The sequence below is a fragment of the Dreissena polymorpha genome, chromosome 2, assembly GCF_020536995.1.
Source record: "Dreissena polymorpha isolate Duluth1 chromosome 2, UMN_Dpol_1.0, whole genome shotgun sequence".
Classification (NCBI taxonomy): Eukaryota; Metazoa; Mollusca; class Bivalvia; order Myida; family Dreissenidae; genus Dreissena; species Dreissena polymorpha.
In genome coordinates this window covers 116,458,048-116,516,987 of record NC_068356.1, presented here as the reverse complement: position 1 = coordinate 116,516,987, position 58,940 = coordinate 116,458,048, and the positions used below count along the sequence as shown (strand labels likewise).

Sequence of the window (58,940 nt, the reverse complement as noted above, 5' to 3'; positions counted from 1 at the left end):
ATTTGAACAAACTTAGAAGAGGACAATCGCGGGTGATCACAAACTAAATATTTTACACCGAACCCTCTCGGTTTAAGAATATGATTTTTCATGGTACTTACTGTACGAGTGTATTAAAATTCTGTGACTTCTTGGGCATGAACAGTTTTGATTCCAGGGGCATCACTTGAACCATCTCAGTAAAACAAGAAGTTAACATGCCAAATGCCTCAACCTTGCAGTGTAAGAGATTTTCCAAGTTTTAAATATCCACACATAACAAAACAAGAGGGCCATGATGGCCCTGAATCGCTCACCTGACTTACCTTGCTACATCAACTTAAATTCTATCAGACCCATATACAATCCCAAGCCAGATTTCATTAATTAATACATTCTGAAAAAATTTCATTAAGACGTGATGAAAACTGTCACTTCTTTCATCTACACAAGGTTTTACTAGAATTGGCTCTGTGACCTAATTTTTGACCCCAGATGACCCATATACGATCCAAAATCAGATATTATCAAGATAAACATTCTGACCATATTTCATTAAGATCAGATGAAAACTTTGTCTACACAAGGTTTTTCTATGATTTGACCTAGTGACCTAGTTTTTGACCCCAGATGACCCAAATACAATCCCAACCCAGATTTCATCAATATTGACATTCTGGCCAAATTTTATTAAGTTTGGATGAAAACTGTGACCTCTACTGTGTACAAAAGTTGTTTTTTAAACTTTGACCTAGTGACCTAGTGTTTGACCCTAGATGACCCATATTCAATTCCAACCCAGATTTTAACAAGACAAACATTCTGACCATATTTCATTAAGATCTGGTGAAAACTGTGACCTCTATCGTCTACACAAGGTTTTTCTATGATTTGACATAGTGACATAGTTTCTGACCCAAGATGACCCAAATACAATCCCAATCAAGATTTTATCAAGATAACCATTCTGACCAAATTTCATAAACATTGGATGAAAACTGTGACCTCTATTGTCTACACAAGGTTTTTCTATTATTTGACCTAGTGACAAAGTTTTTAACCCCAGATGACCTATATACAATCCGTACCCAGATTTAATCAAGATATACATTCTGACCAAATTTCATAAAAATTGGATGAAAACTGTAACCTCTATTGTCTACATAAGGTTTTTCTATTATTTGACCTAGTGACCTAGTTTTTGACCCCAGATGACCCAAATATGATTCCAACCCAGATTTTATCAAGATAAACATTCTGACCAAATTTCATAAAGATTGGATGAAAACTGTGACCTCTATTGTCTACACAAGGTTTTTCTATTATTTGACTTAGTGACAAAGTGTTTAACCCCAGATGACCCATATACAATCCTAACCCAGATTTCATCAAGATAAACATTCTGACCAAATTTCATAAAGATTGGATGAAAACATTGACCTCTATTGTATACACAAGGTTTTCTATTATTTGACCCAGTGACCTAGTTTTTGACATCAGATGACCCAAATACAATCTCAACCCAGATTTCATCAAGATAAACATTCTGACCAAATTTCATAAAGATTGGATGAAAACTGTGACCTCTATTGTCTACACAAGATTTTTCTATTATTTGACCTAGTGACCTAGTTTTTGACCCCAGATGACCAAAATACAATCCCAACCCAGATTTCATCAAGAAAAACATTCTGACCAAATTTCATAAAGATTGGATTAAAACTGTGACCTCTATTGTCTACACAAGGTTTTTCTATTATTTGACCCAGTGACCTAGTTTTTGACAGCAGATGACCCAAATACAATCCCAACCCAGATTTCAGCAAGATTAACATCCTGACCAAATTTCATTAAGATTGGATGAAAACTGTGACCTCTATTGTCTACACAAGGTTTATCTGTTATTTGACCTATTGGCCTAGTTTTTGAACCCAGATGACCCAAATACAATCCCAACCCAGATATCATCAAGATAACCATTCTGACCAAATTTCATAAAGATTGGATGAAAACTGTGACCTCTATTGTCTACACAAGGTTTTTCTATTATTTGACCTAGTGACAAAGTTTTTAACCCCAGATGACCTATATACAATCCGCACCCAGATTTAATCAAGATATACATTCTGACCAAATTTCATAAAAATTGGATGAAAACTGTAACCTCTATTGTCTACATAAGGTTTTTCTATTATTTGACCTAGTGACCTAGTTTTTGACCCCAGATGACCCAAATATGATTCCAACCCAGATTTTATCAAGATAAACATTCTGACCAAATTTTATAAAGATTGGATGAAAACTGTGACCTCTATTGTCTACACAAGGTTTTTCTATTATTTGACTTAGTGACAAAGTGTTTAACCCCAGATGACCCATATACAATCCTAACCCAGATTTCATCAAGATAAACATTCTGACCAAATTTCATAAAGATTGGATGAAAACATTGACCTCTATTGTATACACAAGGTTTTCTATTATTTGACCCAGTGACCTAGTTTTTGACACCAGATGACCCAAATATAATCTCAACCCAGATTTCATCAAGATAAACATTCTGACCAAATTTCATAAAGATTGGATGAAAACTGTGACCTCTATTGTCTACACAAGATTTTTCTATTATTTGACCTAGTGACCTAGTTTTTGACCCCAGATGACCAAAATACAATCCCAACCCAGATTTCATCAAGAAAAACATTCTGACCAAATTTCATAAAGATTGGATTAAAACTGTGACCTCTATTGTCTACACAAGGTTTTTCTATAATTTGACCCAGTGACCTAGTTTTTGACAGCAGATGACCCAAATACAATCCCAACCCAGATTTCAGCAAGATTAACATCCTGACCAAATTTCATTAAGATTGGATGAAAACTGTGACCTCTATTGTCTACACAAGGTTTATCTGTTATTTGACCTATTGGCCTAGTTTTTGAACCCAGATGACCCAAATACAATCCCAACCCAGATATCATCAAGATAACCATTCTGACCAAATTTCATAAAGATTGGATGAAAACTGTGACCTCTATTGTCTACACAAGATTTTTTCTATTATTTGACCTAGTTTTTGACCCCAGATGACCCAAATACCATCCCAAACCAGATTTCATCAAGATAAACATTCTGACCAAATTTCATAAAGATTGGATGAAAACTGTGACCTCTATTGTCTACACAAGGTTTTTCTATTATTTGACCTAATGACCTAGTTTTTGACCCCAGATGACCCAAATACATTCCCAACCCAGATTTCATCAAGATAAACATTCTGACCAAATTTCATTAAGATTGGATGAAAACTATGACCTCTACTGTCTACACAAACAAATTGTTGATAGACGCATGCACAACGGACGCCGGACATCACACGGTCACATAATTAACCCCTCAGGAGGATGATTTTAACAAACCACAAAAGGACCATGATACAATCCATCACACAAAATATTAAAGCCCTTATATGTGGTTTCTTTAATGAAGCTTTTTTTAACTGTTCACTAAACACACATGAGGAAAAAAGTAAGCCCCAGGGCCCAGCTAATTGTGTACCCAGGGACATGGTTTGAACAAACTACAACAGGACCACCATATGATGTTACACACCAAATATTAAAGCCCTGATACTGGCTGTTTTATAAAAAGAATTAAAAAGTGATTAACTATACAAGTCTCTATGAATCATGTGACCACTAGGGCCTGGGCAGTTTTGACCCCCAAGGGATTTTTTCGAACAAACCAATAAGAACATAAGACGATGTTACACACCAAATATTTAACACTTGACATTTGTGGTTTTAGAAAAAGTTTATGTAAAGTTTCATTTAAATCTGCCAAGCGGTTGAGGAGAAGTGGACACGGACTGAAGTGCAACGGACAATAAGAACACTCATTTCACATTTTTTGCCCAATTATCTTGAAACTTTCGCAGAACAATTGTTGTACAATGTACATGTAATGATTTGTCAGCTTAGTATGAACATTCTTGAAGTCATAACATTTGTTTTCATGATGTATGGAGCAAGTTCGACAATGGATCTGGTCCATCAAAAAACATGGCAGCCAGAGAGGGATGCAGTTTTCCTTATGTGGCCTTTGTGAAACCTTGAACTCTAGTTAAAAGTCATATTCCTGGTCTAGCTATCACATTACTACATAAACACGTTACAATATAATTATTGCAGAATTCTACTTTACTACCTTCATCATTTATGTTAAAGTCCATGCTATTCTAATCAGCAAAATGTTGGCTTCAACGGCATGGTCTGGTGAAGGTAACATTACACACCTCCAGTTCATGCTTCCTACTATAGGTATTCTGTTGAAATTTCACAAATTCATAATGTGAGGTCACTGACCAAGTTCAATAGCCGTGACCAGCTGTTTATCATGAGTATGCCCCTTTTTGTACTCATGGAAGTCCAGTTTAGCAATGCTTGCAAGTTGACGTTAGGTTGAAGTTTACATATCTCTATAACTACAACAGATATTCAATTCAAACTGCAAACGTGGGTTTGTGATCATCATGAACTGTCACTGACCAAGGACCATATCTCTGCTCTGCAATATATGCCAGAGTTGTTATAAGAAAATTCAGGTTTGTTCTGAGAAAATTCAGGTTAATGTTTGTGTGCAAAAACTCCGTATCTCTATGTTGACAATGGACATTGAAATAATACTTCTTCATAAATTGTCAGTGAACAAAGACATATAAAAACAAGATGTGTTTGTGAAACACAATGTCCCCCTATATGTCGTTTGACCTTGAAGGATGACCTTGACCTTGACCCTTCAAAATGTGCAGCTCCATGAGATACACATGCATTTCAAATATAAAATTGCTAACTTCAATATTGCAGAAGTGACATTACATGAGCAATTTTGACCCATATATTTGATCTTGAACGATGACCTTGACCTTTCACCACTCAAAATGTGCAGCTCCATGAGATACACATGCATGCCAAATATCAAGTTGCTATCTTCAATATTGCAAAAGTATTCATTAAATAAGTGATTTTGGCCACATATATTTGACCTCTGACCTTGAAGGATGACCTTGACCTTTCACCACTAAAAATGTGCAGCTCCATGAGATACACATGCATGCCAAATATGAAGTTGCTATCTTCAATATTGCAAAAGTATTCATAAAATAAACGATTTGGGCCACATATATTTGACCTCTGACCTTAAAGGATGACCTTGACCTTTCACCACTCAAAAAGTGCAGCTCCATGAGATACACATGCATGCCAAATATCAAGTTGCTATCTTCAATATTGCAAAAGTATTCATAAAATGAGCGATTTTGGCCACATATATTTGACCTCTGACCTTGAAGGATGAAATTGACCTTGACCTTTCACCACTCAAAATGTGCAGCTCCATGAGATACACATGCATGCCAAATATCAAGTTGCTATATTCAATATAGCAAAAGTTATTGCAAAATGTTAAAGTTGGCGCAAACAGACCAACCAACCAACAGACCAACCAACCAACAGACAGGGCAAAAACAATATGTCCCCCACTACTATAGTGGGGGACATAAAAATACCAGCCATTTAGCATGAGCATGCCCCCTTTTGTACTTTAAGTCAGGTGAAATTTAAATTTAATTCCTAGTTGACAGTTTCTAAGGTTATAAGGTTAAATTGCACCTATCAGGAACAAAGTAGGAGAAATGCATATAAAGCTTGAACAGCGAGTTTATTTCAATACTTCCACCACTAACATACCTGCTCAAAATAATGTTAAAGATTGCCATGATGAATAAGTTAAATTTTTCATTGCAGATTCATTGCAGAAAACGCATCTTTCGATCAATTTTACCATGTACAAACATAAACAAATTAAATTCATATTGCCCATGTACATATTCTAAAATACGAGAAATTATCAACAACGAATAAGACCAATACCAAAGCTTAATACATATAGACCAAATTACTGCAAAAACAAATAAAGCCAAGCCGTTAACAAAAAAAAACAAAAACACTGCATATGTTGACAAATGCAATACATCTGCTATCTTTACAAAAGGTTTTGTGTCAAAAATTATTTATCATAATGGAAGGTTTATGCATTCTGAACGTTCTAGAGACAACACTTGTGTGTATATTTCTTAACATCTTATTATTGAATGTTCTACAGGTATTTTCACTAACAAATTAACAAATCACATCAAGAAGGCACATAACAAACCACTCGTCCACCAAATGTCATCGTTCCTGCACAGTGATGATGCTATTTCCTACTGCTGAATTGTTCAAACATAGTACATGTGTACATATAATGTTATTTTATAAAATCATGGCTATTGCTGAAAAACTAGCAAGTGAAATAAAATATTTAAAATTTTACATCGCTTTTATACATCGTATAATAGATTAAATTTAAAAGCACATCAATACAAAGTTATAGTATTAATATATTAGGCCAATAATGATTTAGTAAATACGATATTTACCATTGTATTGCATTTAAACCATGTTCATATGTAATACAAGTTAATCATGTATCAAAAATACATGGAATATTAAAACAATGTTTACACCAATACAAACTACATACATAGTAAAGTAATGGAATATTTTCAATATTCTTTATGCAAAATAAACACTGAAGAAAACAACAAGATGGCATTTACTTGTACAGCAGTCACATAATTATACAACTACCACCTGGCTTTTGCGTGACAACATATAAATAAATTGGAAAAGTGAGACTATAATGACTATGATGATTAAAACTCTGAATGCATGCCTTTAAATGTTGATAATGCTATAGCAGAACATGAAATTTGGAACTGAAAGATATTTGTTACAATGAAACAGTAAGATGTTAAAATGAGTGGTCCTACATCCTCCTTATGAACACAATTAAGTTCTAAAATCAAGAATTTGTTTTGTTGTTGTGTTAATACTTTGTTCATTCAGAGCAAAAATTAACATAAGGGAAACCCTATGTAATATGACAATTAAATTGAAGATTATTGCATTGATTATCAATTATTTTGTTTAACGCTTGCAATGATCATTACTTTTAAATGTTCATATAAAATTTACGAGGAATCAGTGCTGACTAAGAACACCTTAGTAAATGCACACATGAAATGAAGTTAAAATGCAAGAGCAATAAATTTACAAAATACACAACTTCAAAACAACTGAACATGCCCAACAGCACGACTTAAGTTAAAGCATGTCCATTCTTCGGTCCAATCAAGACCTTACAAATACGGTTAAGGTCATCCACAAAGGTCAAGGTCAAGCGGCGACCTCCTCATGGCCATTGTGAAGCTCTACTGTGATGGTTTTCTGTTTCTCAAGCGCTGGGTCATCACTATCCTGCTTGTTGAAGATCTTCACTTCTTCGAGCTTTACCGTTATCTTTTCAGTCTGTGAGGATAAAAGAAATAACATGAACACAATCTACAACAAGGGCTGTTTGTAAAACATGCATGCCCCCCATATGGGCTGTCCATTGTAGAGGCAGCCATTGTGTGAGCACGATTTTTGTCACTGTGACCTTGACCTTTGACCTAGTGACCTGAAAATCAATAGGGGTAATCTGCGAGTCACGATCAATGTACCTATGAAGTGTCATGATCCTAGGCAAAAGCGTTCTTGAGTTATCATCCGAAAATCATTTTACTATTTCGGGTCACCGTAACCTTGACCTTTGACCTTGTGACCTCAAAATCAATAGTGGTCATCTGCGAGTCATGATCAATCTACCTATCAAGTTTCATGATCCTAGGCGTATGCGTTCTTGAGTTATCATTCGGAAACCATTTTACTATTTCGGGTCACCATGACCTTGACCTTTGACCTAGTGACCCCAAAATTGATAGGGGTCATCTGCGAGTCATGATCAATCTACCCATGAAGTTTCATGATCCTAGGCGTATGCGTTCTTGAGTTATCATCCGGAAACCATTTTACTATTTCGGGTCACCGTGACCTTGACCTTTGACCTAGTGACCTCAAAATTAATAGGGGTCATCTGCGAGTCATGATCAATCTACCCATGAAGTTTCATGATCCTAGGCGTATGCGTTCTTTAGTTATCATCCGGAAACCATTTTACTATTTCGGGTCACCGTGACCTTGACCTTTGACCTAGTGACCTCAAAATCAATAGGGGTCATCTGCGAGTCATGATCAATCTACCCATGAAGTTTCATGATCCTAAGCATATGCGTTCTTGAGTTATCATCCAAAAACCATTTTACTATTTCGGGTCACCGTGACCTTGACCTTTGACCTAGTGACCTCAAAATCAATAGGGGTCATGTGCGAGTCATGATCAATCTACCTATCAAGTTTCATGATCCTAGGCGTATGCGTTCTTGAGTTATCATACGACAACCACCTGGTGGACGGACCGACCGACCGACCGACCGACATGAGCAAAGCAATATACCCCCTCTTCTTCGAAGGGGGGCATAACTATATAATTACTTGTCTGCATAAAGAGTTGAACAAAGTCAGGATTTCTCTTAATTACATTTCCATGTCTAAATATATAGGCGATAAAAAAAAACATGCAGATATGCGTGCATTATTGTGAGTATTTCAACATACTGCACTGTCTGTGAATATGAAAACCATGCAAACATGCATATATTGTGATAAAAACATACAAGAAGAAAGATGAACATAACTGAATGACAGAAATGTAGAAACAACTATTTGCATGATGGATGATATGAAAACAAGCAACCACCAACCAACATGTAGCAGTTATAAATGAGCTCCAAGTCATGTGTTACTAGTCTGTTTATATGATGAAATAAGAATACTGGAATTTGGTATACTAAATTAGATGTTTTTACTTCACAACCATACAGATTTGTATAATCTTGGTTAGGTATACACGAGTTAGTAGACATCAAATAAAGCAAAAAACATTCAAAACCTCTTAGCAAAATATTTGACTTAAGCTTAATTTCAGCAATCCTTCCTCTATTTGGATAGGCTTAAATACATGTAACATTTAATAATTTGTACAAAACAATACATTAGTATTGCTATTATATGAATTATGTTGCTTAAAATGCAATTATAAATATAATTATTGTTGATCTAACAGATGTGTTAATATTGCTTTCGCAGTTTAATAACAACAAGAGATGTGTTTGTCAGAAACACAATGCCCCCTATTGCGCCGCTTTGAAATAAAATTTCAATATATCATTTGTCAGGTTTAGAAATTATCTCCCTTTTAAAGCTTATTACTTCCCTTGGATTGTATTTTTTGACTTTTGACCTTGAAGGATGACCTTGACCTGTCACCACTCAAAAGGTGCAGCTTCATGAGATACACATGAATGCCAAATAGCAAGTAGCTATCTTCAATATTGCAAAAGTTATGGCCAATGTTAAAGTTTTCGGACAGACACACAGACAGACAAACGGACTGACAGTACAACTGCTTTATGCCACCCTACAGGGGGCAAAAAAAGTCTTTATTTAAAGTTATAGTGCTGGCCAGTTATAATGCTTCTACAGTATATTTTATAACAAAGAAAACAGCTGTCATTTGCTTATAATAGAACAAATGCTACGACTAACCAGGAACTACTTGAATTAAGTTTAAGATTCGCAATCTTACCATGACAACTTACGACACAGAACTTCTAAAATGCAAAACTGGGTGGACCCTGTTACAATATTTAAAATCCATCTAAAACCAGACAACATGTAGATTAGGGCAAATGGACAAAGGGGCGTAACTCTCACCTCGACCGTTGTTTGCTCCCCTTTTGTGTCATCTGTTGTGTTTACTGCTGGGCCATCTATATCAAAGAGAGCAGGATACAACACACACTTAGCAAAGAAAGAAAATGATCCACACAAAGAACTGCTCAAATAAAAACACATCACACTCCTCAGGTTGTAGGAGATAGAAGCTTTTGGTTTGGCATAAAGAACAAATGTCTGTGAAATACCAAACGTCAAGTTGACATGTTTTGTATGAAAACTCGTAAGAATATGTAATGTAACAGAAGGTTTACATTTATTCAAGAATGATTGCCTGGATATTTTACCGCATTGGTTTATTTAATATGTACACAGTCATTATAATTCTGCCACATAGTCGCCAAACTACAATTATGCTTTTACAGAAAACCACACCACAATATTTCTATAATTTGATATGTCATCCATCAATTTCATACAAACTTTTATTCCAAAGAAATAAAAAGAAAGCTAAACAGCTTACTAAATTAAACTACATAAATGTGCTTTTCTTTTTCTCTAAGGATATTCATGTGGGAAGTGCCCTACGCATAAATACAGCAGCAACAATGTGCAGGCTAGTTTTCTAAATGGTTTATATTGATCAATTTCCAGTATCCTTAATTCAGAGCTGAAATGGGCACCACAAGTTTACAATGGCAGCAAGAGCATATTAGAGATGAAATGTGACTGTTAGATGTGACTACAACATGGTTACAGTGCAATGCATGATGAAATGAACTGTGAAATCATATTGAATGCATAAGATCAAACAAACATGACTAACAAGAAATGGCAAAAAGAATATAAATACCACCAATGGGACACATAAGTAAAAATATTCTAAAAAATCCAACCTTTCAAGATAATAAGTAAACAGTGCCTAAGATTATACGTAAATGTACATATTTACAAGAGATGTTTGTCAGAAACACAATGCCCCCTAATGCGCCCCTTTTTTTTTACCTTTGACCTTGAAGGATGACCTTGACCTTTCACCACTCAAAATGTGCAGCTCCATGAGATACACATGCATGCCAAATATCAAGTTGCTATGTTCAATATTTCAAAAGTTATTGCAAAACTTTAATGTTAGGTTAAAGTTTTTTGGGTTTTTTTACCTTTGACCTGGAAGGATGACCTTGACCTTTCACCACTCAAAATGTGCAGCTCCATGAGATACACATGCATGCCAAATATCAAGTTGCTATGTTCAATATTTCAAAAGTTATTGCAAAACTTTAATGTAAGGTTAAAGTTTTGATGACAGAATGACACACAGACAGGCCAAAAACAATATACCTCCGATCTTTCGATCCGGGGGCATAAAAAGCCATTCAAGCTTTTTCAAAGCTTTTAATTTTTTTATTAAATGTGCTTTCTTGAAAAGGGGTATCATATTTGAACATACAAACACATTAAACTACATATCTGTGAACTAAAGCACAAGTCTGCTCAATTCAGACTTCCATATTTTTCCTAGAACTTCCAAAAATATTATTATTTCCTCACAAATGTCTGGACATTGTTACTCTTGGATGTATTACCTCCTCCTGCTGTCGGCTGAGTAGTGGTAGAGGGTGTTGCTGGTGTGGTTTCTTGTACAGGCGTCTCGGATATGTTGCTAATTACACTCGTATCACCCATGTGAGCAATTCTGGTTAGGGATGGAGGAAAGGTCTTGGATATACATGATGATACATATGGATTGGGGGTGTGCCATTAATGACATGTTAGTTTGTAGCTCAACAAAGGCTAATTAGAGCTAAAAAACACTTTATGGCAGTTTTTAACCAAAAGGAAAAAACTGGTGCTAATTAGATATCACTAGTAATAATCAATCACAGAATTTATGTGTACTAAAAGAAACTAAAAGAGCTTGATTTAGTTTCTTCTGATTTAACAGTCCTTAAGATAACTCAGTTGTTAGGTGTTAAACAAATAAATTGCAAAGCATTTTATAGAAAGTCATCAAGCTTTTAATATAATTATAATTGCTTCACTTTGTCTTTTAAAACACTTGTAATAATGGCACACCCCTTCAATGCAAGTTGGAATTTATTGGTACATGTGAAAGCAAAGAGATGGCTAATGAACGACATCTATAGTTTATGCACACACACTTTTAAAATCTATGCCTAAAAGTTAAAAACTTAAAATGGAACAAGAAACATCTATCTTCAATATGTTTGTCAGTATAAATGTTAACACATGCCTTACATCCTTTGTTATTTTAAATATAGAATTGATAATATTTAATTCATAGAAACATTTGCATTTAAGTGACTATAATGAAGCAGCTCGCCACTTAGCAATGCACATTATGTTAACAAGTACTGTAAAATCATTAAAGTTCGTGTGGTACTAATTTTCGTGGATTTCGTGGTTCCGCCGAACCACGAATTCAAGTACCAATGATTTTTGATACATTTTAATCCGAAATCGGTCTTTTTTGAATGGCATTTCCGCCATTTTCTTTTGTTGTCGGTTGTCCGAGATATTTGTTTTTTGTAATAGTAACTTCACTTCAGTAGGTCACATTACACTTTAATCTCGACTAATTAAAATATTTCAAAATTGTAAATGTTGTTGTTATTTTCCACGAATTTGTTGTAAATTAAATATGTTTGAACTAAGATGTTTATGATTACTTAGTATGATAAGAACTACGATGTTAATGATTAATCAGTATGAATAACAAGTAGTGTGTTTATATAAAATATCAATTTGTTCGCCATCCAGTGCATTAATAAAACACTAAAGTCGTGCGAGTTTTTCTTTTTTATTCATCATTGTAAATATACGTTTTATTCATCATGGTTAATAAACGTAACGCGCAATTTTTGCCCTGGTTTCGTCACAGTAAGAAGCGTACTCCCCACGCTTCCGTTTACGTCCAATGACCATTTCTTCTACTGCATCGTTAGCGGTCTGTGTAAATAAAGCTTCAGTCGTAGACAGAGCCTTTGCAGGGTCTGGCAATCCTGCCATAGTAGGAAAACGTGTCGGTTCTGTTCCCGTTTTCAACCATTTTGAAAGAGACATTGTTTGAACGCAAGTTAATGCGATATGTTGTTTTATTGATAAGTGTTTGGTTGATAATGCTTTTATAATCAAGCACGGTATATAAACTGTACATCAACGACTATCCTCTTTTACGGGACATTTATCACATATGTCAATTAATGCCAATTAAACTTAAAAGAGACATTGCAGTTTTCACACCTGTATTTTGGGGACCTTATTACTCAATTGTTACGACTAGGGGACCTATTGCGCTGTGATTTACAAATATTGTTAAAACAACATTGATGGCAATTAGCGAGTGAAGACCCACAAGTGCGCCGCTTTATCGCTCTTATCGACAATTATCGGAAACACTTTCACGCTTCAGTGCACATTAACCTCGAGTCTTGCTGTCAACACAGATAAGCAGATTATGCTTCGTTATTACTCTGGTTGTTTTATTAAAACTTTAATAATTATGACGGTAAGTTGTTTTTTATTTGAAATCCACGAAATTACGTGTCAACGAATTAGTTTTTTTTTGAAATCCACGAAATTACGTGTCAACGAATTAGTTGTTTTTTATTAAACCACGAAATTTCATACCGACGAATTTCTATACGTTTACAGTATTTCAATAAAACTGATCGATGAAAAATCAATTGACCAGAACAACGAGATAATGCAAACAAGGTTCACGTAATTTGGAGCATTAGTGATGGAAGGAAGGGCAGGTGGACTAAAATACAGTAACTTAATATTATCAGGGAAATCCGTTTCAAATCCTTTCAAAATCTATTTCATCAAAATCAGATTTCGACTTTTGGACAAAGCATAAATATATGCTCCCCTTTTCAGGATCATATCTATACATTTTAGCACACACCAAAAACTAAAAGACCATTTCTGAGATGCATGTATAAATTAATATGCACAGATCTGGGAGTTTTATTCGAGTTAAACTCCTTGATAATAAAGGTTCATGTATGACCACCATGGTTTAACCTTACTACAATATTCAGCTGTGCGTGTGCTTACATTGCCACACTGTCTTGAGTGATCTCCATAGTTGTGTCTGCACGCGAGTCATTAGCGGTATCGTTCAAACCCTCCGCTATGTCATTATTGCTGTAGCCTTCTGTGATAGCCTCACTGAAAATAAAGAAATTATTGAGTCACTCTTCACTTTCAAATAGAACTTGTATAACATGCATTGCTCATTGAACAAACTCAGTTTTCAAGGATTAAAACTTGTGCTTCTGTTAATTTCTATATAGAACTAGAGCTTTGTCACAGACATGATGAATAGCCCCACATGCCGCATTGACACAGAAAATTTTGCATGTTGTCACACCATGTTCAATGTTTAAAACGGACTAAGAGACCCCGTGACCTAGTTTTTGACCCAGAATGGCCCATGTTCGAACCTGACCTATACATCATCTAGATACAACTTCTGACCAAGTTTGGTGAAGCTCTGATGAAAACTACTTGAATTAGTGAGCAGACACCATGCTCAATATTTAAAACGCACTTAGTGTCCCCGTGACCTAGTTTTTGACCCGGCATGACCCACATTCGAACTTGACCTAGATATAGAGAGCGGACACTTAATACGGACCGACCGACAGACAGACAAGCTCACTCCTATATACCCCCCTAAACTTTGTTTGTGGGGGTATAATAATGGTACAGTTCTTATCTTATATCATATGTTTAGAAGCTAAACTTGTTTCATAACACCAAACTACATGGTAAAATTAAGAGATAAAATTATATGTTTCTTCATACTTGTTTTAGAAAATGGACGTATAAGTATTGACTTTGATTACCAAAATGTTCTGCATGCAAACACTTGGTATACAAGAATTTTTAGAAAAGCTAGGAGCAATTAAAAAAAAGTATATGAAAAGTGGTTGTGCAGAAAAGCTTGCAGTTATGAAAACAGACAGCCTGACATACAGACTGACATGACAGACATAGAGTTAATGTCTGGTGAAACCCTAAGAGGACTACTAAACTAAGTTCACTGCCTACCCCTGATTCTGTTCCTCCACTGGCCGTTCAGGCCTCATTCCCTCAGCCAGCTGCAGCGTGCACTTAGGCTCGCCCTGGTATCGGGCAGACAGTGTCACCCTCTGGTACTCAGAGGATGAGAACAAGTAGAAACCCTGGCCAAACTTGGTGAACAGGAATGAGGTGATCCCACTGAAAAAGTGTAGTGTACACCCTGTTTGAGTAGGGAATTATATCATTACATTTATCGATTATGAGAAGTTTATGTGAAAAAAATGAGTTTAACTGAGTTTTGGGTGTTGCTTTCTCATCTTTTGAGGCTTGTTTTCCATTAACATCCTCATCAATAAGGATGTCAACCTACTACAGATATCCGGATATTTGGGTAAGTATTCCTATAGCAATTTAATATCCTAATATTTGTTTAAAAATTATCTGAAAAGCTTAAACACAATAACTCTTATTTATAATGCCTGCTAATGCCATGTTGTTCACTTGCATGTACAGTTGATTAAATGTATTATTTGTTAATGACCTTTTCCAAAAGATAAACAAATATGGCTCCATATTTCAATAATAAACAAGCATGACTATTAATTAAAACTATATTTTAAAGCTCAAATGTACCTTTTCTTCTTATTATCATCTGTTTATAACTACTTAATGCTAAAAAGATAATCTATTAGATATCTAAATTGTCATTTGATTTTTACCTAAAACATACAAATTACGTTTTCTCCTAACATATGTAAAAACAAGAATTCAGTATTTCCTACTTGATATCCTCTCTCTTGATTGCGGATGCCTGCATCTGTTGTCGCAGTGTTGCCATGGAATACACACTGAGCTCTCCCAGGTTGCTAAGGCAGGCCACATCGTTCTCCAGGTAGTTGTCATCACTACGGCTACGGAAGTTGACAAACGCCACCTTCCTGATGCGTGAACCATCAGCAGCTGTAAGCTTAAACTTCCACCTGGCTTTCAACTGGGGAAGTGTGAAGATCTGCACAAATAAATAATAGCACTATTGAAACATATTTGTAAATCATACAGGCAGAACTTTACAATATACCGTCAATATAATTGCTTTAACAAACATTTAACTGATAAAATAATGGGAAAACCAAGAATAAAATTTAAACAAGAGCACCGCATAAAGAGTGCCAACGCTTGGCTGCCGGTGCATTTTTGAATAAATGAAAGCTTGTCAAAAGTGACCTTGACCTTTGACCTAGTGACCCCAAAATGGGTGTGGCATGTGAAACTCATCAAGGTGCATCTACATATGAAGTTTCAAAGATGTATGTGGAAGCACTTTGATTTTGGAGATTATGTTAAGGTTTTAGCATGACACCGCGGCAGACGCCGGACGGCGAGCTTGTTATGACAATAACTCGGGTTTTCTCCGAAAACAGCAGAGCTAAAAATCACATTATCCCATTTGAGTAAATTAACACCAACACTATTATCATTTTTAAGATGACACTGTTTCAAACCAGATCAGCATTAGACACTAGACACATCAGCTGTACATTCTTACCTTCAACTGTTCCTCTGAGCAGATGATAACATGATGGTGAGATGACATGTCGGGAGCCTTGGCACGCTCGTGTTGTACTTCCAGGGAATCAGGCAGAACACGGTTCTTGCCATCTACAACTCCAATAGAGATCACAGGTGCAGCATGCCGTAATCGGATCTCCTTTGCAAGAACACATGCCACTGTTTCCTCGTTGCGTTTCTCTGCACTAGGGAGCGTGATGTTGTAAACAAATACGTGTCCACCATTGGTGCCAACCCACAGAGATGGATTGTGTGTATGACCTGAAAATAGAACAATAACATTAGCAAAAACATTTACCAACAAGATCACTGGAAAACAAGACTATTGACAAGCAATAAGTCCCCTACCGGTTGTCAGAAATTCCACCATTGTCGGAATATTTTTTATAAATATTTTTTTCCATAGCAACCAGAATTTTTGACATAGGAACAAAATGAAATGACATGCATAATGTCCATATTGCCATCTATCCATGTTTCAAGTTTCATGAAAAAATAATAGAACTTTAAAATTTATCGCAGGATCCAGAAAACCACCATTTTCAGCAGTATTTCTAGTCTATTTGTTGCCATTGCAACAAGAATTTTTCCGTAGGAACAAAATGAAATGACGTGCATAATGTTCATATTGCCGTCTATCCATGTTTCAAGTTTCATGAAAAAATATTAAGAACTTTTAAAGTTATCGCAGGATCCAGAAAAGTGTGACGGACAGACGGAGCACAAACCATAAGTCCCCTCCAGTGAAACCGGTAGGGGACTAATAAGCAAGCCTGCATATAAATCTTAGAAATAATTAGTTTACAACCTGCTTGTTGAAAGCCTGATTTAATCATAAGTTCAAAGCGTATGAAACTAGTGGTCAAATATGGTTTCAGATAAAAAATGTATTTATAATTTCTAGTTGAGGCACAACTTCTTTTGAATTACCACCTTATTGTTTAAATAAAAACAATAAATTTTCATCCATCATCATCAGACTGGGACAATAAACTGCATTTATTATACCAAGTATGGGCTTGTTCAGTTCTTTTGTAGAATACAAAAAAATTACCATTAATTTTTTACCATTGAATTCTGACAGTCAACTCCCTAGTTTCTGTAGTGAAGCACTAAATAATTTAGTTGAAAGATCATACTATTAAAACTCCTTGATAAATTTCACTCACTATTAACAATGAAGGTATCTGCAAAGTACAGGCAGCGGACCATGGAGGCCATTGAGTCCTCTGTGTTCCTGAATTCTACACTTCTCTCCACTGGTTTGGTATCTGGGGTGCCGGGTGTAGCCTCAATACCTGCTGAGGTGGAGGGTCCTGGCTGGGGAGTACCCGGAGGCTCCTCACTGTGAAACAAGAAAGGGCACAAACACTGCATATCTACAGTTGGTTACCACACATCATGACATGAAAATGGTATGACATTATTTTTATTGACACTTCCGCTTGGTTATATCACACAAAACTTCCATGGTTTTGTCATCCTTGTGACAAGTCAAAATAACTAAGTTAAACTTTATTTTTGCCAGTTAAAGATGGTTTGTAAACCTCACATCATTGAATTGAAAATGTTCAATATTTTCATTAATTGTACCTTTCTGAATAATAATTTATTGCAATATTGATGATAATTAAAGCAAACTGATTAAATCACAATATTTTTAAAGCAACAAAACAGGTCAATTATGCTCATAATTACTATCTCTTACATTTTCTTGTCTGCCTTAGTGTCTTCCTTTGACTTGGCCCTTCTCTCTGACCTGCGCCTCCTTAGTCGACGAAATGATTCACGAAGTGACTTCTTAAGGGACTTCCTTCGAGACATCTGAGTCTCAGATGTGCCTGTAAGGTCTGCAAAGAACCATGGGAGCATGAAGGAGGCAATAAAGGCATTTTAATTACCTTAAATGAAAATATATATTATTTATTTATGCCATTCTCATATCTAATAATTTATGTAAAGTCTAAGTAAAAAAAACGTTTAATAGCACAACTACATTCATATAAATTAAGTGACCAGCTTGTTAATTTCAATTGTTCAAGTGTGCATTAAGTGACACAAGGTGACCATTTGTTCTTACCATGTGGGTTAAGGGTGCATTTGCTTATGACCTCCTTCTTCTGCACATAATCAATGAGTCCAAACCCATGGGCTGTGCCGGCACTCACCCTGCAAGATCACATCACAAACTTTACATCAAATCTCCCTTCAAAACTTATGGGAATATACCAGCAATCTTTATCCAACCTTCTGTCTTTCAAGACAGATTAGACACTTCATTTTGAGAATGGGTTTGACACTGCATATGTTTATTGGGTATATATGCATTTGACCAAGTGGATTAAAAACAAGAGATGTGTTTGTCAGAAACACAATGCCCCCTATCGCGCCGTTTTGAAGCCATATATTTGATCTTTGACCTTGAAGGATGACCTTGAACTTTCACCACTCAAAATGTGCAGCTCCATGAGATACACATGCATGCCAAATATCAAGTTGCTATCTTCAATAATGCAAAAGTGATTGCAAAACTTTAACCAAGGTTAAAGTTTTGGGACACACACAATGAATAAATGAATGACAGACAGGCAGACAGGCCAAAAACAATAATTATTTTTTTTAGAGGTCACAGTAACCTTGACCTTTGACCTAGTGACCCAACAAGAGATGTATCTGTCAGAAACACAATGCCCCCTACTGCGCCACTTTGAAATAAAATTTCTATTTAGCATTTGGCAGGTATAGAAATCATCTCCCTTTAAAGCTTATTACTTCCCTTGGATTTTGTCCAATCGAACCAGGAGGGGGGGGGGGTCTGTAGACAGTCAAAAATGAGACATCACTGACAACCAAGGCCTGTGGTTTATCAAAGAGATCTTAGCCAGAGTTCATCATGTATCTATGGACATAAGTCCACAGGTATGTAATGAACACTACCAGTGTCCGACAAATTTCTTATTTTTCAGGTAGCCCACTGGGCTACCAATAAAAATATTTGGTAGCCCATAAAATTTTCCTACAAAATGATAAGAGGCAGGTTTTCATCTTTATTTTATTTTTTCATTTACATATACATAAAATGTATACATACATATACATAAAACAGCAGGTAGTCTGATGTACACAGTCAATATCGTAAATTAATGTTACAGTACAGGCACCGTGTACTTAAATGTAAATGTACTAAAGAAAAGCATATACTACATGTAGATATTACATGTATGTGCACATGTATGTGTACTTAAATTCGGACAGCACGTTAAGTCGTAAACGTAAATAAAGCGTTTAGATGATCAATACGATCGACTCGTATGGTGTTAATCAATGCAATTGCCCTTTTTAACAACAAAAACCGAGTTTCAAGAAATCAAGAGTATTAAATCATTTATTTACTTGTGTCCGACTTTAAGTACTGTCCGAATTTACGTATTGCATCCGTATGTTATGACACTTGTGTGCAGTCAGTATACAATACAATAATTGTTTCAATAATGAAGGAACTGATACAGCGTAACGGTAACGATACAGCGTGCTTACATGATATTTTATTAAGAGAAAATGTCAATGCCAAATAATTCGCGAGATACCCCGGTACTTTAGTTGAAATTCACAACGAAACTTTTAATGGAAATTAAATGATCTCAATGTTGTATACGCTACGAAAATTTTATTTACAAATACATACACCCACGCCAATTTTCGCGCGCTTTTTATCAGGACAAAGAAATTCATTTTTTAAATGTAGAATTTTGTAACCTAAAATAGCTGTACACAACGCGTGCAAACCGTGGCAGGTTATTTACGCATGTTGCAATACAACGGTCCTGATTGGGAGCTTATTTCATCATATCTTTAAATAGAACCATATGCCGAAATTCATTTGACACTTTAGAAAATTTCAAACATTTGTGTTTATGACTCTTATCGTCTATATTACCCACCCATAATTTGGTTTAAAAAATATAAATCGGGCATATATGGGATTATTGATTAACAGTCGATTAATCCAATTATTAATTGACAATGCAAACTAATTAGCAGGTGTTAACCGCGTTTACAAAGTTGTCATTAATATTGATTTTCAGTTTCGTTACCGTTTTGAAGAATCCGCTATTGTTTTGATTTATTTAATGTTTGGCGTCCTTGGATATTTAACGACATCAAAAACGTTGTCGCTATTACTCATTGTTTCGGTTAACAAAGAACTCCCAACTGCGAAATGATGTTGCATCATGTGCGCCAACTATCCAACCGGCTCTCATTATATTATTAGCAGACGACAAATGTTGATTCTGATTGGATGATTAAAATACACTGTTACTGTTTAAGACATTACCGCAAGTGATCGGTGACTGATTAGATAATTGATTGCACTTTGTTATCGGATTATAAGCAATACACAGTGTACAAACACATGGTCAGCGTGTTTATCTCCGTATGTCTGTCAATAAACCGGGCTACCGCTCATATAGATTTATAGTAGCCCGGCGGGCGTCAGCTGGAAAATTTCAGTAGCCCGATGAAAAATTTTGGTAGCCCCCGGGCTCCGGGCAATGGATTTGTCGGACACTGACACTACTATTAACAACTAAATACACGAAAGAAATGATAATTATATCATTTAAAAAAAACTTTGACAAATAAATCATTTGAGTTATAAATAATCAAAATAATAAATCTGTACAGTAACTGTGAAAAGAACTTCAATTCTTGGAAAGGAAATATATAATATGAGATTTATAATTATATAAATTACTTCCCTTGAAAACCATTGTCTCTAACAAATCTCTATTTTTAGTAGCAAATAATTCTAAGCCACTACCGTGACTGTAGATTCACCACTCAAAATGTGCAGCTCCATGAGATACACAAGCATGCCAAATATATAAAGTGGATATGTTCAATATTGAATAATTATCTTCCTTTAAAGCTTAGTACTTCCCTTAAATGTGTATTTTTTACCATAGACCTTGAAGGATGACCTTGACATTGACCTTTTACCCCAATGTGTTTGTCAGAAACACAATCCCGCCTACAGCGCCGCTTTGATTTATTTAACAAAAATATATGCGTGGGCAGGTCAGATAACTATGTCCATTTAAAGCTTATTACTTCCCTTGAGCTCCATGAGATACACATGCATGTCAAATATCAAGTTGCTATCTTCAATATTTAAAAAGTTATGGCCGATGTTAAGGTTTTAGCACGATGCCTACTGCGGACGGCAGACGACGAGCTGGCAATGACAATAGCTCGGGTTTTCTCCGAAAACAGCAGAGCTAATAAAAAAGAATTTTACAAAGCATGACAAAATAAAATCACAATACAGTTGCATGTTATTAAACCCTATATGGAGTATAGGCAACTTACAATTGCCACTCCGAGTGGAATGAGAGGGCTGTACATGCGGCCGGGGGATATAGCTGCATGATGCACGTAGGCTGGAAACCTGCTGCGTATTTTACATCCCCTTCCCGTGAGGGCATTGCCTCGTGACCCTTCCAGACAAAGTTGTCACGGTCACCGACAATGTTCACTTGAACTTGCTTCACCTCCTGTAGGAGAAACACAGATGAATAAATAAAAACTGGGATAATACAACATTTGAGTAACAAGGGACAAAATTGTCACAAAACCAGGTTTTCATTGTGAAAAAAAATCTGATAAAGGGAGAAAACTCAAACTGAACTTTTGAAATGAACAAACAAAATTAACCCCCTTTGTAAGTTTGTTTTTAAAAAAAATCTATTTTTAGTCGTGGCGACCTTGACATTGGAGATATTGACGTGATTCTTTCGTGCGACACACCGTCCCATGATGGTGAACAAATGTGCCAAATGATTTTAAAATCTCACAATGAATGACATAGTTATGGCCAGGACAAGCTCATTTATGGCCATTTTTGACCTTTGAACTCAAAGTGTGACCTTGACCTTGGAGATATCGACGTAATTATTTCGCGCGACACACCGTCCAATGATGGTGAACAAATGTGCCAAATGATTTTAAAATCTGACAATGAACGACATAGTTATGGCCCAGACAAGCTTGTTCCGCCCGCCCGCCAGCCAGCCAGCCAGCCAGCCAGCCAGCCCGCCCGCATTCGCCAATCTAATAACCAGTTTTTTCCTTTGGAAAACCTGGTTAAATATTCCAGCATTCACAACATTCAGAATTATACCATGTTATATATAATTAAATTAAAATGTATTTTAGGTATCCAGATAAAATAATTTCTTCAGAGAAATATGCAAATATATAAAATCATCAGACAATTATATCTGTTTAATACTACAATAAACCAGTACATGAGAAAAAAAATCAACAATGGACAATATTGTTATATACTTTAATTTGATATATGAAATGCAGTTATAGATCATTGGGGATTTAACATCTATCCTCCTGATTGAAAGGTGGATATCATTTCACACCACAACCATATACAATCTTACTCTCGAATCTGCTAGTTTTTGAAAAACCCACGCCATATCAACTTTGAACCAACATTGATATCATACATACAATATGTTATTGTTCTTTGTTTGGATATGATGAGTTTTTTCTTCATTGGGGAGCCCTGGATGATAAGTATTCATAAATCAAAACTGTTGTTCCCAATTGGAGCATGCAAAGGTCCTGCAGAAAGTGCCGTCCCTGATGAGCCTGTGTGGACTGTACAGGCTATTCTGTGACAACACTTCACGCACATTACCAACCTGTTGCCTCTCCTCCCGTTCCATCTGCAGCACAACCACCTGGCCTGCTGTACCTGCCACCACCAGGGTCTCACTGAGCGGGCACATCGCTATCTTCTGGATACCCAGGCGTGGGTCATCACTATACGGGTCAAACGTGCCCACCTGTCAACATAGAAACAGTAAGGTGTTTTGTTTACTGTGTTTGTACTTTATTGTATACGAAATAAGTTTTTAAGACTCTTGAAGAGGCATAATTTGTGGAAAACAATCCAATAGACGAAAAAGTTTACAAGAGCCAAGAGGCTTTAATTCAACAGTCACTACAAATTGCAATCTAACACTAGTTACAGTCACGATTCAATATTCATATGCCATGATATGTGAGTACCTGCATTACAGATTTTAGTTAATGAAAGGAAACAGACTTTTTCATACAAAACACATTTGAGAGGGTCATTCTTCAAATTAATTAACCCTTTCCCACTCTGAAGCAAAGTGAAAATGGCTATGTGCAAACAGCATAAAACCAGAACAGCCTGCAAGTAACTCGCAGTCTGTTTAGGTTTTATGCTGTTTGCTGCTCATCAGTATCTAAGGATTGGAAATGAAGCCTTTAAAACTTGAATATACCGGTAGTAAGAAAGTTCTTCAATTAAATTTCATTTCTTAGGGACTACAAACGCGTCAAAATACGTATCAAAGTGGTTAAGTGTTAAACAATCATTGAATTTGAAATGTAAATTTTTTCAGACACTAAAGCATACCTTTCTGAAAGGTGGCCATTCCTCCTCCATCTCCCCATTGGTGTCAGGGGAGTGGACCTCCACTTGGAAGATACTGGACGTGCTCAGCTTGTACAGGAAACTCAGACATGAGCCTGATACATCCCAGAACCGCACTGAGCCGTCCTCATGTCTGGAATTACAACACAGCAGGCATGGTACTAGTACTCACAAAGTTTGTGAATGTTATTGCAATCAGATGTTCCCTCTAGTTTTTACTAAGAATTTCATCTTAAGACTTTTCAGGAGAGGCGAGGTTTGAAATAAAGTCTACTGTTAAGTCAAATCCCAGAGTTAAGGTAAAGTTGGAAAAATGTCAAACCCTGAAAGAAGGTCATGATAAAGATATCAACTTACCCAGTCAAAAGGAGATCTCTGGTAAAGCCATTAACATTCTCAGATGTACCTCCAGTGATGGGCCAAGCCTTTAACAAAACACATTTCCTACATCATTATGGAACAAGAATAACAAAACACATTTCCTACAGGCTTCATCATTATGGAACTAAAATATCTATCAACTGCAATTGCTCTTTCGTTCAAGAATAAATATTGTTATTACTTATGAATTTTTTAAACAATATACTTATCTGGCAAAGTGACATTTGAATATGAAAGTACTGTATCAGCTACAGAACAGGCAAGTAAATACAAAAGCTTCACACTTGATCATCATCATTCCAAAATCAGAAAAAATCACACATCCAATTGTCAACATTCACCAATTAAATAAATCCTGTCAAAAGACTATACACCACACACGAACCTACCCTCTTAGAATAGCCAGCCAGCTGACTGTTGCCAATGTCAACAATCTTGGTCCAGAGCTGCTCAGGGACATTGCTGATGTGTTGAGAGCAGGTGATGGCTGAGGAGTGGAGACTGTTCAGATAGGGGAGCGGGAAACTGGGCCACTTGTCCATGTCAAGGTCAATGGCTACCAGCTCCTCCTCCGCCAGCACTATCAGCGTATGCGGCTCATCGTTCTCTGTCAATTTATGCATATGGGCTTATGAAAAACTTATGAGAATTATTACTACTTATATATGTATCAACATGTTCCTTTAAATAATTTTTTTAACAGCTTACAATCTAAATTGTCAACTTAAAAGTTTAAGTTTTTTATGTTTATTGCATACATGAAAGCTTATGAAACTTTTTTATGCACTTTCATTCATACTAAATTTTAAGAAAAATTAAACACTTATTCATTTAAAAAAATGCTTAAGATTATTGTGCTATTAATCATATAAGCTTATGTATAAAGAAGTATATAAACATTAAGTAGAATATTTTCAAAACTAAGATTTAAATTTAGCACATAGAATTTAGCCATTTATTGAATGGTAGCTAAGAACTTATGACACATTTTATTACATGTATAAATGCTCAAAATTATTCTTTTTTTATTATTTTTGACAATTTCCCTGAAAACAATGTTAGCAGGCACATTAAACCTGCAGTAGAAATAAAATCATTATGTTAAAAGTGTACAAGGCAGGGCTGTTTGCATTGTTTGAATAAAAACCTTTAAAGGAAATACAGTTGCAATGCCTATTTAAACACCTAACTTATTTCTGAAGACACTATATCATTGAACAGAAAATATGATTTTCATAACATTTCAAATAAACATAAGCATCAAACATGAAAGCAAGCTGTTCAAAGATAACGCTTACCAGCACGCTCTTCTAAAGTGTCCTGTTCATCAGCCCGCGTGATTGTGAAGAAGTCGATGACTTTGGAGGTGAAGTCCAAGACCACATGGTTCTCTCCCTGCATGATGCTAACAGTGTGCTTGTCTCCATAGCTGGCACGAGGCATACCGCCAGAAAATATTATGAATGGATCACTGAATATGAGAAAATTACATATGGTTAATACTGATCTATATAAATTAAATACCAAGCAATCTTCTAGCTTTTAAAGATTTTCTCTTAGATAAAAAATTGATTAAAAACAAACACAATCTCTGCTTTCATATCTTTAACTTTCTAAATTGCAATAAAATGCTCCAAGAAAAGATGTATTGTTGTAAGTCAGGGTCAATGTATGAAATTAAAATATACTTTTCTAAATTGTATCGAAAATTCATCATACAATTTTTTCAACTACTTACGCCTTTGCAGTTCTCCACTCAACCTTTCCAATAGCTTTGCATGGAAATGGACCTAACAAGGAAACACAAATACAAGTTGAATTCAAAGTCAAACATCTGAATAATATGAACATTTATGACATTTGTGGAGATATCCATTTTCTCTCATGTAAAGCTATAAATATTTAAAAATCGAAGTTGTGATTGGAAAACTCTGTCTTACAAAATTTATCAGAGATGGATTTAGGGCTTGACTCATCAAATTATTTTGTTGGACTTAAACAACATAAAAAACTTATGAAACTATTTTGTTTGTCAAAGAATTGTAATTGTTACTTATTTGGTATTTTTATTTCACAAGAACAAACTTGAGTTCTTTGTGACATTGCTAATCTGAACATCTGCAAACAATGAATTGCATTTTATTTAACTCTAAGAATGTGTTTGTAAATACAGATACTGATTATAATGATAGTGCATCAAGAGAGGTCCACAAATCATAGGGTGTAAACCTCACTATGGGAAAACTATTGCATGTGCACAAAGTGCATGAAGTCTCATCCTAGATAAGCACTAATGCATGTGCACAAAGTGCATGAAGTCTCCTCCTAGATAAGCACTAATACACGTGCACACAAAGTGCATGAAGTCTCATCCTAGATAAGCACTAATGCATGTGCACAAAGTGCATGAAGTCTCATCCTAGATAAGCACTAATACACGTGCACACAAAGTGCATGAAGTCTCATCCTAGATTAGCACTAATGCATGTGCACAAAGTGCATGAAGTCTCATCCTAGATAAGCACTAATACACGTGCACAAAGTGCATGAAGTCTCATCCTAGATAAGCACTAATACACGTGCACACAAAGTGCATGAAGTCTCATCCTAGATAAGCACTAATGCATGTGCACAAAGTGCATGAAGTCTCATCCTAGATAAGCACTAATACACGTGCACACAAAGTGCATGAAGTCTCCTCCTAGATAAGCACTAATACATGTGCACACAAAGTGCATGAAGTCTCATCCTAGATAAGCACTAATGCATGTGCACACAAAGTGCATGAAGTCTCATCCTAGATAAGCACTAATGCATGCACACAAAGTGCATGAAGTCTCATCCTAGATAAGCACTAATGCATGTGCACAAAGGGCATGAAGTCTCATCCTAGATAAGCACTAATACATGTGCACAAAGTGCATGAAGTCTCATCCTAGATAAGCACTAATGCATGTGCACACAAAGTGCATGAAGTCTCCTCCTAGATAAGCACTAATACACGTGCACACAAAGTGCATGAAGTCTCATCCTAGATAAGCACTAATGCATGCACACAAAGTGCATGAAGTCTCCTCCTAGATAAGCACTAATGCATGTGCACACAAAGTGCATGAAGTCTCATCCTAGATAAGCACTAATGCATGCACACAAAGTGCATGAAGTCTCATCCTAGATAAGCACTAATACACGTGCACAAAGTGCATGAAGTCTCATCCTAGATAAGCCTGTGAAGTCTGGAGAGGCTTATCAGGGATGCCATTTCTGCCCCATATTGGATTTTCACTCAGAAGAGAATTCCTTTAAACTAAAAATACCACAAAAACGAAACACGTCGTCCCTGATTAGCCTGTGCAGACTGCAAGGCTAATCTGGGACAACCTTTTTGCACATGCATAGCTTCACTGACCATAGGGTGTGAGGGAGGGTTCCTTGGGATTGGAGGAGTCAGCCACTGTCCAAGTCATGTAGCTGCCGTCAGCGTGGGAGCTCATAAACTCCTCGCCATTCCTGGCCCAGCACAGCGACTCCAGTTGCTGCAATACAATACAATTGGGAGGCACGGCTTAAATGTCATATTATCTTTTGTTGGTCAATCTTGGTGAAAAAAATTTTTTTGTTTGTTAAACATAATAAGGTTCCTGTTTAATCCTTTCGTTCAGACACAAGTATAGCAGCAATCAACAAGAAGATCAAGTACAAAAAAGCCATGCAATAATTCAGTTACTTTGAAATCACTTTGTTTTGGGCATTACATTTAAAATATTGACTTACAAATGTTGTTGTTTAGTGTGTGTGTGTGTTTAAAATAAATCAAGAAGATAATAAAATATGAAAACTTATGTGATAAGTTTTGTTTTTTTGCCAATCATACTAATAATGCATACAATAAAATACTAAGAGTTCTCCTTACGGTTGGTCTGTTTACCTGCGTGGAGTTGTAGGTCTGCTCAGAGTTACTGGCCTTGATGTCCCACAGCACAATCAGACCTCGGTTGTACCCAATCAGAAACTGCAATCAGAAACATCTGACACAATCACACAATTATTTTTTAAAAGGCACTATTTTTGCACACATAATTCAACATAAGTGAGCTGTGATGTGGGAAAACAGTGCTTAATGCACTTGCATAGAGCGTTGGCATTTATAAGCAGTGAGTTACCTGTGCAGTCTGCAACGGCTTTTATGAGATAACATGTTTTGCTTTCAGGGACTTATTCATTCTAGGGACTGCACAGCTTAGCTTATCTGTGAAGATATTTTATGCACATGCACTGTTTTCCATGAGCACTGTTCAATTATCTTTTAACAAATTTTGGTTTATCAACTTCTTATGACCTGAGTTTGGATCGAATAAAAAAAATGCAAACTCTCAAATTTCTGACTGAAACCTAGTTAAATGTAGTACTTGTTAAAATAGCAGATTTAGTAATCAGACAATGTAAGGATCAAAGTTGTTAAGATGCTAAAATATTAAATTATTTGGGAAATTACTTTTATATATTGAATCCTAAGTATCCATATGCCCATACATTTTTTGAATTGCCAGATTAATAACATGTAACAAACCATTATTTCTTAATTGAAAATTAGGGCTGTACATTGATTTGAGAGCACACAAAAAATTCATAAGCCATGGTAACTTATATCATTTCTTTCCTTCAAGATACTGGCAGATTTATTACAGTTTATCCACTTTATTCACTTTAGTAAATATACTGCCTTATTTCAATGTTAAATATAGTGCTATGATTAACTCTTGGTTTCTGACAAGTGTTTTTTTTCCAAAGAATTATGAATAATTAAATAATAACAAAGTAGCATTTATTAATGAAGAATAATTATTGAAAGACATGCACAAATTCTGCCTTGGCTGTGTTTACGCACATCAACTAACTAAACTCTAGTTTAATGCCATTAACCTTAGTTGCTCTATCAATGGCATGCACCGATTTACTGAGGTTAAATAAGGTGATCTAGACGTAGTTACATGTAACTTTAAAAAGAGATGTTATCAAGCAACTAAGTAACAAAGAGTTATCTATGGTGTTACAGTTGTTTAGTGAACAAAGCAATTGGTTAATGGGTACGTTGTATTGCTTCATTAAACTGTGACCTTCTAACCTCAGAATGGAATGTATTTACCATATAATGAAAACAAAGTTATTCTTTAATTCTTACCTTTTTAAATTATGTATTTTGTTTGTACATTTTTGTAATTAACTCAAATTTGAATGTGAAATTTCAATTTTTGTTTTGCATTAGAGTCCAAATTTCTCTTCAGTTTCTTTTTTCAACCATTGGCATTGATGACAACTAATTGAACTAATGACTACCTTATCAGGATCTTTGTGGTGGACTGCTATGGACTCCACTGCACCTGGGTTTACTTTAAAGTCATCAGGTACACTGAAAGAAAACATTACAATACAACTTTGAGGCAACCCCCAAAAAGTAGTTCCTGGCCAATTAGGTAACAATTAAATAATCAGTCTGTGTTTTCTTAAGACTAGAAAAACACTCATAGTAGTTTCAGCATTGTGTTTAGCGTTTGAGAAGCCTACACAAAACATTTTGCTCTTTATTATGTAATCTGATTACTGTCAAAGTCAAGTGACCTGTTTAAATGTATTTGAAAATTAATTGCCTGGCACTCTGTGTTTATAAATTGTTAGAACAAAGGCTGTCTTATCAATTATATTATTACAAGTGCTAATTTTCACCTTATCCCTTCTATCAATATTTGCACATGCTTCTATTTGCACTGATCTCTTTATTTCTAGACTAAGTAATGTTCATGGCTAATCCTCTAATAATGATGCCTAAGACTGTAGCATTTTTCTAACAGATTACATATAACATTATTAACTGCAACACTTACTGGACCCCATTTTTTCAAAATAAATGCTCACACAAAAGTATGCATACATACCTGCAGACTTTAGATCTACAGGGCATGTTATTATTAATATGCGTCTTACTATTTACAGCAATCTGGCAGGCTTAAACCAACATATGAATATGAACAAGAATGTTATATAAAATTAATTAACATGCATTATATGGTAACTTCAATATTGTTTACTTCAATGAAATTTATATGCCATTGAATACAACTATATTTTCATCTTTTTACTGATACTACTCTTCTGAACATTTATTTAGTTCTGAGAAAATAAAATTGTATATACTCACTTTAAATGTCTGGTTGAAGAATTACTTGATTTCTTATCAAATTACCATTTACAATGAAATGCTAAAGATTGAAACAACTAACAACTACATTTTACACGATCTATATATCTATATGTAACAACTTTTGTAGGGTACTATAAATATCATGAAAATCAGATCGGAATCAGTACAAAAGAACAGTACATAATATATGCATTTTAATTTTTTTTATTTAATATTATAAAGACAAAAGCCTGATGTGCTAAGAAACTTTAAGTGGCTGGGTACTATGTAGCAAGGCCTGGACTCACTTTTGCATAACCACATCCTGATAGATGATCTGATCCAGCAAGGAGAAAGACTTCACATCGAGAATGAGAATGTTGCCACCCTCTGTCCCTAGCAACAGCTGCTCATGGTTGGTTGTAAGACAGCAGGCAGACACTGTCTTCATCTTACTGGAAATACAGAAGATCACTATTATTTTGAACACCTTAAATATAAAATCCTTGTTTTATTTGTCCCCATTTCTTAACTGATAATTTAAAATTTAAATAAAATTAGATCATGTTTAATGCAAATTTCATTTTTGCATAATTTAGAGAGCATGATAAATAAGGAGTGAATATGTACAAGCACATTTTAAAGGTATGATTATTTTGACCTTGGTTCTGAAATTGCAACACATGTCGAACATGACAATCGAGCCACGCTCTGTGAAAAAAAGGTTTTAACGAATGTGCGTAAAGTGCCTTCCCAAATTAGCACTTGTCAATCAGGGATGACACTTTCCAATTTTTATTTCATGATATTTTGTGTAATAAATTAGCTTTTCAGCAAAAATCCAGTCCAGGTGGAAAGTTTCGTCCTTAATAAGCCTGTGGAAACTGCACAGGTTAATCTGGGACGACACTGTATCAAATGTATCAAATGCATTAAACCCCATTTTCACAGAGCTCAGCTCAATCGTATGACATACTTGTTCTCAATGGAGAGGCTGTGCACCTCATCCAGCGTGGAGTTTGTGTCAGACTTGTCATTGTTGATCTCCCACAGGTGAAGGCTATTGTCTGAGCACAGTGAAATCAGGCGACCCTGAAACACAATGTATATGACCATTAATGAACACAAATGTGGACAAGAAAGACCCTAAAGAAAATGGTTTTGGCATGGTTATTTTATTCACAGTATGCACAATGTTGGAACAGTGATTTGTTGACAATAACACCCAAGATAAAATTGAATGTTTTGTAACTTGACTACAACTATGTTAAATTACATAGATAAAATCTTTTATTACAGTATCCAATATTACCAGTATGTGATGCTGATGTTATTTAGTACATCCCCAAGTACCAGTATGTGATGCAAAAGTTTTTAAGTATATCCCCTATATAATATCTATTTCAGTCACAGAGCAAGCGAACAATATTGCTTTGCAAATTATCTAAAACGCACATCAAAATGACAGCTGTGTTAAATACTGAACTTTTTTGGAGCAACTAACAATAAAAATATCATATTAAATATCAATTTTATGCTACTGCATATAATCTAGAGGCGTCCATGATAGTTACCGGTATACTTGGGGGCAAGTAGGTATTTGTGAAGCGAATATCTCATGTGAATATCACACAACATAAACACAGTGTGTCTGTGATCTATTGGATGAGTATATGGCATATTTTTAAATTATTCTCAATTAACTAGTCCTGCATTTTTCACCAGCCATCTGTTACCAAGAGAACTACTCAATCAATCTGGAACATGGCAACATAATTGAAGGCCAGCTATGTCTAGCAAAAATTTCAAGTACCAGTATAAAACTTGGTTTTTAATGGCGAAAACATCACCAGTCACTGCGATAATTGGGGTCAGTGGTGAATGCATGGCAGATTTGTCTTTATTTCTGTCAGCCAACTGGCATAGACATAACAAAGTAAACATTTTCTCCACACAGATAGATCAAATATCAAATGGAATCTTAAATATTTTTGCTGACAGTGCAACATGAGTCCACCATTTATTACAAGTAGTAAATAGTCATGTTCTGATATGATGTCTAAACATATCAAACCCAAACGAGTATATTACAGATATTAAGTGACATCAAATTGTACAGGGTAAATGGACAGAAGGGAGCCTATAAATGTCCACAAATTATCATGGGTTAAATGTACAAGCTACAATTCAAACCCTTGATTAATCCCTTTTTGTCACTTTCAAACACTTTTGGACTAATCTTGACCAGAGATCAGGACTTAAATCAACAATAGAGACCCCAGGGTATGAATTAACATTCCTGAGCAAATGGCCATATGCCCCCATTGTCAAGATAGCTCTTAATGACTTCAACAAGCTGTCAATTAGCATTGTATAATTGGAATCATAGACTATCAATAACCCCGCTCTATTTGCAATTTGCTCAATTATAGCAATCCATTAATCATAAGGTAAGTAAATAATGCTTTTTACCATAACAAACAAGTTAACAGACCATATGATAAATACATGAAATAATGATTCATTGGTCTCACATGTTAATGTTTCCCATACTTCATAAGACAGGTGTGTCAATTGTCTCAAATCTAAACTTCTATAACACCATCAAAAGTATAACATTTAAATTCAAATGTTTGGAAAGAGTGACACCAGAAAAAGATTACAATGCAAAAAGACATAAAAAGGCCATTATTTAGCTTTGCAGTTTTCAATGAAACATTTTGCTTGAGTATCACCCTGCCCCAGTCAAGTGCAGGTCACAACAGTTGGTGAAGAATATCAGCACTTCCCCCACTATGACAACAAGAGAGATGGTAATGAGACCGACTTGTCAAACTGGAACAAACACCAGAGGACTAGACTGTTATCATGGCCTGTACCCTAGTTGTAGGGACAATTAGACCTCATGTCCCACTGTTGCTGTATAATAATATTGTTGAGATGAGAAGAAGAAAATGTGTCTTCTTATATTCAACACTGTGTAACATCCAGGGGTTTTCTGAATCATGCAAGAAAATATGTTTTTCCCATGTGTTTTTTTATCAGTTCACAGCTTTTCATCTGAACTGTTTAACTTTAAAGATAAATTTAACAAGGGCTGTTTGTAAAACATGCATGCCCTCCATACGAGCTCTCCGTTGTAGTGACAGCCATTGAGTGAATGTGTTTTTTGTCACTGTGACCTTTACCTTTGACCTAGTGACCTGAAAATCAATAGGGGTCATCTGCCAGTCATGATCAATGTACCTATGAAGTTTCATGATCCTAGCCATAAGCGTTCTTGAGTTATCATCCGGAAACCATTTTACTATTTCGGGTCACCGTGACCTTGACCTAGTGACCTGAAAATCAATAGGGGTCATCTGCAAGTCATGATCAATCTACCTATCAAGTTTCATGATCCTAGGAATAAGCGTTCTTCAGTTATCATCCGGAAACCATTTTACTATTTCGGGACACCGTGAACTTGACCTTTGACCTAGTGACCTCAAAATCAATAGGGGTCATCTGCGAGTCATGATCAATGTACCTATGAAGTTTCATGATCCTAGGCATAAGCATTCTTGAGTTATCATTCGGAAACCATTTTACTATTTCGGGTCACCATGACCTTGACCTTTGACCTAGTGACCTCAAAATCAATAGGGGTCATCTGCGAGTCATGATCAATGTACCTATGAAGTTTAATGATCGTAGCCATTAGCGTTCTTGAGTTATCATCTGGAAACCATTTTACTATTTCAGGTCACTGTGACCTTGACCTTTGATATAGTGACTTGAAAATCTGTAGGGGTCAACTGCGAGTCATGATCAATCTACCTATCAAGTTTCATGATCCTAGGCATAAGCGTTCTAGAGTTATCATCCGGAAACCATTTTACTATTTCGAGTCACCGTGACCTTGACCTTTGACCTTGTGACCTGAAAATCAATAGGGGTCATCTGCAAGTCATGATCAATGTACCTATGAAGTTTCATGATCCTAGGCATAAGCCTTCTTGAGTTATCATACGGAAACCATTTTACAATTTTGGGTCACCGTGACCTTGACCTTTGACCTAGTGACCTCAAAATCAATAGGGGTCATCTGCGAGTCATGATCAATGTACCTATAAAGTTTCATGATCCTAGGCCCAAGCGTTCTTGAGTTATCATCCGGAAACCACCTGGTGGACGGACCGACAGACAGACCGACATGTGCAAAGCAATATAACCCCTCTTCTTCGAATGGGGGCATAACTATACGGAATGCTTGCATAAACATAAATCTTCCTGTTCGTGGTCAAAATACAACCTTTAGCAAGAAACATTGCAACATTACAGAAACCAGGTTTTCCATTTGTTTCAAATGCAGTTATATGAGTGCAGACATTTCACAGCAAACATGTCACTTTGACCAATACTTTAATGAGTAAGTTAAGAGAACATTAAAATACCAACTTCCTGGTTTGCAGATTTGTGTGGTAGAACACACTTAACACCTGGCCCCTTAAGCCACAAACAACCTCAAGCCATACTGAAATCTTTGCTTATTAGGTTCTTAGTTAAGGCTAATGCCTAGGTCAAAGTCCTGCCAAAGTATCATTAAAGATGGGACAAATGCCTCACAGCTCATGAAGACTAAGGGAATATTTATTTATTTTTTGGAGACACAAAATATTAATATTATTTTGAAATGAAAACTTTTCCACTTAAAATGTTGCTAGTAACTTTGTTTCTATCTCAACTAAGAAACATCATACCAACTCTATTACAACTAAGAAACATCATACCAACTCTATAACAACTAAGAAACATCATACCAACTCTATTACAACTAAGAAACATCATACCAACTCTATTACAACTAGAAATGGCGCGGCAGAGGCCGACGCGTATCCCCACGCCGAATGTTTGACCTAGGTGTGCCCCAGGGTTGGTAATGGGGCCATGCATAGCTGAGATTGACCGTATTGTCATAAGAGAAGTTCATCATCAATTAGAAGTGAATTGGTGTATAAATGAAGAAGTTATAGTAAAAGGCAATTTTGGGTGGGTGTGACATATGTGGGCAGGGCGCCCCAGGGTTGGTAATTGTGTCATGCATAGTTGAGATTGACCGTATTGTCATAAGAGAAGTTCAGTATCAATTTGAAGTGAATCGGTGTAGAAATGAAGAAATTATAGTAAAAGGCAATTTTGGGCGGGTGTGGTCTATGTGGGCGGGGCCCCAGGGTTGGTAATGGGGCCATGCATAGTTGAGATTGACCGTATTGTCATAAGAGAGGTTCAGTATCAATTTGAAGTGAATCGGTGTAGAAATGAAGAAATTATAGTAAAAGGCAATTTTGGGTGGGTGTGGTCTATGTGGGCGGGGCGCCCCAGGGTTGGTAATGGGGCCATGCATAGTTGAGATTGACTGTATTGTCATAAGAGAAGTTCAATATCAATTTGAAGTGAATCGGTGTAGAAATGAAGAAATTATAGTAAAGGCAATTTTGGGTGGGTGTGGTCTATGTGGGCGGGGCCCCAGGGTTGGTTATGGGGCCATGCATAGTTGAGATTGACCCTAATGTCATAAGAGAAGTTCAGTATCAATTTGAAGTGAATCCGTGTAGAAATGAAAAAATTATAGTAAATGGAATTTTTTGGTGGGTGTGGCCTATGTGGGCGGGCGCCCCAGGGTTGGGATTGGGGCCATGCATAGTTGAGATTGACCCTAATGTCATAACAAAAGTTCGGTATCAATTTGAAGTGAATCCGTGTAGAAATGAAAAAATTATAGTAAATGGAAATTTTTGGTGGGTGTGGCCTATGTGGGCGGGGCGCCCCAGGGATGGGAATGGGGCCATGCATGGTTGAGATTGACCGTATTGTCATAAGAGAGGTCCAGTATCAATTTGAAGTGAATCGGTGTAGAAATAAAGAAGTAAATGTAAAATAACCTAAAAAAATGAGTGATAATTTCTGACGCGGCCCCACCCCAACCGCTATAACTTTTGACCCAGGGGTCAGATCAAAATTCCAAATAGTGCAGGGTCGCACATATGCTCATAGCTACCATGTGTGTAAGTTTCAAGGTTCTAGTGCTTTAAGTGTAGGAGGAGATAGTGGCCAGGACGGACAGACAGACAGACGGACGGACGGACGGCGGAGATAACCACAATATCCCCACCTTTTTTTCAAAAAGCGGGGGGATAACTAAGAAACATCATACCAACTCTATTACAACTAAGAAACATCATACCAACTCTATTACAACTAAGAAACATCATACCAACTCTATTACAATCATAAAAAAAGCAAACTGTGCCATTTGACATTAAATTTTAATCAATATTGTCAAACTTTTTTATTGATAAAATTCGAGACACTGAGAGTTGATTGACAATAAATCAAACCATTTCGAATTCAGTATTTTACTCCTTGACAGAGATGCGTTAAAAAACATTATACACTGCAACGCCGATATATCGCGGTTGTTGGGGTCCAAAGATCGCGAGCGCGATATATCCGGCGCGCGATATAACTCGAGAAATGTCTAACTAAATTGTATTGCGGTTAATTTGTCAAATTTCCCCAATGTTTTCATTTTATATATGGCGCTACTACATATTTGTATAGTGATAATTGCAAACCAATTCTACAATAAACATTTTTCATAACTACATAATGTATCTTTATTTATCATAAAAACCAAAATGTAAATTATATTTTTCATTTTCATGTACGATCGCTCGCGAAACAGTTCAAAACAAGAATTCTTGCCGTAAAAAAAATGTATAAAATATAAATGTGCATGTATTCGAATTTACGCTTATAAATAGTCCTAATGAAGGAACTGAAACAGCGTAACGGTAATGATACAGCGTGTTTGAATTATTTTATTAAGAGGAAATGTCAATGCCACATAATTCACGAGATACCGCGGTACTTTAGTTGAAATTTACAACTAAACTTTTAATGGAAATAAAATTATCTCAATGTTGTACCCGCTACGAAACTTTTATTTAGAAATAAATACACCCACGCCAATTTTCGCGCGCTTTTTATCAGAACAAAGAAATTCATGACCAGTACCGAAATTTAACGATTCATATACCAGTAAACTGCCATTATTACCTTTGAAATGACACTAATTGTTTATTTGTTAAGTGTTAAAAACAACCCCAGCCGTGTGTACACAACACTGTCACTTATCGACTGTTTTTCACGCTTCACGGCGTGCCATAGTAAGCCACGACATATAGGGTGTTAATACTAGCTAGAACCGGTTATTTGCTTAAGTTAGCGAATTCTCAGATTAAAACATGTAATTTAGTGATCATGCTCGTCGGATTTTTGGGAGCCATAACCAAAGCGCGATATATTGGACAGCGCGATATAACGGTCCGTGATATATCGGCGTTGCAGTGTATATGCTTCCGTTAAATGGTTTCAGCCAAGACTGCTGGAGTAGTGGATGTTATGACCGATGTTTATATCAGTCAAGAGAACTCACCTGTTCTGGCAGGAAGTAGAGCTGCGCCACCTGTACATCCTCCTTGTGTTGACCAGTCCATTCCACACCTGGTGCTCCAAATCTGAACACATCGTGTTAAGGAAACCACTAACATTCTATTGGAAAGTATATGCATAACAGCAGCAGAACTCCAGCTAGGATTTGAACAAGACGGGGGATACATGTATTTTGTCATAAGAGCACTCTTGAGCGCACACTTTTTTCTCAAAAGAGCCGTTGGGACATTCTGTTGCATATTATTATATAGTTGTTATAATATATAATTTCCTTTATTATTGAACATTGTGTATAAAATATCTGCAATAAGGAATAAATCAATAACCATGCAACAATATATCAATAACTTATTATTTGTAAATGTTATTGTGCCATGTATACAATTTAATTTAAAAAATTGTTTATAAATATAAATTATTATTTATTTATTTTTAAAGGACAGATTTAAAGGGCAGGACAGGGCCTCAGAACAGCAAGGCGCTGCTTTAAACAAACAAGACGACACGCCCTTACATTCAGGCCTAGCTAGAGCACTGAGCAGGTTGTATGGTATAATCTGTTTTGGTCATTGAGGCAATGAAATGTATTGATGCCTTGATAAAAGTTGTTGGGTGTATAAAGTAATAAGTTGGTACTCGATTGCTTGGGTGACCATTCATAAAAGGACTCAAAACATAATACATTATAAAACAAGAGATGTGTTTGTCAGAAACACAATGCCCCCTACTGCGCCGCTTTGATTTTTTTTTTATTATATCCCTTTAATAAAATTATTTTCCTTGTAAAAATGATCTGTACCTGCCAAATGATAAATAGAAATTATCTCCCTCAAAGCTTCTTACTTCCCTTGGATTTGTTTTCTTGACCTCTGACCTTGAAGGATGACCTTGACCTTTCCCCACTCAAAATGTGCAGCTCAATGAGATGCGCTGCGCCCTCAAAATAACGCAGAAAAAAACATGTATCGCAATGAGTTCTCCACCCAGTAATAATAAGAGTGTCTCATGATATTGACTTAAAACACTGTTTGATAAGCGTCTAATCAATGAGTGCTCAAGGGAAATAACAAAGTAGTTTTGAATAAGCGTCTATATGAATCTATTTAGGACTTGTTTCTCAGTTCGGACACTAAAAAATGCACTCAACCGATCAGGCTACCAGCTTGGAAATTTCACTCGATCGACGGTCGAGTGGGTTACGTCCAAGACTGTATATGTCACCCTACCGGGGGGGGGGGGGGGAGGAAGGAGGGAATGGGGGAGGGAGGGATAACAATTGTTTAATAATAAAATAACCTTCGAAGTTTCAAAGAAATATTTGACAAGTATTATAAAAACATGTTGACATGTTAAAATCATTCAAGATATATCCCAGTACATTGCCCATGTTATTGTTTGAAATAACAGTCCTGAATAAAGGTAAACAAGCACAGTTGAATAAATTCAATATAGTAAATACATGGATACCCTGTCAATAAAGTTTAAAATACCTATGGTATAGATTCTCTTTGCCTTGGCTGTGTTTGCAGACAGATAACCCTATCTGAGGTACAACAATGAAGACTGTGGAGGATAATTAATATTAACCAAACATTGATGACACCTGATTTTTTACAACTACATATCTACAGAGCATATGATATTATTATTTTATCATGAATGTTGTCATCCCCTTAATATTTGTTTTCATGGGATAGTTTATGTATTTACTTTCATGCAATAGTTTATGTACAAGTCAGAAAAATGGACATAGTTCAACAATATCATTGGTTGTAAAGTATTGTTTGTTGTTTGTTATGTACCATTATATTTAATGCATTTCCCTGTAAAAGGCACAACAAGAATAGGATATATCCACCTTTGGATAAGTTTTATAGTAAGAATGATAAAACATGTAAAAAGAGCACCAATTGATATGCATATTAGGTCAAACAAATAACCCTCAGACTATAAATTAACAATTAAATTTTATTTAAATAAATTTGATTGTATGAAAACATATGCTGCTATTGAAGTGAAATGATTTTAAAATACTATCTTCCGTTGGAAAGGTTACCATAACAAAGCAGTAATAATAAATTATGAAAGATTATAAGCAACCAAAACCATAAACATCAACAGTGAGTGTTCCATATACAACCTTATGACCCAAATTATATTTAAAATCAAAACTTGATGCTTTAACATGTTCAACAATTAAAACCATGAATATAATTGTTTGTTTTATTTTGTGAGCATTTTATCATTTTAAAGACGCCTTTCACATTTTGGTAAATTGACAAAAAAATGTTTCAGATTCACAAATTTTTGTTGTATTTGTGATAATTGTGGAGAAACAGTAATACTGAACATTTACCATGCTTTAAAATATCCATTATATGCATCTTTTGACTTTAAAACCTGAAAATTATAAAGCTTTCCAACGCGAAACGACTGAATAATTTGAAGCGTTCTGTTGTTGTCGCTATATTTTGTGACACTACGAGGATTGCTTATATAAAGTATAAAATACATCACTCATTGTACGAGGATGGATGGCCTAGCGGTCTAAGCTATAGACTTTTTTGTATGAGCCTGGATGACCCAGTGGTCTAAGCTATAGACTTTTTTGTATGAGCCTGGATGACCTAGCGGTCTAAGCTATAGACTTTTTTGTACGAGCCTGGATGACCTAGCGGTCTAAGCTATAGACTTTTTTGTATGAGCCTGGATGACCTAGCGGTCTAAGCTATAGACTTTTTTGTATGAGCCTGGATGACCTAGTGGTCTAAGCTATAGACTTTTTTGTATGAGCCTGGATGACCTAGTGGTCTAAGCTATAGACTTTTTTGTATGAGCCTGGATGACCAAGTGGTCTAAGCTATAGACTTTTTTGTATGAGCCTGGATGACCTAGTGGTCTAAGCTATAGACTTTTTTGGTATGAGCCTGGATGACCTAGTGGTCTAAGCTATAGACTTTTACTCCAGGGGTCAGTGGTTCGAGCCCAGTTGAGCGTAACTTTTATTTTCTTTCTTTAACTTTATTATTGATTTTTAACTGGAGATTTTTAAATCGAATGTTTACATTAATTAATATTAAGCATTTAATAACAATCTTCAATACGTGCCAATATCTGTGAAAAGGTCCCTTTAACATAATGAGACAGAAGGTACATTTTCAAATAATCGTCATATCCTCTTTGTGAAATCAATAAACTCTGTCTGATGCAAGACATGTCTGCAATGTGCTGTTTTTTATGCAAAATGCACAGCCATATTTGTCTGCTATTTAAAGCAAATATGGATGAATTGTAAATCGTCAAATCTTCTAACACAAAAATAATACAGACAGGTAACGTTGTATTCAAGTGCTTATTTCTAATCATGATAACATTACCTGAGTCAGTATGACCTCCTCCTGCCATTGCATGCTATGACAGTCTAGGTGCAGCAGTAGGCTTAATGTGTCATTGATTTATTGGCCATGAGTCATCAATGCCCCATGGCAACAAAGATTGTACCTGATCATTTTAATTGGGTCCTGATAAAGATCTAGTTACCTAATCTTGGCCATTCAACAACATATCTTCAGGGCATGAGGCTGAGGCGAAAGCTTTTAGTGACCACTATGCCATATTGTAGACTTGCCATTGTGATTATTAATATTTAAAGAGTTTTCAACAAATTACTGCAATCATTCTGAAAAGCTTGTCTAACAGCATAAAAACATTGCAAGCAAGAAAACCACAGAAAACTAAGTCAAATACTTCAAGGCAACCAATATCATGTACAAAATCTTCCAAAGAATCATATTGCTTGCCAGACAGAAATCCTGCATCATTATGCAAGGAATGTTTCAAATGAAATGTGCTGACATAGAGAAGTACGTGTTCTTAATAGACACAGAAGTCTCAACCTTGCAGGCAGCACATTTCAGAGACACTGTGAATTTCCACACACAGGAAACATTCAGAAACATAACACTTGCAGGCATCTATAACATATCATGATTTATATTTTACGTATACAAAAATCAGCTGAAACAAACAGATCCGTTTCAAATCTTGTCATGTATACACAAATTTAACCACAGTACAGCAATTTTTCAGATGCATATTTTCAGCCAAAAAACTTAATGAGGAAATCAGTTGGAAATATGAAGATTCTAGCTCAAATAAACAGGGCTCGAATTAAGCACTCGCAAACAGGCCATTTGCGAGTACATTTTAAAAAACACGTCTAAAATGCGAGTGCAACATTTAGATACTCGCCATTTTTTGCGAGTTGGGGAAAAAACAAACAAGGTGCTTAAAGATCTTGGATTAAATACAAGATTTGTTCGCCGATCGAAAGTCTTCCGACCAAGTACGAAAATAATTAAACCCCGTCTAGTTTCGATCTAAAAATAGATCTGAAAATTGGAATTACCCTAATTTGCATAATGTATTTCAGCGGTTACTTCCGTTCTAGCAGAAATAATTTTACGAAATATTTTTTAAAATATATTTACGCTCTGCACTGTATCTTTCTGCCGATATAGTTAGTAAAGAACATTGAAAATTATATTATTGCAATTGAAAGTATGTTATTCCCTTCTTAAGTGAAAATTGGCGATAGTTATTCAGTATGAAGTTTTTTTTAAAACGAAGCTCATTTCGTTAATTCCTCATTCTTATAAATAGACGGAACACGTTTAGCAGACGATTTAAAAACTCAAAAATGTCGTCTACTAAAAAAATAACTAGCTTTTTTGTGGCGAATTCCTCCGTCTCCTCTGTGGAAGACAAAAAAGCCGAGGCCGAACCAGATAAAAAGAAATGCCAAAACAGTTAAGAAATGGGAAGACGAGCTAAAAATAACTTTGAACACGGAGAGAGACCAAGACGGCAATGTGTGTAAGATGTTCTGCGATTCATCTGATTGGTCTCTACCCCCTCAGCAATGCTGAGTGTGCAAGATGCTTTTCTGTTATGAAAAGGATAAAAAGTGATTGGCGATGTTCACTAAGCACTGAAAGGATGGACCAATTAATGCGAATCTCTATCAGAGATAATGAGGGGTTCCAGCCACGCAGAGCTGTGAATAGGTGGTGGATCAGTGGCAACAGTAGCAAAAGGCCAGATGTCGCCCCATATGGACCGAGGCATTAACTTTGGATGATATAACTGATATAAAAAAAAATACTCTTTACACTCAATTGTGTTACAATGTTGCTTTGAAGTTTTTAGTTAAAATAAACATAGGTCCATCCTTTCAGTGCTTAGTGAACATCGCCAATCACTTTTTATCAACCAAAGGATGCATTATTATGAAAACTTGTATTGCGAGTTGGAAATAAAAAATGCGAGTTGAAATATTAACAACTAGCAATTTTTTGCGAGTTGAAAAAAAAAAGTAATTCAAGCCCTGATAAACACAATGCAAACAAACAGATATAATTATGTCTACCCCTACAATTCTCTGAATCTGTAAAGTATCATATTTCTATAATTATCTTTCTTTAAAAGCCTTTCATTTAGGTTCATGTAACCCAACTGTCAAAATTATGTGAAATGTCAAGTTATCAAATTATTATCACAAAATACTTAAAGTAGCAGGGCTTGTTGTTTTTTTTAGCAAGGGCCTTATACAGGCCCATCCCCGAAGAGAAAGGCCCCTTCCCCTAAGACAATTTCTTTAAAACTTTGCAATTTTCCCTAAACTTCAAGCTTACTTTCTGAAATTTCTTCCAGTTTTTCAGTTTTGTCCATAATTTTTTCCCAAAATAGCACGCCAGGCCCTTTCCCCAAATCGAGATAAAGCCCTGACTAGCATAAGCTGTTGTTTTTTCTGAATGATTACAATCCTCAGGCTGATTTTTTTAACTTTTGTCTGCCGGAATCATGTTTTCTTTCAGCAGTGCAGTCGCAAAATTCAACTTAGTCCCTGTGGATATCAGACTTTTAAATCACTGTCCCCATTCACGTCAGTTCTTGTCCATTTGACACAACCATTCCCTAATCCACTTGTTTTAAGGCGTCTTCCCGGCCACTTTCAAATAACACGAATTTAATTTTTTCCACTGTATTAATTGGTCTTTTTTATGTCAACAACTGATGTACAATGTAATGTAAATATTTTTGGTAAATCTTATCTATTTCAAAAGCAGTCATTTCTTTGTGTCTTAAAAATACAACAGCCAAACATATGCTCCATTGGTCTATATGGTAAGGCATGTTCAGCATTATCATAGGACATAAGAATATTTCAGGATGGTGTTTGTTTAATTTCACAACTATTTCATACATGTTGTTCCGTATTTTATAGTCTGTGTCCCTTTCAGTAACAAAAGTGAATATAGTCTTAAAGGGATCTTTTCACGCTTTGGTAAATTGACAAAATTGAAAAAAGTTGTTTCAGATTCGCAAATTTTCGTTTTAGTTATGATATTTGTGAGGAAACAGTAATACTGAACATTTACCATGGTCTAATATAGCCATTATATGCATCTTTTGACGATTTTAAAACCTAAAAATTATAAAGCGTTGCAACGCGAAACGATTTAATAATTTGGAGAGTTCTGTTTTTGTCGTTAAATTTTGTGAAACTACGAAGATTGCTTATATAAGGTATAAAATACTTCGAGTATATGTACTCGGCGGAATAGCTCAGTAGGCTAAAGCGTTTTTACTTCAGGACTCTGGCAGGACTCCAGGGGTCACTGGTTCGAAACCTGGTCCGGGCAATATTCTTTTCCTTTTTTTAATTTTATTCTTGATTTTTTACTGGAGCTTTTACGATCCAATGTTTACATTTATCGATATAAAGCATTTAATGATTAAGTTAAAAAATGCCAAAATCTGTGAAAAGGCCCCTTTAAAATAACACACTCACAAAAGCCTATGAGTACACATTTCTACTAAAGAGCTTCGTCTGTTGGAACTGATGACCTACCCCCGTACACAAACCCTGCCGGTGACCTACTTTTTGACCTCTTGTTATCCAGTTTTAGATTGAACGAGATACAAAAAGCTCATTTTTATTTTGTTTAGATATCGTCACAGGAAATTAACATGGAATATGTTGTCACAAAAATACAACAGCATTTTGTATCTCATTAAATCTATATATATTTCCATACCACATCTAGTGTTGAAATTTTGGCTATTGCTGGAACACTGTTTTTTATGGGTTAACTTTATTTGACGAAATGCTTTACAAAATATTTGATGACTTTGAGTGTTTATTGGGTTTTAAAACAATTTCCCTTACCGGGTAAGTCATGAAAAAATAAAACAATATGAATTTAGCAGCCTTTACTTCAATGTTTGATGTCACTTTGCACATGTTTATGTTGGATAAGACCATCAAATACTCTAGGGCATATAAATAGTGCTAATAGCACATTATTTTGAAAATTAAACCTCACATATTGGTTATGATAGAGAATGGTTGTATGACTATCTTCCTTCTAGCAGTGTTTATTTACATTTTTTTCTATGAAATACAACCCTTCCTACTATTTACATAAACACCAGCTGAAATCATTACCCTGATATAAAATCCTATTCACAAAGTTGAGTTTTCAAACTATTAATGGATGTTTATGAAATGAATTTTATGTTTTACACCTAAAATTTGTCCAATGCTATCATAATTAACATGTACAATTTTTGTAACAAAATAAAAACCCTTCATAATTACATAAAACAAGTACATATACATGTATGATTTACAATTTAATACTTTTCTTTGCATTATGGCGCTATTTTCTCATAATTATAAGTAGGACAGAGAAAATAACTTTCAAAATCAGTATGTCTGCTATATTTTGATTTAGTTTATGTTGCAATTTTTTTCATGGAAAGTACATGTAGCATTCCACAATAGGCTTTTTGATAGGCATGGTTCATTTCAGCGAAGGTATTCAAAATGAAAACAACATATGTTATAATATTTTCTGATGTGTCAAGGATAACACTTGGAATGTGATCATACTGTCAATTATTTATTCTATGTATTAGTAAATATAGCAGAAAAAAAACAATAGTGAACAAATAAAGATGCCAGAGTTATTACTGACATACTTGTGGTAACAGATGTTCTCTGTACATTTAACAGCATATATCTACTATCCATAACAAGATATGTAATCCAATTACTTTTAAATTGCAATGATAATTGGGAGGGGGCTCAATGCTCAGTAGCAAATCATCAATATTATACATAGTTCATATTGAATTTAATATTTATAATATTATCATTTATGTAAGATTATTGAATAAAAAAATCAGCTCCGTCTGAACAGTTGATCGCACATTGTGCATAGTTTACTGCTGAGTATTTTATTTTTTGTTCCTACCATGCATCATTTGGTTGACTAAAGTGGTAGTCAATCGCTTTTAAAATTTGACTTCTTCTGCAAATTTACACATTTTTTGAAACACATCTATTGATTAGGTCCTTAACTGCTCAATTAGTTTATTCAAGTCCCACGCCAGCTTTTAGATCCCTTTTATGGGGCTCACTAAAGACCTAACAACACAATGAAGGCCTTTGCAAAGAGAAGAAAGATGGCTATCTAAGCTTTGATGCAATCAAAACACTAAAACTCTGTTGACAGTGAACAGCATTATGACAGTTGAACAATACACTGTGTGTAGCCCATTATTTCACTGTGACAACTGATAACCTTGAAAAAACTCATCTGAGATAACTGTCTTCTAAATTAGGAAAACATTCACAAAAATTGTCTGATTCTATTCAAGTAAGATGCAAGCAAATCCCTTGATTCTACTAAAGGCTCTATAAAGGTGAAGATCCGTAATTATTTACCGATTTTTTAATATTTTTTCCGTATTTTATATATATAGGTTATCAAAAAACAATTTATATATTTGCTATTGGACATGACCATAAAAATATGAGCAATACAACTTGTTTTGAGCTCAAATTACAGTGTCCATTAAGTCAATCATTAGTCAAGTCATTAAATGGGTAGCACTAGGAAGATAAAAACGAAGCAGCCAGGTAAGTATTCGTTAGTGGATACCTTGTTTGTCGCACAATAGCTGTATAGCTAATGTTACTTGTTGATTATATGCCACGTTAAAAAAAGCTTCTTTATCTTTATCTTATCTTTATCAATCGTGTTTACAAACAATCAGTTTATTTACATCGCTGTTTACTCGGGAAAGTGAAAGTGACTCAGGTCACACAAAAAATATCGTTGATTTTCAATGTTTTCCGGTATCACTCACAAAGTAGGTCTCTTCTAATAATGGTCAAAACGTTTGTAGTGATCTAATTAGTTACTTTTTGCTGGTAAAAAGTTGTTTAAAATAGAATTAAAAGTGAATTTCTTTTGGCTATTTTTAGCATATGTCACCGCTTTGGGGCTACACATCACGTTAGTTGCAAAGTTGGAAACATTTCTTCCAATTATGAAACGGGTATATCTTCAATACTTCTTGACAACGTTGCACCTCAGCTGTGCTATTAGCATTTTTTATGCAAGAGTAACTGAAATCCGGTAAAAATTAACCTAGTTTATATGCATAATAATTGGATTTGTCACCTTTATAGGGCCTTTATCAAAAGGTCAACCGAATCAGGGGGGTTTTCTCACCATATTAAAACTATTACCTAAATCAATAAAACAGAGAATTTCAACATCATTTTTTTTTATTGAAAAAGTATTATTGTTAGTTTATAACTTTTGAATATTCATGACTAAAACTTACATAAAACAGAAAACATGTAACATTAAGATATCAGATTCATCAATATCACATTTTCAAACTCTTCATTTAAAAACTTAACAGCATTATTTCCCAACATTAAAAAAAATCAACCCATCAATTGGAACTTAGGAACTGGGAAAGATATGTTTTTCCAATCAGCAAGTAGTAGTACAAATACTCAAATAGCTCTGAGCTCGTAGTTGCCAGATATGCTCACAGACTCTCATCATCATCATGATACCTATAATTTCCAGACTTGCACTGGAAAGTGACTATGATGCCAGCTAAGCATCTAGCTACATTGTTTTTCACCTGTGTCTTTGCAGTAATCAGTAGCTGATCGATATTACTGGGGTTATGTCAGACCAACTTTAAGATCATACAGGTAGGAAGAATAATATCCAGCAATTTAACACCTGCAGCTACACTGTAAGTGGCTAATTATAGCTCAGTCTGTGCAATTCCAAAACTGTTAAAAATACTAGTTATAGTTATTTTTTATTTGAATAAAAATATTTTGAACCTAAAAACATTTTAATGTATATTAGAATTACTCATGGTTGACATAAACAGTGTAATAAACAAAGACACACAAATCAATTTATACTACCGTATTTCTGAAAAGTATACTCTGTGCCTGTGAATGCCTTTTATAATGATGACATAATAAAAAGGATACATCCTTATTGCTCCACTTTTGGTGCCTATGGCAAGAAGTTTCAACTTTGGATCAAATGCAACAGCTGACGGTTTACTGGGAAAGCCATGTTCATTGAGCTGAAATGTGAAAAAAATAATGAATAAGACAAAATACTACATAGTATATATTTTGAATACACAAATATTGGCAGAAAATGCTGCTCATATCTAACTATTTAAGAATTGTCTCAAGCAAACCCGGATAAGGAATTGGCATTGTAAAATCAAAGGCAAATTATTGTGTTAAAGTACTAATACATAACTAGTTACAACATTCTACCTTTAGAGTTTTAATTGTTCTTTAACTAGATGTTTAAACCATGTCCCTGCTAAAACTAACTACACCTCATCTTATGGCTTCCATATAACACATTTAGAGCTCTTTTAATATTCTGTTTTAAATGCATTTTCCCAGGATTTTGGATTATGGGTTTAAAGAGACATCAGGGTTCGACACTAAGGCACGTCCGACAGACATTGTCTAGTAAGATCGGTGGTCGGGCTAGTAAAACTGCGGGCTAGCTTGTCCCACTGGTCGTACATAAATTAAAAAAAAATCTATACTGATTCATATAACTATAAATAACTGCTTTGAAAACCTTTACTTTTAATGTGTACAATTACTCTTGTATCCGTTATTTACATTAAAACAAAACTAGTATATTTAAATAAACGCGGAGCATTCACATGATTCATCGCTATTTTTAGACGCAAAGGAGAGCTTCCTGCAGAAATTGCTTGTTTCAATGCGCCAAGTTGTCATGAATATTAATGATTTTCGGCAGTGTCGTAAAACTGTAGAGCATGATTTTACGACTTCTATCGAAAATCTGTATAGTCAATGTAAACATTTTTGCGTAGCAGACAAGATAATGTAATTTAAAGAATGGCTTTGTTCAAGTTCGGATTTTTGTCCGAAAAATCAGTTAATAAAAAAGAATCCGACGCTTAACTGACACGAAACGTAAATATGAAGAAACACAAAAACGTCAATTTCATCCTAGATGGAAAATCGAGTCAGTTCCCATGGCTTGAATTTGACGAAGAAAAGCAAAAAAGGGTTATTATATTGTTTTACTCTATGCATAAAAAATCTGGTGTTCACTGATTATTTACTGATAAATCCTTATTAAACAGTTACATGACACAATTGTGTTAATTTGCTATGTCATTTATGGTCTAGTAGACATCAGGTTCGGGCTAGTACATTTTAAGAGGAGCTGGTCCGACGGTCTTGCTGTAAAAAAGTTAATGTCGAACCCTGGACATGTAATGATGTTCACAGATGATCACAGTTTGCAAACTGGCAATTAATATTGTAAGAGTATTCAATTAAGACAAATAACACTCCTTACTGAAATAAGAAACCTGTGACAGACACTTTTGCCATCACAACAGACGTAAGGACACAGACAAATCCACAATGTACCCTACTGTGGAGAAAATACGAAGGGCACTACTGCCTGGTCATGGTCAAAACTTGATTAACAATCAACTACACTTTCAGCTGTTCAAGTTTGAGCCAAACTGCCAAGCAGAGCCAAACTGCCAAGCAGTAAGAAGATTATGGATCAATATATTTAATAGTTGAACAAAGTAGTCTTGGACATAACCCACTCGACCGTCGACCAAGTCGAGTGATTTTTGCGTCGGTCGAGTGAAATTCCATAGCAGTAGCCCGATCGAGTGCATTTTTTCGTGTCCGATCTTAGAAAACATGTCCCAAAAAGATTCATATAGACCCTTATTCAAAACTGCATTTGTTAATTCCCTTGAGCACTCATTGATTAGACCTTATTGAACAGTGTTGTAAGTCAATCTTGCGAGACGCTATAACTATTATTACTACTGGGTGGAGAACATGCAGCGATACATTTATTTTAATGTCTTTTCTGCATTATTTTGAGCGCGCAACCCACTAACATCAACTGCAAAATGAGAATGAAGGTTACAACAAAAATATGATCAGTCAATGAAATGAAAATTGCAACCATTATGGAAGAATAATCAGCTTCGTTTTGATGTCTCCATGTTGCCACCTTGGAGTCCAAGTATTGGGGACTTTGATTCTGAGCCATCATTGCTGACTGGCTGGCTGGTTAGTGCATTTCATACGTAATTTAAGCAAACAACATTCAATTAAATATCATGCGCTAACTTACAAGTATAGTTATTAACAGATAACATTAATCTGTCAATAAACGAATCCTGCCATTAAATGCAAATGTTTTAATTTTTATACATTGTAATACTGCATTTTAGATGCTGGTACAATTGGCGACAAAGCAGATGTGGCAATGAAATTACTGCGAAACAAGTCGTTTTATATCAAGCCCACTCAGAAGTTAGGGCAGAAAGTAATCTTCTTGTTCAACTTATTATGCACAGGTATAAATTGCTAGTTTGACAATGTATTTACTTATTCAGATATTTGAGTGTTAAATTCATATGTTATAACATTGTTTTTGTTTTCAGGCGCTTTTAAGAGCATACCTGACATGTCAGACCTGGATGTTGGTGACTCAGACAATGACCATGATGGAATGGAGATGTCTGGAGACCTTGTGATAAATTTTTTGTCAGATATTAACTGTGAATAAAATAGAATCAAGTGTTCATTTGTTTAATCTTTATTGTTCTATATTTCTTCAATGCAAACATAGTTAAAAATGTAAAAGAATTATAACATTCATTTCGGGCTAGTTTAAATTGATTCGGGCTAGTGAAATTTCCAAGCTGGTAACCCGGCTGGGCTAGTGCCTAAAAAAATTAATGCCAAGACTGCAAAGGTAATAATTCTGACAAAACTTGTAGCAGTCAGTAAAAATTCCATTCATTAGAATCATATGCACATTAAAGGGGCCTTTTCACAGATTTTGGCATTTTTTAACTTATTCATTAAATGCTTTATATTGATAAATGTAAACATTGGATCGTAAAAGCTCCAGTAAAAAATCAAGAATAAAATTAAAAAAAGGAAAAGAACATTGCCCGGAGCAGGTTTCGAACCAGTGACCCCTGGAGTCCTGCTAGAGTCCTGAAGTAAAAACGCTTTAGCCTACTGAGCTATTCCGCCGAGTACACATCCTTGACGTATTTTATACCTTATATAAGCAATCTTCTTAGTTTCACAAAATTTAACGACAAAAACAGAACTCTCCAAATTATTCAATCGTTTCGCGTTGCAACGCTTTATAATTTTTAGGTTTTAAAATCGTCAAAAGATGCATATAATGGCTATATTAGACCATGGTTAATGTTCAGTATTACTGTTTCCTCACAAATATCATAACTAAAACGAAAATTTGCGAATCTGAAACAACTTTTTTCAATTTTGTCAATTTACCAAAGCGTGAAAAGATCCCTTTAAATGTGTGTCATTATTCTGTGAAAGTTTGAGAGAGAACCACCTGTTTCTTCTTAGAGATGTTTCTATACTTACGGATAGATGGTGCTTACATGTAATGCCACCAACTCCATTTGGGAAAAAATAAGGTTTAGTTTATCAATAATTATCAAAATAGGTCAAACAAGACTATTGCCAAGCAATATATGTCCCCTTCCGGCTCCACCATTGTCAGAAATTCCACCATTGTCAATTTTTTTTAAATATTTGTTGCAATAGCAACCAGAATTTTTGACATAGGAACAAAATGAAATGACGTGCATAATGTCCATATTGCCATCTATCCATGCTTTAAGTTTGATGAAAAAATATTAAGAACTTTTAAAGTTATCGCAGGATCCAGAAAACCACCGTTTTCAGCAGTATTTCTTATTTATTTGACGCCATAGCAACCAGGATTTTTGACGTAGGAACAAAATGAAATAAGGTGCATAATGTCCATATTGCCATCTATCCATGTTACAATCTTCATGAAAAAATATTTAGAACTTTTAAAGTTATCGCAGGATCCAGAAAAGTGTGACTGACTGACAGACAGTGCGCAAACCATAAGTCCCCTCCGGTGAAACCGATAGGGGACAATAAATTATATGTATAATAGGGAAACTTACAAACAATAAAATTGTATTTAAAATATTTACTTATTTTCTAAAACCTGAATTATCAAGCGCAAGTAGTAGCATCCTAATAGAAATTGAATTTACTTGAAACGTCCCAGATATGAAATCCGGTAAAGGCAATAATTTGCATAACACTTTCCTCGATTTGCTTGATATAAGTATCTACATTACAGTTACTGATCGCATTTGATGATTACAATTCCTGGTTGGCAATCAAAAATCAAATTTTCATGAAATTGGCGATTGAAAAAATGGCCTCTCTGATTTTCAAATGCTTTCTCTAAATTCCTGTTTTCAGGCTGTATAAATCACAAAAAAACTTTGACGAAAATACACAAATAACAGAACAGATGACAAATAATAACAAGAGCACCGCCTTGCGGGTGCAGACCGCTCATCTATTTTTCTTTTTAAAGGTGAAGGGACCTATCTCAATACTTCAATCAAAAAAGATGGAGGGGTGGGGTGGAGAAGGGTGAATAGTGTGGGTATGCGGTCATTTATTACATTATCATCCAAAAATCATAAATAAAAATTGAAAAATAAATAAATTGGGGGGGGTGGTATAGTGTGAGGGTGTGGTCATTTATAAGATGATCTTTAAAAAAAAAATGAAAAAAAAAAAACTTTTTTTTTGGAGGGGGGGCATGGGGGATGGTTTGGGTTGAGTCTATTGTAGTATATGTCAGGTAAGAGTTGTTTTTCAAAGTATCAATCAAATCTGATCATAAATAACGAAGTCATGGCAATTTTAGCAAAATTTAATTATTTAACCTTGAGAGTCAAGGTCATTCAAAGGTCAGGGTAAAATTCAACTTGCCAGGTACAGTACCCTCATGATAGTATGAAAGTATTTGAAGTTTGAAAGCAATAGCCTTGATACTTGAAGTAAAGTGGATGTAAACACAAAATTTAACCATATATTCAAAGTTACCAAGTCAAAAAAGGACCATAATTCCGTCAAAATGACAACCAGAGTTATGCAACTTGTCCTGTACAGTCCCCTTATTAAGTGGACATAAACACAAAAAAGTATAAAGGGGCCATAATTCTGTCAAAATGCCAGTCAGAGTTACATAACTTTGCATGCACAGTCCCCTTATGATAGTTAGTGTCGCAAGTATGAAAGCAATAGCTTTGATACTTTAGGAATAAAGTGGACCTAAACACAAAACTTAACCAAATTTTCAATTTTTTAAGTATAAAAAGGGCACATAGTTCTGTCAAAATGCACGCCAGAGTTATCAAACTTTGCCTACCCGGTTCCCTCATGATAATAAGTAAGTGTACCAAGTTTGAATGCAATAGCTCTGATACTTTATGAGAAAAGTGGACCTAAACACAAAACTTAACCGTTTTTAGCCGACGCCAAGGTGATGACAATATCTCATAATTTTGTTTCAAAAAATAGATGAGCTTATAACGGAGAGGCCCAAGGGATAATGACAACCGCTTTGTTAAGGTCGATAATCCATATCGCTAGTCCCTTAATTGGTCACGCTTCAGTGCTTTCCACAGGCCATTTATCGGTCCCTCAAGGGGGCGCTTAAATGTCTAAATCAGAGTCAGTGGGGCGTCTGAACTTTTCCAGTCAGTGTATTTTGGCAGTTTCTGCAATTAACTCGACAAAACTTTTGAAAGCAGATCGATTTACGATCCCCTGTCAATATCATGTATCGCTTTACCAAACTAAAGGTGGAGCGTAATCGTCTTGGACAATCAGTATTGACCAATGAGAGCGCACACGTTTTAAGCTACTACTCTTGTAGGCATGCAATACCAGTAGCATTTTGTGAAAGATTATATCAGTTAAATGTGAAAAATGTCAATCTTTCCGATCAAGTAGTTGATTTGGGACAATAACTGCGTTTAAAAGCTGTTTTGGACCGGTCTTTATTAACTGTCAACTTTTCGGGAATTTCTGGTTGACTTTCCTAATGGGGTTGGTCCATAACTATAAAGTTGCGCCAGTCAAAAATAATAAAAAGCGACATTTAAAGTTATGGTAGCCAGAACTTGGCAACCGGCTGCAAATTGTAATCCTCATAGAAATTGTGCATTTCACATATTCTATTAAAATGTGGTTTGCATCATAATTTATTACAATGCTTATTGATATCGATTCATTTATGATAATAATAATGTTGTTACATGTTATATATGTAACTTATTAGATTAAGGTGTGGGTCGCCATTCCAATGCTGACATTTTGCTTCTTCTTTTTTTCCTTTTAAATTTAGCGCCAACCTAGAGTATTAATTTGTTAAAAAGTCCCTTACAAACAAGGTTTTTATTTTCAAACCAGTAGCATAATACATGAAATACTAATAAAATGTTCTAATTTATGAATGTATCATTTAGTGATTCATTATACTTTTACAATTCTATTCCAAATGGGGGTGATGCATTACAATTATCTGAGCCATATTTAAAAGATAACTATAATTTATTGCAGTACAATGTTTTTCAACCTTAAGGTGATTTCTTAAATGGCTCTTTGTGTACTGACTTTACGAATTCGCAATATATTTCTTCATGTGCAATTTATATTTGAAATCGGCTTTATAAATTTTAGTATTTGCAGATCTTAAATAAACAATGCAAGCAAATGAGTCATCAATATGGCCGACGTAACAAAGGGTTAATACAACGAATCGCGCTTACCCTTCTGAATCCGAATAATTCCTTCTTTTGACTTTCGCGTCCCTCGTTTTCTTTTGGAGGTTGCCTCCTTAAAAACCGCAACATCTTAAATCACTTGTTTTTCCGTATCTGAAAATAATAAATCGCACACAGGATGTAAATAAGTATACCAGTCACGGTTCAGAGACCACGTAACGCTTGGAAGAAGGAAAACGCCTCCAATTAGAGTAACTTGCTGATCTGCAAAGCGATTGAAATGAATGTTAAAACTTAGTGTTTTATAGTCTTTAATAGTATCAAATAACTTACTTGTGAATTTTTTTTATCAAAAACGTTTTGCGCAACAAATACCGGCGTGTCAAATATTGATTGATTTTAAATCCCCGCCAGAGAAGCGACTGAGCAAAGTGACCAACAGTCGAAATTACTAGTATTCATACGCGTCGCCATTTAAATGGGTGCAATTTATATGTAAATTGATATAAATATTATATCAAACTTATTTTTTAAAAAAATATTAAACACAAAATAAATATAGATTTACTTAAAATAATGTTAAAATGTATCTTTATTCATTAATTTTGAAGAACTATTTTATACTAATTGGAAACAAGTGCGTCCTTAATTTGAGAGGGGTCGTATCAAAATACACTCGGGGCAATTGTCGATATCGATCTCTCATTGCACAATTAATTATCTAGGTAAATACTTGAACACCTGTATTACACAACATCATTAGACAAAAAAAATTAATGCTATAAATGCATCTTCTACGTAAAAGATCAGGATTTTAGCGCCATTTTATAAATATAAATCATTAAATGAATTATTAATGTCAATATGTGCTGTAGGATCTGGATCTGGATAGAGGCGTCGAAGAAACCAATTCTGGCTTTTACTCCACGGTGGACCGCGTCCGAGTCATTTTCCTGAGTAGAACCAATACTTGGTGTCTTTTTAGGAGATCAAAAGAACGCTCCAACATTGGGGATCAAACCAATCAATTTCCGGTTGTTTGCAATTGACGGATACCATTTCCACTACGCCACGGGTTTAAAATTTCGTTTATATTAGTTCAAAATACAATACACACTCGCTGTCAGCCGACTACGTACGGTGCCAAACCTTTTTTAAATGCACGCCTTTTTTCTATCTTGTTCCCACGACATACTTGCTCAAGGAGACGACTAACTTACTCTTGGGTACGAGTAAGCTATGTCGTGGGAACGATTTACTAAGGCTCATTGGGTCATTGTCGACCTGAAATGGTCCACAAGTCACCCGGGGTGACTAGAAGCCGATTCATGTGACACTGGGATGACTTCAAGCCGACGCTAGTCACCCCGGGTGACTAGAATCGGCTTCTAGTCACCCCCAGGTGACAAGAAACGGCTTCTAGTCACCCGTGTATTTTTTTTATCAAACGGCACCGCATCCACATCTGACTCCCGCAATTATTTAATTACGTTTTTTTAGACATTTAGCTCTATTTTCGTTTTTGTAGTATTTTAACACTACTTTTTTCAACAACAAAACATGATTTGGTCAAATCATGTTGTTGTTTTTGTTGCAAAAGTAAAATTGTTGCCGAGGGTGACTTTATGCTGATTTCGAGGGTGACTAGCGTCGGCTTGAAGTCACCCTAAGGTGACAAGAATCGGCTTCTAGTCACCCCGGGTGACTTGTGGGCCATTACAGGTTGACAATGAACAACTGAGCCTTACTAAGTCAAGGGAACGAGATAGAAAAAGAGTGCAAAACTAAACAAATGAGGAGTGCAATGAAAAAAGAGCAGCGTAGTAAATAAAGGAGGGGTGCATTAAAACAGATCCGGCGGTTGGGTCCGGCAGTAACGCATCTACACAATTCGTATGTGGGTGTGTAGTGGAATTTATTCTAGAGTCTGAAACAGGGACTTAATTAAAACTAGTTTTGTAGATTGTTGAAGTCCGTGGCGTTTCATTAAGGTATTGAACTATAGTTTAATCTGTATTTTATTTGAATCACGCGAATTTAAAGCGAAATGATGTATTATTCAGGCAAAGTTTCCATTCTTGTTCTCAGAATATGTGTGGGCGTTCTTGTATGATGTCCTATTTGTTTTAGTCGACCGCGTGACCATCGAGCCCTGTCGCACGTGCTGGCTGTGTTAGATGGTTCGCTATAAATTATGCAAGCCCATTATTTTCTTTGCCACACCACCTGTCCACCGGAACCTCTGTCTCCTTTATAAGTGATCTCCGACTTCTGCTATCAGTGATAAAATATACTCCTTTTTATCGATTTTAATGTTGTTGATTCCCCCCCCCCCCGGATCGAAAGATCGCGGGCATATTGTTTTTGGCCTGTCTAGCTGTCTGTCTGTCTGTCATTCATTCATTGTGCGTGTCCCAAAACTCTAAACTTGGTTAAAATTTTGCAATAACTTTTGCATTATTGAAGATAGCAACTTGATATTTGGCATGCATGTGTATCTCATAGAGCTGCACATTTTGAGTGGTGAAAGGTCAAGGTGAATGTCATCCTTCAAGGTCAAAGATATGGCTTAAAAGCGGCGCAATAGGGGGCATTGTGTTTCTGACAAACACATCTCTTGTTTGCTCTTAAGATTGTAGTTATTCGGATCTTCACGTAAGGAATTAATAAAGTATAATAAAATTATGCTTGTTGTGTCTTTTTCACATGCCGGACAAATTGATTTATATGTACTGATGAAAATCCAAAGTATATGGACAGGACTTTAAATCATTACATATATTCAAATTTGTTGTTGCTGCGAAAGAATCTCGCATACCGAGTATTTAAAATAAGCAGGCTTAATTAATTGAATAGATACTGAAGCGCGAGATTTCTATAAAAATTACTGGTGAAAAATTGGTTGTAAATGAAACGCTCCAACAGTCGTTTCAAATATGCATACATATGCAATAAAAAATGCATTAATGATAACTATACAATTGTTACATAATGTTAAGGTTTAAATGTCATTTTCAGGTTTACTTTTACGGACGTTTGATGAAGATACTTGGTGTAGATTTCCTTGTTATTTTATGCTGATTTATGGAACAGCTAATTTTGTTTAGATGTAGATAAGTCGTTCAAACTCTGCATAAAATATTTTGTTCTGCCTACATTTTTGTGTCAAAATAGAGATTGATAAGAGAAAAACTTGGGTATTGGTCATAGCATGTAGATTGGCCAACAATAGTAAATTCGCATGCAATCTTAGTTGTCATTTGATGTTGTTTTTCCACCAATTCAATCAGTCGTAAATTTTGTGTCTTCAAAAATGAGGCGTAAAAGATTTTAGAACAGTATTCACTGTTAGATCACTAAACAAGAGGGCCATGATGGCCCTGAATCGCTCACCTCACTAACCAAATACAATCCAAACCCAGTTTTCATAAAGATAAACATTCTGACCAAATTTCGTAAAGATTGGATGAAAATTGTGACCTCTTTTGTCTACACAAGGTTTATCTAATATTTAACCTATTGACCTGGTTTTTGACCACAGGTGTTCCAAATACAATCCCAACACAGATTTCATCAAGATAAACATTCTGATCAAATTTTATGAAGATTGGATGAAAACTGTGACCTCTATTGTCTACACAAGGTTTTTCTATTATTTGACCTAGTGACCTAGTTTTTGACCCCATATGACCAAAATACAATACCAACCCAGTTTTTATCAAGACAAACATACTGACCAAATTTCATGATGATGACATCACACGGTCACATAAGCTCACCATGTCACTTCGTGACAGGTGAGCTAAAAACAACATAAGTTAACAGCTATAATTGTAAAGTGGAAAAGTTATGAGCTTTACGTGTTGGTTATCCATGTTATCAATAACTTACCAAAACTGTTGTTTTTGTGTTCATTAAGATTCAGCATTCTTTTTGAATATTAAGTGAACTATTGAAAATAAATTCCATGTGATTGCAGCTACCTGGCTGCTCTATCCGTCATCGAGCATTGCAGTGGACGGAGAGTCCCTAGAC

General features: G+C 35.4%; 1 protein-coding gene across 5 annotated transcripts; it reads right to left on the bottom strand.

The window, feature by feature from the left end:
* Window positions 1–5,681: 5,681 nt before the first annotated feature.
* On the bottom strand, window positions 5,682–55,385 carry LOC127868637 (lethal(2) giant larvae protein homolog 1-like). Of its 5 annotated transcripts, XM_052410551.1 has the most exons (26): window positions 55,239–55,385; window positions 54,951–55,058; window positions 48,241–48,338; window positions 37,843–37,924; window positions 31,339–31,454; window positions 30,671–30,817; window positions 29,522–29,594; window positions 28,098–28,196; window positions 27,594–27,720; window positions 25,923–25,974; window positions 25,483–25,655; window positions 24,574–24,791; window positions 24,161–24,228; window positions 23,786–23,936; window positions 23,040–23,183; window positions 21,691–21,875; window positions 18,401–18,489; window positions 18,029–18,170; window positions 17,490–17,665; window positions 16,298–16,581; window positions 15,534–15,760; window positions 14,779–14,949; window positions 13,780–13,893; window positions 11,283–11,392; window positions 9,736–9,791; window positions 5,682–7,389 (listed from the first exon to the last, which is right to left on the bottom strand). In XM_052410551.1, exons 2-26 carry the CDS (start codon window positions 55,032–55,034, stop codon window positions 7,258–7,260), a joined length of 3,318 nt encoding a protein of 1,105 aa, XP_052266511.1. In that variant the 5' UTR covers window positions 55,035–55,058; window positions 55,239–55,385; the 3' UTR covers window positions 5,682–7,257. The 5 variants fall into 5 exon arrangements, with proteins under 5 accessions (XP_052266511.1, XP_052266512.1, XP_052266515.1 ...); XM_052410552.1 differs by lacking the exon at window positions 55,239–55,385 and having other exon boundaries at window positions 28,113–28,196; window positions 54,951–55,136; XM_052410553.1 differs by lacking the exons at window positions 9,736–9,791; window positions 55,239–55,385 and having other exon boundaries at window positions 7,241–7,389; window positions 54,951–55,136.
* Window positions 55,386–58,940: the final 3,555 nt, after the last annotated feature.

Excerpts from the sequence above, each read along its gene's own strand:
- LOC127868637 (XM_052410551.1), bottom strand. The coding sequence starts at position 55,034 with ATGTTGCGGTTTTTAAGGAGGCAACCTCCAAAAGAAAACGAGGGACGC. Across the intron at positions 24,792-25,482 it reads CACTTTAGAAGAGCGTGCTG|AGAACGATGAGCCGCATACG; the intron begins GTAAGCGTTATC and ends ATAAATTGACAG. Across the intron at positions 18,490-21,690 it reads TTCCACTCGGAGTGGCAATT|GGTGAGTGCCGGCACAGCCC; the intron begins GTAAGTTGCCTA and ends GTGATCTTGCAG.